This window comes from Epinephelus lanceolatus, chromosome 24 (assembly GCF_041903045.1).
Source record: "Epinephelus lanceolatus isolate andai-2023 chromosome 24, ASM4190304v1, whole genome shotgun sequence".
NCBI lineage: Eukaryota > Metazoa > Chordata > Actinopteri > Perciformes > Serranidae > Epinephelus > Epinephelus lanceolatus.
In genome coordinates, this window is record NC_135757.1 from 6,908,689 (window position 1) to 6,980,777 (window position 72,089).

Genomic DNA, 72,089 nt, shown 5'->3' on the forward strand with positions numbered 1-72,089 from the left:
TCCTGCAACCAACGTAGTTCAATCCAGAACAGGCGAAATCTACAACAATTCTAAGATGTTATGTGAGCACTTTAGTCCGGCATTAGGCTTAAGCCTTGTCTGTGAAATCGGCCCTTATGTTCTGAATCTCTTAAGATGTCCGAAATGTACTTGGTAACAGGGCAACATACACCGATCAGCCAAAACATTAAACCCACTGACAGGTGAAGTGATTAACATTGATCATCTTGTTACAGTACAACGTTCTGCTGGGAAACTTTTGGCTCCTGGCTTTCATGTGGATACCACCCATCCAAACACCACTGTGGACCTAGTACACCTCCCCCAATGGCAACATTCACCTTGATGGCAGTGGCCCCCCAAGCAGAGCAATGCGCCATGCCTCACTGCAAAAACTGTTCAGGAGTGGCCTTACGAACGTGACAGAAAGCTCAATGCCTCCGAATTCCCCAGATCCCAATCTTATTGAGTATTCGTGGGATGTGCCAATACCCCAGAGGTACCCCCAATCCACAGTGGGGCCTTTTTGGATCGGACTTGGCTCTGACATGTCAAGGCATGGACAAGGGACCTCTAGGGTGTGCTTTGGAGTCTGGCACTGGGATGTTGGGGTGGATCCTGTCGGTTGTGAGGTCAGGGACTGGCATGTCCCATGGATGCTTGATCAAAGTGGGATCTTGGGAATTTGGAGGCCAGGTTGATGTCTTGCATTCTTTGTCATGTTCCTCGGGCAATTTTTGAGCATTTTTTTTGTAGTGAGGCATGCTGGAGGGGGGGCACTGCCATCGAGGAGTGTTATTGCCACAAGAGGGGGTATAGTGATGTCCAAATGAAGCTTCATGAACCACCAGTTGCATTTGCTGAACCCACTGGATGGCGCTCTTGATGTAATGAAAAAGGCTCAAGGGATGGCAATGCAGTTTGGTTTCAACCCTTTGTTGAACAAAGAGTGCCAGAGTGGACCCAAAAATAAAAGACAAAGGTTCATGAAGCTTCATTTGGCCATTGCTAGTTGAAACTAAACTGAATTGCCATCCCTGCAAACACTTGAGCCTTTTTCATTACACCAAGAGCGCCATCTAGTGGGTTCAGCAAATACAACCTGTGGTTCATGAAGCTTCATTTGGCCATCACTAGAGGGGTACTTGGTGGCATCCACATGAATGCCAGGACCAAAGGTTCCCCAGCAGAGCATGGCATTGTAAGGAGATGGTCAGTATCGTTCATGTCATCTGTCAGTGGTTTTAATGTTTTGGCTGATCGGGGTAAATACAAAATGTCTCAACACGTCAAATGCACGTTAAGACGTTAGATTTTTACCTATTAAGACGAACAAATCTGATGATTAGTATGAACGTCAACATAGATGTTTAGAGCTGTTCCATGTTCCATAAACGCCCGCTGTGTGTGCTCACTTTTTCTCAGCAGGATGTTACTTTTGTCGAAGTGTTTCTGCCTCTAGAAAGTAGACAATAGTTAGATCAGTAATCCCTAATTTTGTGACCCTTCTTTTGGCCTCTCTTACTGTGTTTATGTTATGCACAAATATACCAACGCATATTCCTTGTATGTGGAAACCTTCTTAGCAATTACCCAGATTCTGATTCTGCCACTAACAGTAGGGTTCCAGGTTAGGGTGGAGGAAAAACTTTGTTTCACATTGTTAAACCAACCCCACTGACACACACACACACACACACACACACACACACACACACTGTGTCTGCTGTGTAGAAATGGTAGTATATAAACTCCCCGAGTAAGAAAAAAAAAAAAAAAAAATCATGTCAAGCCAAAATGTCAGTTTTTAAAGAAAACTACAATGCTGAGCGGCGGCTTGACTTTTACGGGAAAGTGGCCTAACCTTTTCAGGTCAGATCCACAGGGGAATAGAAATAAGTGAGAGAAAGGGCATCTGCATTCTGGTGAGTGTGCCGGAGAAAAGCTGTTCTGTTCTGACACAGCAATGTCAAAACTCAGGGATGAATCTTACAGCTCATTTGAAAATACACTCATTTAGATGTAGAATAATAAACAAGACGTATCTGCCCTCGTACCTGACGTCTGGAACCAATGTTTTGTCACATTGTCACAGCTGCAAGCAAACAGCTGCAGTTGGTAACTTTTATGGAAATAACTTTTTGTCGTATTTGCTGAAACTGTCATCACCAGCCTGATCTCACAGAAATACGTGACATGACCACGACCTCTTAACACCGCATTCTGTGGTGGCAGCACGTAATAAACTGCAAATATATTCCTCTGTTATAATTTCCCACCAATAATGTTAAAAATAATAACATGATAGTTCGGCTGTTCTAGATATTTCATATATTCAGTAGATTTACTTTTTTACGACCCTATTTGACAACTCTACAACCGGAGTCCCCCGGAGTCTAGAGAACTTGCTAAAATATCTGAAATTAACCATCATCCTTACTTTTTCTTAACATAGTTCATCTAGGTGCAGTGTCATTATTAGTTCGGCTTTACTAGATATTAGATATGTTGGGTAGATATATCTTTTTACGACCCTATATAGAACCCTACTTAGCAAATCAGAACAACTACAACTATGTTTCTGATATGTATCAAACTGCATGGCGCGTTCCCAGGGAATTGTAGTTTTTAAAAATTATTTAATTAAATTAATTAAATTAAGTGTTTTTCCCAGATTTGGAAGTTGTAAATACTGAATTGAGAGTACACTGTGGACTTTAAGGGGATGGTAAACACATTTGTGTAATCAGATTTTAAATATCTAATTTCTAAATGGGTGAAAATGAATTGTATCCATATTTTACCCATATCTGACAGCACCCCCAGTTGTTGACAACACTCACATGATAGCTGAGGTCAAGAGCTCTCTATAACAGTTGGTCCCATGTCTGTACCTCCTTTTGTTGCTGAGTTATAAGCCCTCAAACATGTACTGAGGTCAAGGTTGAAAGGTGAATGGCTGAAAGCAGGAGCCATGTAGAATGTTCATACTGACATATGTTACTCTCCAGGTTGAGACCTTTCCAATGGCGCTGGCTTGGGGTCCACTCTCCCCTGGTGGAGTGGAGTGGTCTGGTTGCCGGGGACAGACAGCTCCATGTGATGGTTTTTCCTCTCTGGTTCTTCCGTGCTCAGCCTTATTTTTCTCTTCTTATTTATTTATTTATTTATTTATTTATTTATTTATTTATTTATTTATTTATTTGTGGCATTTGGATTCGGTTACGGCAGATGGACGGCAATCTGAAATGGAATGAAGCCCACAGACGGCAGACAGTAGCTACAAAACAGTAGTGGAAAGCGCCCCATCCGCCCACAGCACAATGCTCTTAAAGCCCTACGCTATCAAAAGCTGGCAAAATACATTTAATTTATTTTATGGCCTTGACATTAACCTGTCATATTGTTGAGTCATCAAGGACACTTCGTGTTTTTGTGTGTGTACAGGAATGTTAAAGATATCATTGAGGAAAACGAGGTTGACGTGATGTTGGTGAATCAGGGAATTCGTGTGTCCACCACGACAATGGATCCTAATTGACTTTACATTGGCATTGTTTCCGTGGTACTGGCACGTAATTTCAACCCATTACGTGCTGCCACCACGGAATGCGGTGTTAAGAGGTCGTGGTCATTTCACATATTTCTGTGAGATCAGGTTGGTCATCACACATTCCATGAGACACTCTAAAAAAATGTTAGTCCACCATCTTGTTATGCCTCCAATGGCATGCAGCTGAGGCAAAACAGCCAATCAGACAAGGGACAACCAATCACAGCCAGCAGATACCTCTCCCTTCTTCCGTAAATATCAGTCTCATATCATAAATATAAAAAAGTTGATCATGTTAGTGCTGCCAGAGCTTTACATCTGTCCCATGGACGATACATCCACACACAACCAGCTCCTGGAAGAACATCAGCTCTGCACTTTCAGGTAAAAAGGCTGTAATACAGTGCTTATTAAGGTTGCTTAGCAACCTCAAATGCATCCTGCCGGCGCACTCTTGCGAGCTGGCACAGAAAAGGTACAAGAATGGCACCCCGCACCCGACCTTGTGTTTTCCAAGTGGTTAAAAACATGTGTACGGCCCCTTGAGGAACTGCATACTGATATACTGTTTTATTATTTTACTTATTGTACAAGTAATAAAACGGCTATCAGAAATACTTAATATTTATTTAAAATAACTATTAATTATGTTAAATAATATGATTTAATCTACATTTAATCACCTCTTAGGGCAGCATTAAGGAGACAAAATACAGACAATTAACTAACTCAGTATTTTAAAATGCACTAAACTATCAATTTGGAACTCTGGTAAATAATTAAAATAATAACTATAACCAAAATGACCATATTATCAGACAGATTAAAGAATTTAAGAGGTTTTTTTTAACATAGCAGAGAAACAGAGGAGCAGGTATGATTCCAAAGGTAATTTATTCACAATTACGCACAGGGGGGAAAAAAAATCTAAAAAAAATCAAAAATCTAAATAAACCTAACTAAAAACACAAAGGTGTGTGTGCAGGTGTGAGCGTGACTACACTAAGACAAAATGTCTGACAACAGCGATAACAACAAGGAAGTTGGCTAAATCAGCGATGGACACTCAGGCAGGACACAAGACCGATTAAAAAGTGTAATGTGGGGACTCTTAGTTCCCTCTCTGAGTGTAGTGTAGTGGGGTGAGTCTTTAAGTTGTCAAAATAATTAACAACAAATAGTTTAATTTAGTAAGTTAGTTAAAATATATTTCAATTGTGCAGTTTTTTATTTCAAGTATCCTCTAAATTTAAAACAACTTACAAATTTGAAATTGAGTCGCGGTTAGTTAAATGGCTATATTTTAAAGCAGTAGGGCATTGTCTTGCACATCATAGACGTGTCTCGAATCGAGACCAAATTGATGTTGTGCCAACAACAACAATCACCTTTAGGTAGACAACTGGCAATTGATTTTAATTGCGGAGATATTCAAAATCAGAAAACTTGTTCATTTCTATTGTCATTTTCAGCTATTACTGTAACATGTTAAGATATATATTTAAACACAGTGGTCCAAAATATCTATTGTTTCTGCTGTAATTATTCTATGATGAACTAAATCTACCCCCATTGCTTTTGGATGATTGTAGAAAATAAGTTCTGTGGCAAATAAAGGTTTCTGGTGCTTTTAGGTTGTGTTACAGGCAGCTAAGAACATACACGCCTCCGCCTGTCGTGGCACTGCTCGGTATCAGACTAAGTACCCCCCCTCATGGCAACAGTACTCCCCAATGGCAGTGGCCCCCAGCAGGATAATGCACCATGCCACACTGCAAACATCGCTCAGGAATGGCCCAAGGAATGTGACAGAGATCTCAAAGTGACAGCTTGGCCTCCAAATTCCCCAGATCCCAATGTGAATGAGCATCTGTGGCACGTGCCATTAACTCACCTCACAACCCACTGGACTAAATGGATCTGCCGCCAACGCACTGGTGCCGGACACAGCAGGACACTCCCAGAGATCCTGTGTCAAGGGTCAAGTCCGATCCGAAGAGGCCCCACCTTGGATTAGGGGTACATCTGGGGTACACTTTGAGGTCTTTGTCATATTTCTTGGGCCATTCCTGAGCGATGTTTGCAGTGTGGCATGGTGCATTATCCTGCTGGGGGGCCACTGCCACTGGGGAGTGCTGAGTAGTACCACATGGAAAAGGAGCCTTACTGGACATGAAGTTAGTTAACCATCTCTGTAAATTAGAATTACACAACTGAGGACAAGAATAGTAAAACATTGTCCCTTTATAAATCCAGATTTGTAGGCTGACTTATAATCAGGGGTAAACTTACTCTTCATTCTAATATTCCCCACAGAACAGGCATAGAATGTCCCTTCTCCCACTGATAAAATTACAAACATCAAATAGAAACGGTCATGAATTATTGCTACTTGCCTTGAAGCTAGTTACAAGGCTGTGTCCTCACACTGTGGGTTTTTCAGGTTGATTAAATATTTATCATTTGTTCCAAAAATAAAGCTGAAAATCCATCTCTGAATAGCGGGGAGAAGACAGCAGGGGCTTTTGTATCGTTATTAGCCCCGAAACATTTTGTCATCTTGCCTTTGTTCCATGACGTGACGTTCACTAAAGCACGGCTCCTCTTGCAAATCTAATCGATGACTAAACTCGAGCTACAAATCACCTTCATGTGAGGCGTTTCTATATTTCACTCACACCTGGTCTTGGAGAACTACACCTGCTATTCGGTGTCTTGAAAAGCATTAGTGTGACACTGGCGTAGAGAGCAAGAGGCTGACCTTGGATCTGTGTGAAAGCCACTCTTGTGGGTACAAGATGTGGAATTGGTTTATTGATCAGTAAACCAATCTGACTTCTTACTTTCTTGAGAAAAGCTTTGAAAATTTAGATCAACATTCCAATATGCTATATTGCATTGTGTGTACCTGGATTGCTGTTTGTTCCCGCACCAGTCAGAAGTTAAAGGGGCACTTCATCATATTAGTATTTTCATAAAGCTGTGGGACCTAATAGCATCTTCGCATCAGACTTTCACTGCCCACAACTTTATTTAAGTTTGTAATTTAAAACTCCAGTGTGCAGGATTTAGGAGGATATGATGGTATGATCTACCTATAGGAAGTAGGTCCTCATCCACAGAGATTGTCATGTAGCACCGCCATGTTTCTACAGTAGCCCAGAATCGACAAGCCAAACACTGGCTCTGGATAGGGCTATTTGTGTTTTCATGTCAGCTACTGTAGTTAGAAGCCCCTCCGCAATAAACGGCATCATAAAAACACTGATTTGTAACATAATATGGCTTCATTCAGTGTCTTTACCGGTTTAAATTACCTGATCTGTTTGTTTATGAGTGGAGGAGACTTCTGTGGATAATTCAGATCGCAGTAAAAACCTCCTGAACGTCTTGGACCAAGTTTTCTCCTAAAGTAATAATAAATAATAATAATAAATTTTATTTGAAGGCGCCTATCTTGGCACTCAAGGACACCATACAGATACACAAAATGACATTAAAAAGACATTAAAAAAAAAAAAACAATAGAAAGTGACAGAGCAATTGGCATCTGATGGAAAAGGCAGTTTTAAACAAATGTGTTGTGAGTTGTGATTTGAAATGGGGGAATGAATCAATGTTTCTGAGTTGGGGTGGTAATGAATTCCAGAGACGGGGAGCAGAGCGGCTGAATGCTCTGCTACGGGCAGCTGAGTTCTGGACCAGTTGAAGTTATGGAGAGATTTGTGAGGGAGGCCGAAGAGGAGAGAGTTACAATAATCGAGACGGGAAGTGACAAGGCTGTAACAAGGATGGCGGCACTGTGGGGGGTAAGGGAGGGGCGGAGACGATTGATGTTTTGTAGGTGGAAGTAGGCAGACTGGGTAATGTTATTAATGTGGGACTGAAAGGATAGTGTGCTGTCAAGGATGACACCCAGACTCTTAACCTGGGGGGAGGGTGAAATGGAGGAGTTATCAATAGTGAGAGAAAAGCTGTTGCTTTTGGATAAAGTGGATTTGGTCCAATGAGGAGAACCTCAGTTTTGTTACTGTTTAATTTAAGGAAGTTTAGGGTGAACCAGGTTTTTATTTCAGTGATGCAATCAGTGAGGGAGGTGGCCGGGAGAGTGGACGAGGGTTTAGTTGTAAGGTAGAGCTGGGTGTCATCAGCATAACAGTGGAAGTGAATGTTAAATTTGCGGAAGATATTGCCGAGGGGAAGGAGGTAGATGATGAAGAGGAGGGGCCCCAGGACAGAGCCCTGGGGTACACCTGAAGTAACGGAGGAAGGGATGGATTTAAAGGACTTGAGCTGAATGAACTGAGTGCGGCCAGAGAGGTAAGACGTGAACCAGTTTAACGGAGTGTGGGTGATGCCAATGGAGGATAGCCTGTTGAGGAAGCTAAGTATGACACTTAAGGCTTGATTTCTCCTTAGCTGACTGGACCTACACAGTTGCTCAGAATCCCTTAAAAGGATTCCTTCGTTAAGGAAAAACACTAACTCATTTAAGTTGAAAGAGATTGTGTTTGTTTGCTTGTGATGCCTGTTATCATCTCACAAAGTTGGTTTAAAGTTAGATAATGAAAAGAAAAAGAAGAAAAGAAGACAAGAACCATATTGGTCAGAGGAGGAAAGATTATACTTCTGGAGGAATACAATCATAGGGAGCACAAACTGCAAAGTAAATTTGATCCACACAAAAAACTGCAATGAAAATTAATTCAGTCAAATCTGTCGTGTAAAATCAGAAGTGTATCCATTGGGTTCTCCTGGGCGCAGAACACTCCTCTTGAGGTGTGTTTGTTTTTTTTGGTTTTTTTTGTTTGTTTTTTTTCTCATTCATTTATCAACATAAATTCAGTCATGTTGCAGTTAAGATGGAGTCAGAGGTCTTTCGGTTTTAATTTTACCATGCTTTAGTTGCAAAGTTCTTTTGTGCAATGGTCTAGGGATTCCTTAAGTATAACACAAAGACGATGATTAAACCATAAATACTTAAGTGAACATTTTAAGGAAACCTTAAGGACAAGACACACTGATCAATGAAGTCCAACAAAATGTTAGTTAAATGTGATAACAGAGATAATGTTTCCTTTAGGGGAACTGTTCCTTTAACCACATGCAGTCTTTCAGAATGCTTTGAGACCATCATAAGATCATTTTCAATCTTGTTTTTGTATTTATATATCATGTTTATGTGATGTAGTATTTGCCTTACAAATATTCGCACACACTGATTCAAACAAACACGCTGATCCCTGACATCCAATAGTCATTTCAGGCCTGAGAGCTTTATCTCCTAAAAAAATCTCACAGCCTTGTCATTTTCAAGATTGCCTTGCTCCAGGTGAGATTTTTTAACAGTTGTCACAGTGGCGTTATTTGTTTCCTGCCAGGGCGAAGCTGCTTGTCTGATCGGGCTGAATCTTATTTAAAATAAACCAGGGGAGTCAGACATGTTTTGTCTCCAATCAGCTGCTGTCACATTTCTCTGCTGTGTCTAATTTTCACTGGGAACCCCTTTTCCCCCTGCATTACACATAACGATTCATGCTTGTATGCTGCAGGGCAGGCAAGTCTCTACGGAGACAGATGCCATGTCCTGACTAATTCGAACAACATACAAACTGATTATAAACAGAAGGCCGCGAGGCATTCTCTCTTTTCAATTTCAATGCTCAATCACAGCATGAGGGAGAGTAGCGAGTCCCCTTGGAGCAGTTTGTATAGAATGATCAATACCAAGAGAGACGTCCACCAACTGACATTAGCCATTCTAGTGTTTTGTTTGGGCCCCTGGTCAAAGTAGGACGTTGTGATAATTTTATTGATTGCAGCCTGCCTGAATGTGCTGAGCAGGGAAGCCTGCATAATTAGCTACAGCAGGCATTAGCAGTGGCCTTAAACACAGAGAGCATGTGACAGACCTTAGAGCTTGCAGGGCTTATTTGAATGCATACATTATTCCACTGTTTATCATACTGTGAGCCTGTTCTGTCTCTGTCTATGTTCATCTGTTTATTTATTCACAATGATGTAATGTGTTGAGAACAAAATTACTGGCGGTCAGTGGAAACCAAAATCAACAACCCACTGAGGGCTGGGTTCAAAATCACACCAAAAATCAAAGTACAAAAATGAAATCACAAACTGGTCCAACTCATAATGTGACTCAGTAGTGTGTATGGCCCCCATGTGCCTGTACACACTCCTGACAATGTCTGGGCATGCTCCTGATAAGTTGGTGGATGGTGTCCTGGGGGATCTCCTCCCAGACCTTGATCAGGGCATCAGTGAGCTCCTGGACAGTCTGCTTTGGATGCACCGATACATAATGTCCCACAGGTGCTCAATTGGATTTAAAGGTAGGATCTGGAGGATTTTCAAATTAAACAAAATATAGACATATACAAATGAAATCCTGCTTAATCATCACCTATGGGCTTCTACTCATGTGTGGTGGTGACTCTGTTTGCAGAGCTCCTGCCCTTTAACTGTATTTTGATGTTTTTGTGAGCTCGGACCGCTTCTGGGCGGAGATTTCCCCAGCCAATGAGAGAGCGCAGGTGCCGTGCCCGAGCGTGTCCGAGCATGCACCAGCGCAAGCCTTGCCTGAACCTCTTCTGTGAAGCCTTCTTCCGTACCTCCAGGCTCCGTACACCCGGGAGAGTTGACCCGGATAGTAGGGGCCAAATTACAAACAGCAACTGGAAAATCCTCCAGACCCTACCTTTAAGTCAGGGGAACGAGAGGGCCAGTCAGTGGCATCAATGCCTTTGTCATCAGGAACTGCCTTCACACTCCAGGCATTGTCCTGCACCAGGAGGAACCCAGGGCCCACTGCACCAGCGTAAGGTCCGACAATTAGTGATGGCCAAATGAAGCTTCATGAACCACCAGTTGTATTTGCTGAACCCACTAGATGGCGCTCTTGGTGTAATGAAACAGGCTCAAGGGATGGCAATGCAGTTTGGTTTCAACCCTTTGTTGAACAAAGAGTGCCAGAGTGGACCCAAAAAATAACGAAAATGGTTCATGAAGCTTCATTTGGCCATTGCTAGTTGAAACCAAACTGCATTGCCATCCCTTGAGCCTTTTTCATTACACAAAGAGCGCCATCTAGTGGGTTCAGCAAATACAACTGGTGGTTCATGAAGCTTCATTTGGCCATCACTACCAACAACCGCTCTGAGGATTTCATCCAGGTACCTAACAGAGTTATGATTAGTCAACATCGTGGAAGACTCGGATCTTAAAGATCTTAAACTTGCATTTATTTGATTTGCAATCAAGACACTCTGGTAAGAATTGCTTTATCTTGTTAATACAGACTCTAAAACTGTTTTGAAATTCAAAATAATGGAATTTTAAACATGCGATTAAATTGGGATTAACTACTGAAATTCAGAATAATCGTTCGGCAGCCATAATAAAAGCCTATTCCAGAGACAGGGCCGACCTGTCCTGCAACACCTTAACAATACCAAAAGATTTAATTCAGTGTAAACCCTTCCAGTCTGCACTGACAAAGCTGCTTCTACACTGATCCTGGGGCTGTAATATAAGCAGACCCCTTCACAGCCTCTCCAGACACTGCCTGCTGTCAAACACCCCTAAATCTCATTATTTAGTAGCTCAAAAATGACCGTACCAAGTTGCTCAGTTATACAAGTTATACATATTTTAATTGTACTGCAGAGTGAAGAGGGAACAGAGGGATTTCTTTTGGGTTCAAATGAGATACAACATTAGTATCACAGTATATCTGCCTGTTGGTGGATTCCCAAAGTGAGCTGCAGCAGCTTTGGTCTGCAGGACAGTTTTGCATCGGTGTCTCTACTGGGAAATAAGTGGTGGTTAGACTGTATTAGACCGCTGCCTCATATTGGCCTTTAATAGAAAAAAGGATATTGACCAATTAATGTTTTCCACCAACAAATGGGTGAGGGACCCTCGCCGAGGCCGGCTATTCTCTGAGCAGCTTCAGAGATGTCACTATGAAAAACTCCAATAACAAGGATCCTCAAAGATTTTCATTAACCTTGTTTACAGGGGGAAGTTGGAGTGTCTGAATGCAGGGTTTTTTTCCTCTGTGGGGGAAACACTGAGTACTTTCTTGACATAAAATTTGTAAGTCTGGAGATATCAGTATTCAGTCAAACCTGTTCCAATCCTCAGTGCACATGGTGATGCTTCGTCAAAACACTTGGAATATAATTGTCAGGTTTGTTATTCTGTCACCAGTTCAAGTGACACAGAGGTGAGTCAGTCCACAGGACTCCCATATCATCAAAGGGAACATGCTCAGCTCATGTGTGTAATGCAGAGGAAAAGTAGTTAGCAAAGAATAATGGTAGCCACCGTAGCTAAACAGATATCAGACCTACCAACCTGTATGCATTTTGCATTTTGCAATCAGGTGAGACAGGTGATTGAAGTAAAGATAATTATTTAAAACAGATTCCAGGTGTACAGATCAATAGATGATGTGATGATTAAGATCTGATAGAAAATCTTTGGCACTTGGACTCAAACGAGAGATTTGTATTAAAGAGGCATCTGAGTGCTGGCAAGATAAATCCCCCATGAAGTCCAGACACTGGTGGTGGCGGAGGATGATGACTCTGAAACTGATGGCTGATGAGGCTGATGACTCTGAAACTGATGGCTGATGAGGATGATGAGGCTGATGAATCTGAAACTGATGGCTGATGAGGATGATGAGGCTGATGAATCTGAAACTGATGGCTGATGAGGATGATGAGGCTGATGACTCTGAAACTGACAGCTTATGAGGATGATGAGGCTGATGAATCTGAAACTGATGGCTGATGAGGATAATGACTCTGGCACTGATGGATGATGAGGATGATGACTCTGACACTGATGGCTGATAAGGCTGATGAGGATGATGACTCTGAAATTGATAGCTGACGAGGCTGATGAGGCTGATGACTCTGATACTGATGGTTGATGAGGATGATGACTCTGAAGCTGATAGCTGACGAGGCCGATGAGGCTGATGACTCTGAAACTGATGGCTGATGAGGATGATGAATCTGAAACTGATGGCTGATGAGGATGATGAATCTGAAACTGATGGCTGATGAGGATGATGACTCTGAAACTGATAGCTGATGAGGCTGATGACTCTGAAACTGATGGCTGATGAGGATGATGACTCCAAAACTGATGGCTGATGAGGCTGATGAATCTGAAACTGATGGCTGATGAGGCTGATGAATCTGAAACTGATGGCTGATGAGGATAATGACTCTGAAACTGACGGCTGATGAGGATGATGACTCCAAAACTGATGGCTGATGAGGCTGATGAATCTGAAACTGATGGCTGATGAGGCTGATGACTCTGACACTGATGGCTAATGAGGATGATGACTCTGAAACTTATAGCTGACAAAGCTGATGAGAATGATGACTCTGAAACTTATAGCTGACGAGGCTGATGAGGCTGATAACTCTGACACTGATGGCTGATGAGGTTGATGACTCTGAAACTGATGGAAGATGAGGATGATGAGGCTGATGACTCTGACACTGATGGTTGATGAGGCTGATGACTCTGAAACTGATGGCTGATGAGGATGATGACTCTGAAACTGATGGCTGATGAGGATGATGACTCTGAAACTGATAGCTGACGAGGCTGATGAGGATTATGACGCTGATGAATCTGCGAAGACTAGGTAGTGATGGGGAGATGGAGGGTGCAGAAAGAGACTTGTATTTAAAATGAAAAGGAGTAAGATAATAGGCTAAGAGAGAAGATGTAGAGTTATTGGCTAACTATGATCAGCTAATGTCTCGGATGACAGCCACCATAATGACGACAAGAAATTATGAGGGAGCATGTGTGCATGGGTTAAATGGCAAATGGTATAAGACAGATGAGCCACAGACCGAAGCGTGCAAAAGTATTGTCTTCTCTCTGACTGAAGTTTTGCTAGAGCTTCATTAGTTGTTCACAGGGAAAGGGAATGTAGTTCACACAGAGGCATACAAACAAAGCATAGGCTGTGTGTTGGTCATTTATTGAAAGTCCAAGTGGAAGCCAGGAGTTGGGATGCTGCAGTCTTGTAGTTGGATTTGAAGTTGTCCAATTACACCAGGGTCCCAAAACTTTTAGCCCTTTTCTTTCAAGTAAACTTGTCCCATTGCAGAAAGTGATTGAGTTTCGACGGAGCCTAAATGTGATACAGAGCACAGTTTTTCCCCCCCTTCCTTCCCTGCCTGAGCATCCGCTCTAAGAATCACAATTACAGTTTTTCTTCCTTTCCCCTCCTGAAGGATATCCAATTTTCCCTTCCTTAAATAGTTTGTCCTCCATTTTCCTCAGGAGACACAGTAAGATTTCAGAAATTGCCCAAGATGACGGGCTACTGCTCACTCCTGTGATCGATGCAATTGTGCTCTTTTTGCACATCTGCTGCCTCTGAATGTTAACACACGAGTCTGAAACTGTGCTGTCACTTCAGCCTGAGCTCAATCTGTGCTCAGACGTAATTCAATCAAGGCTGCTGTTGTGTGTGTTTGTGTGGGAAAGCAGCTCTCTTTGTTGTCTGTCAGTAACCAATCTTTAATTAGTCTCCCAGGATCTGCTTTGCAATGAAATGCCTCCAATCCTGACCCGACATGATGATGATTCACGTTCTGATGAGGTGAGTAATCCTCGTCTTCACACGCTGCACTATGCAGATCTGCAGTGATATGACAGGTACATGTTTACACTGTGTTGATGTGATTGTCCTAATGGCCTTTCAGCGAGCCTCTCTCATCTGTCACATCCAGCTTTGTCCTCACACCCACATACTATCCTTCTATCGCACACTCCGCCTCTCTGCTCCGCTTTCAATTTCACTTTGATTTCTCCCCTCTTGCCTCGGCTCCGCGTTTCGTTTTTTCGATCTACAGGAACTATTTGATCTTTTAACAGATTTACTTTATCTGTATGACCTTGTGATGTCTTTCCAACTTCACTTGTGCGGGGGTATGGATGGAGGAGGTGGTGGTGGGGAGTGAGGGGGTTGCTTTCTCCTCAATCTGCCCGCAAAAAAAAGCCTTAAGGACTTTATCAGCTTGCCCTGAGAAGTATAATTACCCCCCTCTCCCTGTTTCCAGGCAAACACAGCGACACACAGCCCGCTCCTCACAGTGGATGTGACTCAGATAATGTTCCCTTCAGCATTTTTCCGAAAGTGCCTCTTAATTATAACTTTGCTCTGGATAATGAGTCTGATATCTGAAATTGGACTTTTTCATTTCTTTTATTCATGATTTTCATGGACTCTGGGCTGAGAGCGTGTCCCACATGTGTGCTCGCATGCACAGCTAAGCCTCGTCGCCACTGGCTTTCCACTAAATAACAACCAGATCCTTTATCTGGAGGAATAATTAAATCACAGCTCAATGCTAAAGCATCATGAGTCTGACCTCTACTGGTACTTCAACACTGATTTAAAGAGTTCGGTTAACATTGCTGTGGTTATGTCTCACTTGGACGTTTGTTTCAGGGTATTCGTGAAAGCCTGGTGTAACCCCCAAAATCCCATGTTGTGAGATCCTGTTGAGACATGGGGTTCATCCCTATATCCCTCCTCAACTCATCTATCCTCGATCACTTGACCCAGAAATCGATCGAGACTCGCCATCTTGTAGGACATCTCAATTTGTAAAATGCACTCGGAGGAGTTGAGGAGTCAAGGAGAGAGGAGGCTTTCAGAGAGGAAGCAAGGATACACAAGTGCAGCCTGACTAGTGATGAAATGACCAGAATTTAGGTGTCAAAGGTCAAGGTAACTCTGACTTTGCATCCATCTCATTCTCATGAATGCGATATCTTAAGAAGCCCTTACCTAACATTTGGCACAAACATCAACTTGGACTCAAGGATGAACTTACTAGGTTTTGGTGTTCATAGGTCAAGTTGTGAGCTTGTCTGTCTCATTCTTATGAACACAATATCTCAAGAATACTTTGAGAGAAGTTTTTCAAATTTGGCACAAATATCCACTTGGACTCAGCAATAAAATAATTTAGTAGTCAGAGGTCAAGGTAACCGTAACCTTGTGTGTGTCTCATTCTCGTGAATGTGATATCTTAAGAAGGCTTTGAGGGACTGACCTCACATTTGGCACAAACGTCCACTTGGACTTAAGAATGAACTGATTAGAATTTGGTGGTTGAAAGTCAGAGGTCAAGGTCACTGTGACCTCAGAAACATGTTTTTTGCCGTAACTCAAGTATACATGCGCTAATTTTGACAAAACTTCACACAAATGTCTGATAGGATAAAATGATGAAGTGATGACATTTTTTTTATCCAAAAGGTCAAAGGTCATGTTCACTGTGACAACATAATGTTCTGCAAAAACAATCTTCTGGCCATCATTCAACGTCATGTCTCTGGCAAATCAAAAGGTGAAGGGATCTGATTTTATACTAACAGTGGCAGGTGTTTTTCTGATATGAAATCTTTTTTTTTTCATTAACTACAAACCTCTTTTCTTCCCCCATGAGTCTGCTGTATTTATTCTGGTCAGAGGTTACCTTCCACTACAGGGCAACATGCAGGAAGCCCATCCTCCTTCGCCACCTCAGCAGGACATGGATCTCTCTCTGGGGAAACCTCATCTCTGACTCATTGACCATCATCACCAGTTCCCTTGAAGGCTGTGTCCTGTACCTCCAGTCACCAGTCCGTCAAGCTCCCAAAGTCCATGGACGACACCACCTTCGTGGGCTCACCTTTGGTGGGGTTGAGTCTGCCTACATGCGACATTGTCCACCTGGTGACCTGGTGTGGCAAAACAACTTGGAGCTCAACGGCAGTGGAAAAAATGTTAAAAAAAATGTGATATTAGAGTTTAAACTGTGTGGTTTGCATCTGCTTATAATTAGAGTTTCGCACAAGTATCCAACATCTTGATATGAACATTTTTATGCCTACAGATCTATATGCTGTTGTTCAGGGTGGAGAAGCCTTTAAAACAGCATGTAGACCATCATGGGACTCTATCTCTTCCGTCCAAACTCAAACTAATGAAAGTTTTTGGTAAGTCAGCAGCACCTGGAGGCAGAGTGAGGCAGGTTTTACAAACTGTGAAATAATCTCCTCTCACACTATACTGCAGGGTCCCTCTGCTCAAAAGACATATTATAAAAGCAATAACAAAACACTGACCGGGTGTGGACTGACAGAGGAGAAAGCATTTTTATAGATTTAGACTATGGAGCAGTATAGAAAAGGGTTGAAATTCACCCAGCCCAGCTGCAGCATTTTAAAGGGACAGTTTGGATTTTTGAAGTGGGGTTGTATGGGCTACTTATCTATGGTCAGTGTATTACAACAGTAGATGAGAGTACGCTATATTGAGAATATTCTCACCACTTTACCTTTCCTTTTAGCCCTTGCCCAGAGGGAATTTGTTTCCAACTTCGGTACTCCGTCTATGCTCTCCAAAGGCACCAGACTCTATTGACAAAAACAGTAATTATACCTCACTGAACACAGGAGCTGCTGGGCCAACACATTCTCACTCTGACCTCCTCACATATCGGCATTTGGTCATGGACTTTCCACAATGAGATTAGACGTACAACATACCCTAGGTTCATTGGTTGTGGATGTTCTTGGACGCCATACCGCAAACTGACGTTTCCTGCCTTCAGCAAGAAACGCACGTGGTAGGGTTTAGGAAAAAAGAACAGCATTCGGCTTTCATTCTCACTGCCGCGATGTGGAAATGCAGGACGGATTTGCAGAATATTTGCGCAGTGCTTTTCTATGTTTAAACCATACACACAGGTGCGGTACGGACGCATTGCAGAATTTCACGTTGTTGTGTTCCAAGTCCGTGCAGTGTCAAACAAACGTTACAGAGTACTCAGTAATGTTAGCTACCCTGATGCATAGCTAACGTTAACTTAGCTAGCACTAGCTAGCTAGCTAGAAAGCTAACATTTAACAAGCGTCAACATCAACTTTCTTTAGCACTTACCACTCTCACCGCAGCCACCAAGCTGGACAATGGACAATGGACCTCGCTGTGAAACGAGGTTTATCAACCTTTCTCCCATACTGTCCTGCCTGACTGGATTTTGGACTCTCCCATGTCTGCACGACATCACTATACACAAACAGTTCCACTGGCTCAGCTATGTAGTTCCGCTGGCGAATTCCGCGGGGGTCAAAGTCTGGGCGGAAACTTTTTTCACCACACGAAAGTTCCGCCCCGGTGTGCAAACTTCCATAAGAACCCATGAAATGAACGTTTATATTTTTCCATGGGAATAATCCGCGTGGATATTCGCCCTCATTGAGAATGGACTTTCAAGCTGAAAACGTTTTCACAACGTGTGCGTGCCGAACTCAGCACACTGTATGCATCGTGCTGCAGCTCGTCAACACACAACCACACAAAGTTATTACTACGCGTTGTTGTGTTCCAGAGCTATGACTCACAGGAAGTATCTATTTAGCCGTTGTCTTTATGATGACGTGATTGTGGGTCATTTAGCTCAGGATGTTTCTCGACCTCAACAAGTCTCTCCTTATCCATTCTTCATCACACACGAGACACAGCAACAGCTACAGAGTTCATTTTATGCATCAGTGGTGAGGAGAGGAGTCAAGCTGCTATAGGAGCAGAGAAAAAGAGCTGCTACACGAGCTGGTATGGACAAGAGGAGTGCGAGTGGGGGGAAAATGCATTTAATTGCAGGGGTGACAACACGCATCTTGCCACCACTAGTGTGGGGTTTTGCATTAAACATCATAGAGGAGTATTTTTGACGTGGAGTGTTCGCTGCCGGTGTGTTTTGGTCTTTACAGGAAGCAAACGCCTGCCTCTTGGTTGACTGTAGGTGGTTGTTGGATCCGTCCACCACCCCTTCCATCCACCCTACTCAGTAGTGATGTCCAGATGAAGCTTAATGAAACTGACCATCTCATTACAATGCCTTGCTCTGCTGGGGAACCTTTGGCATTCATGTGGATGCCACCAAGTACCCCTCTACTGATGGCCAAATGAAGCTTCATGAACCACCAGTTGTATTTGCTGAACCAACTAGATGGCGCTCTTGGTGTAATGAAAAAGGCTCAAGGGATGGCAATGCAGTTTGGTTTCAACTAGCAATGGCCAAATGAAGCTTCGTGAACCATTTTCTTTTTGGGTCCACTCTGGCACTCTTTGTTCAACAAAGGGTTGAAACCAAACTGCATTGCCATCCCTTGAGCCTTTTTCATTACACCAAGAGCGCCATCTAGTGGGTCCAGCAAATACAACTGGTGGTTCATGAAGCTTCGTTTGGACATCACCACTACTTGGACTTCCAACCCCTTAACTTACATTGTTGTCTTGTCGCGTTTCCCCCTGACACCGCCAGGCACCATTAAACAATAACATAACATTAAACAACCCCACTTTAAAAACTCAGAACTTTCCCTTTAAAGTTTTTACTATATTTTTACTTGAGTCAAATATAAAAGCAGTTCCTTTTTAGAATTTCCACTCAGTCATACCATCATCAAAGTGAACATCAAGCAGGCTGATGATGTCGTGACTCATTCCAGACGGTGAGACCTTGCTGCTGCCCTCAAATTATCAACGACATCGCTGATAATCCTTCACCAAACAAAATGCATTATCCTCCCTCCATTATTTCCGCAGCCCACTGACACCATTGCCTCTCCTGATGGAGTTCAGCTCCGCTTTTTCTCCACAGTATGTAACCCACCTAATCCACTTTAGTCTATACATAATCATAAGCAACACTAAAAGAGCGAGAAATTTTTTTGCTGATGTGCCAGGAAAGCAGAGCGAGAGCAAAACGCAGAGAATTCCGATGGCGGAGGGTCCATGGGAAATAAATGCTGACTGAAGTGGTAGCAGAGGAAGAATTGCACTCCAGGGACTCTGCTTCAGGCGAGAAAACGACAAAGTAGGGCTAATAATAAAAGTGCACTCTGGTTTGTTATTTGGGTTATTATACAGACATCATGTGGGAGGAGTTTCATCACAACTTTTTGGCTTGCAAATACAGCTGCTTTGTAATTATTATTAACTGTGTAACCAACTCCGCACACAGAGCTTGTACAGAAGGATTTAAAAGTAGCTGTGGGTGTGAGGTGTGTTTTGTTTCAACGGACCTTGAGTCTTACCTGGTACAAAGGCTGCCACAGCAACAGACAGTTAATTGGGCTCCATGTGGTTGTCAGGCTGCTGCAGCTTCTGGACGGAACAAGATGTAATGTGTTGTAGAGTGGACTCAGCAGACTTCATGGGTCTGACCTTTTAGTGGAGACAGAAACACAGTGCATTCTTGAAGGTGTGCACTGAAGTTCCCATGTGAGTTTAAGAATGCAGTGTTTCAAAAGTCAAAAGAAATTAGCCTGTGACTAAATGTGTGTTAACAGCAGGAGGCATTTAAGGTCCAGTGTGCCAGATTTAGGGGCATTTAGTGGTGTGTAGGTGACTATGGTTGGGAACCGGAGGGTCATCTGTTCATGTCCCTTTCCAGACCAAACATGGAGTGTGGACTGGTGGCTGGAGGTTCCAGTTCACCTCCTGGGCACTGCAGAGGCGCCCCTAAGCAAGGCACTAAACCCCCAATTGCTAGGAAGCCTGTCCAAGGCAGCCCCCTCACGCTGACATCTCTCCATTTAATGCATGTATAGATCCTGTGTGTGCATGTGTGTGTATTTCAGGCCTGTGTTTATATGACAACGGAGTGAATAAACTAAATCTCCCCTCAGGGATTAATAAAGTATATCTTGTTTATTCTTCTAAAGGCCGTTTGCCCAGAATGAGGTTTGTTTTTCTCACATCTGAGCCAAAAATGTCAACTGCAGTAACACTTACCATGCACCAGACATTCCAGTTTTATTCCCATCTATACTCTGAAGGTTTTTACCTTTTACAGAGAGATTGGTTCACAGACTGTATCATTCATAGCATGATTTATATCACATTTTATTCAGAAAAAATGGCGAAAATGGACTACAGATTGCACAGAACTCATCTGCTAGGCTTTTAGCCAGAACCAAGACGCACAATCACATGACACTTTTAGTCCCTTATGAACGCCTGCGTAGTTTGAGGTCTTCTGCTTCTTCCAGAGTCCAGGCTAAAGACTAAAAGTGACAGAGCGTTCGCAACCAGGCCCCAAGGCTGATTGATTTTAATTCCCATTTATTATCCTGATTTTAGTTTTGCCCTCTTTATTTTATCTTTTACTTTGGTTTCATTTCATGACATTTTGGTTTGTTTCATTCTCTGTGTGTTTTAAATGTGTTTAGTTTTATTGTACAGCACTTTGTGACCATGTTTTGAAAGGTTCTCTATAAATAACATTTGTTATTGTTATATTATCATTATTCATTTATTTATTTATTTTATGGCTGTTGACAGAATTTACTTATTTATGAAGTAATTAAAAGAGATACCCAAAATTCCCCTACTTCTGGAAATGTATGCAACTTAGTGCATATTTAACTAGATGGTGCATTGTTTGCATATTTATATGAAGGGCTAAAATAAATAAATAGGGAAATAAATAAATAGGGAAGAAATAAATAGGGAAATAAATGAATATAGATATATATGTAAAAAATAAATAAATGCAAACATAAAAGAGTAAATGAGCAAATAAATAAAAAGGGAAATAAATGAAAACAGAAATAAATAAATAGGGAAATAAATGAAAACAGAAATAAATGTAAAAATAAATAAATGCAAACATAAAAGAATAAATGAGCAAATAAATAGGGAAATAAATAAGTGGGGAAATAAATGAAAACAGATGTAAATAAATACGGAAATAAATAAATAAATAGGGAAGAAATAAATAGGGAAATAAATGAATACAGAAATAAATGTAAAAATAAATAAATGCAAACATAAGAATAAATGAGCAAATAAATAAAAAGGAAATAAATAAATAGGGAAGAAATTAGTAGGGAAATAAATAAATAAATAAATAGGGAAGAAATAAATAGGGAAATAAATGAAAACAGAAATAAATGTAAAAATAAATGAATGTAAACATAAAAGAATAAATGAGCAAATAAATAAATATGAAAATAAATGAATACGGAAAATAAGTAATTTGTCATAAATAAATAAATAAATTCTATTTATTTATTTTTATATTTCTGTGCATATTTATTTATTTTCAAATGAACCTGCACATTTATTTGATAATTGTGCATTTATTTCTACATTTCTGTCGTTATGATTTCATTTGTTTGTTTATTATTTATTTCATATATTTAAACATAAAATTTCGGAAAACTTGTAAACTAAATTAAAAATAAGTTGTCTTACTGTAAGTAATCAGCTGTGGTGAATTCTATTAGTTAACTAGTTATTTAGTGTATTTTTAGTGAAGCTGTTTTTCTTTCCGGTGGGGGTTTTATTTTGAAAACTATGACCGGAAACAGTGTTGTTTTCTATTTCCGGTTGTCTTCCGGAATAGTGCTACAGTGCAGCCGGTCGTTCACTTTCATAACAGCTGAAACGTTACGTGTTTACACGCAGCAGTAACGAGTTGTTTTGCCTCTGTAGCTTCTGTCGTAAATGAAACACGTGAGAATGAGTCGACGCTGAAAGTTTCGTCTTTACACACAGTAAATATCGGTCCTTTTCTTCTCAGTCACGTTAGCTCGCTTTGTTTTACTCTAACACACGTTTTAAATCTCAACTATTCTGATATATATGTACATGTATATGTTTGTGTCATAAAGTGACATGTATTCAGAAATCTTAGGAGCTATGCTGAAGTCTGTGACGATATATATAATGAAAATTTACCTTTTTTTTATGGTCTAATATGTTTCTTTGTGTTATTATTTAATTATGAAATCACACTAAAATCTCATTTATAATGGGAGGCCTGATACTTAATGACTTTTCCTAATTTTACAAGAATATACAATTGCCATTTCCAGCTGATGACATGTTTATGAGAAGTCCACAACCAAAAAAATAAATAAAATAAAATGTGAAAAAAAATCCAAATAATTAAATCTGATGACTGGTCTTGTTTCTGTGCAGGTGCTGAGGATGACAGTCCTGAACTTGTCCTTTGCTGCGTGTGGTTTCGTGGGGATCTACCACCTGGGTGCTGCGGGGGCCTTTCTCCGCCATGGTGACAAGCTGCTTGGCTCCCTCAGGGCCTGTGCGGGGGCCTCGGCCGGGGCCCTGGTGGCTGCCGTGATGATCACAGCTCCTGACAAGTTAGAGGTAGAGTGTTTGCCTCCTCCTTGGGGTGGAGGAACCTTCTTGTGGTCACATGCCTCCGTTAACCAGTAAGTTTGCAGTTGTAGTTTAAATCCATGTCAGTCCAAAATCACATGTTGCCATGGCAGCCATTTTAACACATGGATGCATCACACACTTCTTTAACCCGACAGCAAAGAAGATCTACTCATTATCTGACCAAATGTCTCCCTTTCTGCTCCTGAGTGATGACACTGTCACAGTGAAGTTCACTTTTGGATCATTCATTCATTTATTTGGATTCATTGTTGAGTCCAAGTGGACATTTGTGCCAAACTTGAAGAAATCCTCATTAGATGTTTGTGAGAAATCATGTTCACAATACAATGGATGAGATAACAGTGACCTTGACATTTAAACCAGTGACCACTAAATCTAATGAGTTGATCACTGAGTCCAAGTGGATGTTTGTGCCAAATTTGAAGAAATCCTATTAAGATGTTTTTGAGAAATCATGTTCACAAGAATAAAATGGATGAGATAACAGTGACCTTGACATTTAAACCAGTGACCATCAAAATCTAATGAGTTGATCACTGAGTCCAAGTGGATGTTTGTGCCAAATTTGAGGAAATCCTACAAGATGTTTTTGAGAAATCATGTTCACAAGAATAAGATGGATAACAGTGACCCTGACATTTAAACCAGTGACCACCAAAATCAGAGTCCAAGTGGACGTTTGTGCCAAATTTGAAAAAATCCTTGTTAGCTGCTTTTGAGAAATCATATTTCCAATGCAACAGATGAGATCACACTGACCATGACATTTAAACCAGTGACCACAAAATCTAATAAGTTGATCTCTGAGTCCAAGTGGACGTTTGTGCCAAATTTGAAGAAATCCTATTAATAGGTTTTTGAGAAATCATGTTCACAAGAATAAAATGGATGAGATAACAGTGACCTTGACATTTAAACCAGTGACCATCAAAATCTAATAAGTTGATCTCTGAGTCCAAGTGGATGTTTGTGCCAAATTTGAGGAAATCCTCATTAGATGTTTGTGAGAAATCATTTTCACAATGCAAGGGATGAGATCACATTGACCCTCCTGCCCCGCCTGTCTGGGGTGTGTCTCTGGCTCTCTGGGGGTGCCGGCCTTCGCCGCCCTGGGTCCTTGGGCCTGCGTGGTGTCCTGCAGCCTCTGCGGCTCCCTGGTCTTGGGGTCTGGGCGCTCCCGCGGTCTTGGGGTGCCATACCGCCCCCCTTCCCCCGCAGGGCTGGCCCTGGACCCTGGTGATGGTTTTCATAAACACATTGGGAGGGTTCAAATACACACATGCATGTTCGATACTTCAGCTCCGTGACGCATCGCAAAGAACCGATGGGATCACTCCAAAGGGGCCCACTTGCTTCTCAAACCTACCACACCGCACTGGCAACTCTTCTCTGCAATCGGGCTTTCCTCCTCCACCAAGACTCTCACATTTTTGGTGTTCAGTATAGACTTCTCTTTTGTTTTTGTTTTTCAGTACAGTATAGTAGACATGTATATGTTTATTTTCGATAATCTGCATGGAGCACAACCACCTCAAGGCCACAATACATCAGCTACACTGCCTGTTTCTCCCCTGTTTTTTTTTTCGTTTGTTTGTTTATTTGTTTGTTTTTCCTCCTTCTTCTCCGCATGCACTGTCACTATATAACTCAGGACTTAAGCACCTGCCCCCTCCCCCTTGCTTGTTTCCTTACTTTCCCCCTGACACACTTTGGTGTATCACGGCCCTCTCTGACTCATATTAGGAAGTTTTTCCAATAAAGGCTGATAGGCTAGTCTCCAGGGAGGGTGGGTGACGGTCACAGCCACGCATTATGGGTATTAAATACTTGACTGCAAGATTAACAGTGCATCAATCTTCACAAGAAGCTTACACCCTTTAGTGGCGCTAAGCTATGAAGACCAATGCAGACAAGTTTAAAAAAAAGAAAAAGAAAAAAAAGAAAAAAAAAAAAAGAAATCCTGGTGTTCTAGAGATATCGTGTGCATCGTGTGTTAAACTGAATGAGGTATGATTTCATCACAGCATTTGTTTCCTTCTTTTCCAGAATTGTAAAGACTTCACATACAGGTTTGCTGACAGCGTGAGACAACAGCGGTTTGGAGCCGTCACACCAGGATACGACTTTATGCTCACACTGAGGTAATTACTCAACACTGGTGTGGGGCTGAGATACAGTGACACAATGAGATATCACCAAGCTTTTAAAAACCTTTGATGAGCATGGTCCAGTAATGAGCCACAGAAAATTTGGTAGTAATCCGACCTTCGCTTAGGGAGGTGAGGTCAAAAATAAAATATGTTGCTGTAAAACGTCCAGTGTTTATGATGATGTTTATGATATTACTGTGATATCTGTGTGTGGATCCTCCCCAGGGAGGGGATAGAGGAGATCCTGCCCAGTGAGGCTCATAGTCTGGCCACTGACCGCCTCCACATCTCAATAACACACTCTAAAAGCGGCAAGAACCACATCATATCCAGGTTTACCTCCAGGGAGGAGCTCATAAAGGTACACACCCCCACACTCTGGACACAACGCTGAGCTGTGCAGTTTAAAAAGCAGTCATAAATGTTTATGACTGTTATGCGCCCTTGTTTTCTTCCCTTCTTCTTTCCTGTTACATTTACAAGTAAATGTTATATGTTAGATGTAACCAAGATGTTCAGTGTAACTCACCCTTGTTTGTGCCTTCCAGGCTCTACTGGCCAGCAGCTTTGTACCTGTTTATGCTGGACTCCAACCAGTGGAATTCAAAGGACAGGTAATGGGAATTTTGTCCAAAGTAAAAGTGGTTTCATTTGTAGAATTTAAGGTTCTATAAAAGTACACTGATCTAGACTCAGGTTTTGTTTCCTTAGAAATGGATTGATGGAGGGTTCACCGACAGCCTCCCAATTCTGCCCGTGGGACGAACCATCACTGTGTCTCCCTTTGCTGGAAAACATGATGTGTGTCCCGTCCACAGGGGGCGCTTCGACACTCAGCTCAGGCTGGCCAACATGAACATCATGGTGAGTGCTGGATCATTTGATCAGATTAGTCTGAAAGGGGGAATCCGACGAATGGAAAGGTTCTGGCGATTGAGGGTTCAAGGCAGCTTATAGATTACCTCTGATTTATAGTCTGATTTGAGTTATGCCACTCCCATTTTTTTTTTTTTTTTTTTTTTTTTTTTTTGCATTTGTAGTGCGCCCTAGCTACTTATATGGACATGTAATGACCAAAGTTTCCAGACAAGATGAGTTGAAAGAGGCAGCCACTTGCAATGCACTGTTCTGCAACGTTCTCAAAACCTGCCGGTTCACACCAATGCAACTAGATGAGATGGTGTGTCATCGCTATGCAACAACTCTCTGTACTTCTGTTCTGATTTGCGGCTTTCCAGACAAATTTTGCGGCTGAATATAATTTGTCGCATCTTAAGATATGAATGAGGATAGTGATAGTGAGATGCTGGCTACAGTTGCATTTTTAGTAGTGATGAAACGGCAAAAACCAGAAACAAAAGTGAGCACACCATCTGCAGTTATTTTGACTTGACCAGCGGACTTGACTACAAGCCAATTGGCTGTCAAAACAGGTGACGAACTTTATGTTTTAAAACCCCCCGCCAGCAATTTGACTGGCTGAGTTGCAGGTGACACCATCGGCCAGCTTGAGATGAGCTCAGACGGGCAATTCACACCACTGCAACCTTCTAAAACTTTCATCTTGTTGCGAATCTTTGGTCCAGACTGGTCTTTAGATGTTGATATTTGGTTACATGACCAAAATTCAACGTCAGAACAACGTCTAATGCCAAAGTCAATATGACGAAGACTGCCAACAACAGAAGATGTTGATATTTTGTTGGTTTTAAGTTGTATTGCTAAGTAGCAAATTCCAAGGTCTTCTAAATGTCTCATGCCAACGTCATCCCAACGTAGAATAACGGCATACACTCGTAAGGTATGGAAAACTAAACCCAACCATAACACAACGTCATAATGTCGAACCTTTGTCCAGTGATGATCCACCGAAAATTTGGTAAAAATCAGGCAAAGCTTGGGCAGCATTTGAACACTTGAACGCCTAAAAAATAATGACACTCTTTAGTTTGGGATCAGAGTCAGGTTCCTGCATTGATAGTTATCACTGATTGATAGTTGTCTCAGGGTGGAGGTGGAAACACTGCCAGTTGAAGGAGTGACACATGATAACTGCCTCTGTCTTCTTAATGAGCCCCACACAGCCTGGGGGGCATTCACTGACATCATTTAGCGTTGTTTCTCCGGCTGAACAGCGTGGAACATTTTTAGCAGAGTTATTTGTTCTATTGGCAACAAATCCTCATGAAAAGGACCCGAACCAACAATACCTGTATCTTAAGACTTTCTGACTTCCCTGCCCTGTCTGTGGCTCTAAACCACCAGCCCATTGTTTCCTACTGAAGATGGAAATCTTGAAAAATGACTTACAAGTATGTTGCAGGAAGCATTTCTATGTCTGCGTTTATTTTTAATAATAAATACTGTCATTTTCAGCCGAAGCAATGTCTTTCAGTCACAGTTCACTTCCTGTCAGTCATTTTCTTGATTTGACATAACTGTAGTGTTTTCTTGGATCCCACAGTTCTCCATGGAGAACATCAAACGTCTGAACCAGGCTCTGTTCCCTCCATCCACCAGCAGCATGCAGTCTTTATGTGAAGAAGGTTTTAATGATGCTGTGAGGTTCCTGAGGAGAGAGGCCTGGATGAGCTGACAGTCGGATGTGATGGAAAGAACTGAAAAACCCAAGTATTTTTTACAGAATTAATTTTATGGATTTTACAGTATTTATTTCCTGTGATTTTAATTTTTCTTAATGAAATAAAATCAAAATGGTAACTATGTTTGTCTGGCAAAATCAATTAAGACGCCTTCGTTTCTTATTTTAAGCCAAACCACATGTTTTTTTCTAAACCGAACCACAGACTTTTATTGCTTAAACTCCAGGAAGTAAATCTAGAAACTGTCTTACCTTTGTTGTAAGTGTATTTTTAAAAGCAGTTTGTGCATCTAGTGAGAAGAAAATGGACATTTCCTTGTGAAAAAGGAAGTCATACATCGAAAAGACACAATGAGTAAATTGACACGCCATCCGTGAACGTCTAAAACAGACGCAGGAAGATTCGTAGAGTGTCATGTTAATGAGAATGTGTTGGACTCACTCACTTATTACCCACTAATAATGTTTGCACTTGAACACTGTTGTGTTAGCTCTTGCGCACTAGGCAGACATTGAACTGACGGTCCTCCAGCACTCTGTCTAATCTGTGTAACAGCAGCAACAGAAAGTTTGCAAGCTTTATGATGCGTAGCTGACATAATGTTTGGTTGAAACAGCATGGTGTGGAATAAAGTTAATGTTGCTGGAACTGGTATTGGAGTAAGCGGCAAATTGTGGCAATTACTCAGACCAGGGTGCCTACACATTTTCAAAGACAAAATTTCAAGATTTTTCCATGGCTTTTCAAGGACCCATAGTACAATTTTCATGACTATTGACAACATGTAGCACAGAACTGTACATTAAAAGGTAGTCTGCAGACATGGAGCAGTCAGACAGTTCGGTTGGTTGTTTTTTCACGATGAAGAACACTTTGCACCTTCGAACTATGCACTACTTTCGGAGCTAAAAGGATTAGTGGTTCAAGGCATGGAAACTTTGGATTCATGACCCTACATGGTAAATCACACTGTCTTAACTTTTTTTTTTTTTGTCAAACAGATTCAAAATCTAAAACATAATTCCTGCTAGTACGCATATATGGAGGGAGAGACGACCTGTGGGGGTAAATGAAATAAAGTAAATGATCCTAGTGAGCATTTTTCCATTAAAAAAGACGTTTTAAATGGCCTCTACAGTGTGCAAGTAATAGTCTATCGTCATTTTGGAGCCTAGTCACATCCAGATTTCTCTGTTGGAAGTCAATTTTGCCGATGAAATATGGTCTAAAGGTAACTGTTCGATAAACGTCTTCAAATAGTCTGTGAAAAAATTGCAATTTTAATCGCCTTTTCAAACCTCAAAATGATCACTGTAATATTTAACTGTACAAGTGGTCCTGGCTTTAGGATGACAATTAAACCAGCAGCTGAATAAATTATCAAAATAATTATACAAATTTGTAATTTTGGCACGTTATACATCTTTTATACATATTTTATGTATATTTTAATACCACTGTGTTGTTGTTGATGAGGGGAAATGTGGTTGTTTTTGTCTGTTATGTAGTGATGGCCAAATGAAGCTTCATGAAGCACCAGTTGTATTTGCTGAACTCACTAGATGGCGCTCTTGGTGTAATGAAAAAGGCTCAAGGGATGGCAATGCAGTTTGGTTTCAACCCTTTGTTGAACAAAGAGTGCCAGAGTGGACCCAAAAAATAAAGAAAATGGTTCATGAAGCTTCATTTGGCCATTGCTAGTTGAAACCAAACTGCATTGCCATCCCTTGAGCCTTTTCATTACTCCAAGAGCACCATCTAGTGGGTTCAGCAAATACAGCTGGTGGTTCATGAAGCTTCATTTGGACATTAATACTGTTATGAACTGCTGCACAGCTGAATTTACCTTCAGAGATTAATAAAGTTGTTTCTTTTTCCATTCTATTTTCTATTTCTCGATGTTGTAGCCGCATTTTAGCTGGTTGAAAACAGGGTAAAAAGAGTTCGTAGATGTTCAGACTGAATATCAACCAGTTTTCAACATTAGAATTCCGGATGTTACATCTACAGAAAACAAGTTACATTGTTATGTTACGTTACATTGAATCTATGGGAGATTACTGGAACAATTAATTTCATTACACACAACACAATTCCATGACTTTTCCCAAACTTTAAGGGATTTTACTAATGCCCTGACATTTCCAGAACCTTGTAAGACTCTTGATTGTTGACGAAACGGAGACACCGTTGAGTTGAGCTGCAGGCCGCACCCCTCTCTGCCTGAGTGCATCAGGTTTGGGTGTGTCTCCCAGCCTGAAGGCAGCAGACTGAGTGCACCAGGTGGAGATGATTTGGTGATCTGACTGCAGGATTAAAGCTTGTTTCAAACAAAGAAGAAGGAGCCGGTGAGCTTTCATTTATGTCATGTGTTTTGTAATTTTCATTGTGAACTGTGGACGGCTGTAGACTTGAGCATTTGGAAAATCCCATGTGATTGTGCTTTAAAATGTATTTAATTTATTTTGGGTGCTTAAGTATTGGTATTTTCTACTTATTTTCAAGGTTAATTTCTAGTAGGTTTAAATTAATTTCTAGTAGGTTAAAATTTAAGTATTTTTAAGTTTGGTTCTTGGGTTACATTTTCTTAAAGTTCTTTTTGTGTTCGTATTTAAGGTGTTTCACCTGTTATTGGCCTCGTCAACTCTCAAAAGAAAAGAAAGAAAGCTGAATCTTGGTCAATGAGTGAATTCCTGTCCAATCTTCTGAAGCAAGCTGCCTTTTCAAGTGGGGGAAGCTGCAGGTTAAACCTCACAAGAGTGAGGGTCACTTGACACCGTGTGACACCAATGTCGTTATGCTGTTGGTTCACAAGCCTTGTTAGAAGCACCGACCAAACTTCAGACATCTTACAGAGGTAAACAAAACATTCATTCTGAATGCAATTATTAATATATACACAAATAAATATCAACATCTAAATTAGCTTTCAAGCAGACACACACAGATGCACCCCTCAGTATTTCTCCAATGGCATTATGTAGGCCCACCTGCTGGTTCTGGTAATGAGCCTCAATTAAGGCTTCCCTTAAATTACAGTTTCCACCGGGGGCGAAAGATTCCCCAGCTAGTGTGTTTTATACATTTTGTTTCAGCCTATCTTGTTGGAAAATTCAGCCACAGTAATGAAACACTGAAGAGGCGCTGGCTGGAAACTGGCCAGCTAAAGCAGCCCATTTATTAGTGTAATTATTCAGCTGCTGACTCCACTAGAAAGTACACACCTGCAGTATATTACTGCTATCATAGGTATGTCGAAGTCCACTGAAGAGCAAATGATATCATCTTGTAGAAGTGAACATAGCCTGAACTGTCACCCTGTACATTTTGTATTTTAAATGGGGGTACATGTACCCCTCAGTAGTAATGTCCAAATGAAGCTTCATGAAGCACCAGTTGTATTTGCTGAACCCACTAGATGGCGCTCTTGCTGTAATGAATCAAGAGCATGTCGTGCCTGACTTATCAATGTCATTTCTGTTTGTCACTGAAGCTTGTTCTGTTTTGTTCGGCTTTCCGTGCAGACGCATGGAAGGGCAGAGAGGCCTCAGAACAGAGCCATACCACCAAATTTAATACTGTAAATGGAAGTAAAGTTTTATTTTGACTTAAGTGGTCCTGACCAAATTGTATTTCCATCAGTACATGTGGCACTGGTGGCTGGTATTTTTGTCAATGGGGACAGCCCTGTTTAACCTGCAAGCAGAAACTCACTGAGCCCACCGAGTAAGGGTACATAACTCTGCTTCTATCAATGAGAGCAGAACCAAGTGACATACTATGATGTTTTTTTCATGATTTTGGACGACATACTATACTTTGACTTTTTTTCATGATTTTGGATGACATACTATACTATGATGTTTTTTCATGATTTTGGACGACATGCTATACTATGACGTTTTTTCATGATTTTGGACGACATACTATACTATGACTTTTTTTCATGATTTTGGACCACATGCCATACTATGACGTTTTTTAATGATTTTGGACGACATGCTATACTACGACCTTTTTTTTCGTGGTTTTGGACGACATGCTATACTATGACGTTTTTTCATGATTTTGGACGACATACTATACTATGACTTTTTTTCATGATTTTGGACCACATGCCATACTATGACGTTTTTTAATGATTTTGGATGACATGCTATACTACGACGTTTTTTTTCGTGGTTTTGGACCACATGCCATACTATGAAGTTTTTTCATGATTTTGGACAACACGCTATACTATGACGTGTTTTTTTCATGATGTGGGACTACATGATATACTATGACATTTTTTGTTATCTTAAACGACACGCTATACTATGACGTTTTTTTTCATGATGTGGGACGACATGAAGTCTTTTTGTGTTTTCAGACAACATACTATACACAGACACACTTACACGAGTGACACTGTTTTACAGTTGTCAGACACTTGAACTGAGTCATACTGTAAACAGGAAACTGTTTAAGTTACTAAAAACACAAGACAAAGAGAGGAGTGCAGAGACAACACACACAGTTCACACTGCAGGGCCTGTACTTTACACTGTGAAACACTTTGGCACAAACATTACCAATATTTATAGAGCTGTATTTAATCAGTCTATAGAGTTCTGACAGCTCATGATCCTCTCTGTCTTTGTTTACTCATTTCCACATACTGCCTAACATTTGCATTTCACTAATACAGCATAAAAACACATTGTTATGGTAAGAATTGGATAGCAGTTATAACATGCTACTTTTAGGAAAATCAGCTCAGTGTAGTTGCTTCAGAGCTTTGGACAGAAAGGCTAACTGTTTCCCCTGCTAAGCTAGGATAACCATGGCTGAATCTTTACAACCCTGTTGAGTAGCTCGTAAACAAAGTTATGTTTGCATTGACTGGTTTGCATCAAAATGCAAATTCATATGCGTATCCTTGAGGCCTGGCAAATATGTTGAATAAACATTAGCAAAGCTGATGTTTGAATACTTAGATCTAATTTTTGTTTAGATCCACGTTTGCTGACATTTACATTTCTTAGTGCTCTTATATCAGCAGGGCAATGAATCACTTTGTCCATGTCCATGTTCCATGTACACACTCAGACATGAGACTGATACCAATCTTGTTATCTCACTCTTGGAAAGAACGGCACTTAAACTGAAGACTGTAAGATGTGCTGTTTGAAAATTGTGAAAAGCCCCTTTGAAAAGATCATTGACAATAAACCATCACCCCCACTCTCATCAGTGGTTTCCTTCATCTACATTTTCTGCTTGGCCTCTTATGTAAATTACTAATTTTATAATGGACAACCATATGGATATACATTTGTCTCAATATTATTTCTGTGAACACATTGACAATATGTGTGTTAATGTGTAATATGTTCATATAAATCACCTTCCAAAAATACAAACGTAAACTCAGAAAACTATTTTGCAAATTTAAAACCGATATATAAATACACAAATTTCACATTAAAAAAAAAAAAATCTATTAATGTTAAATCAGCTTCCAAATAAAGGAAGCGGATTTTTGAATATCTACCTTACGTTTACAACTATTGAAGAAATATTTGTGAATCCACTTTTCATTTGTGAATCTCAGTTCTACATTTGTGGATTTTTTTTGTTTTAATATGTGGAAATTGTGTATTTGCAGATCTGTTTTATAAAACTGCAAAACCTTTGAAACATCCAAGCCGCTATTACAAAAAAAACCCCACATAACTAGATTTTTTTCCTGTAAGATTTGTTTGTAGACCTCTGTGAGGGAAAGTCTGAGGAGTCACGTATGGAGTGCGGAGATAACAGATGTGCCTAGTTCACTGTCACTGTTAATCATTGAACTGATCCACTGTTGTAGCCTCCATAACTCACAATTGCTCCTGCTGGCACTGACAGAGCTGTTTGAGTGTGGAGCAATGGGGCTGCAACCAGGGTTTCCACATCATGCTCCCTGACCATTTCTGGCTCTCCGCAGGCCTCACCGACCTCTGATGCGTCTCAGCGGCCTCCTCCATCACAGCCAAGAAGGCTGACTCGGTTTCAGGAATGAGCGGCATGGTCTCTGATGGGTCCCTCAAGGGATCAAAGAGCAGCAGAGGAACATGGTCCTGCATGCAGAAGCAGATATGTGTGTGTGGACACAGGCTGTCTGGTGGTCTGGGTTGGAGTTTGGTGTGAGGTTAAAAGCTTTCCACACTGAGCTACCTGAAGAAATGTAAATACCAGAATTACCATCTTGCAACTGAATACCTCGGCAGCACGGAAGATCTATTCAATCAGCACAGTTTCAAGGTGGACACCCAAGATTAGTGTCACCCGTTTAGTTCCTGAGATATGAAGATGAGTAATGGCCAGAAAACTGTGTGTGCAAAACATTATGATGTCACGGTGAATGTGACCTGAGGCCTTTTGGATATAAAATGTCATGAATTCATTATTTTATCCTATTAGACATTTGCATCAAATTTTGTCATAATTAAGGTATCAGTTAATGAGTTATGACCAAAATCCTTTTTTTGTAAGATCACAGTGATCTTGACCTTGACCTTCACCCACTAAATTCTAATCAGTCCACTTGTGTGCAAGCGGACGTTTGTGCCACATTTGAGGACATCCCCTCAAGGCATACTTTAGATATCCCATTCTCGAGAAAGAGAACGACGCAAGGTCACATTAACTTTGACCCTTTGACCATGTTATGCCAATCCTTCATCCTTGACTCAAAGTAAACGTTTGTGCCAAATTTAAAGAAATTCACTTAAGATGTTCTTGAGATATCATGTTCACGAGAATGAAACAGACACAGGGTAACAGCGACCTTTACCTTTCACCGCTAAAGTCTGATCAGTTCATATGTCCAAGTGGACGTTTGTGCCAAATTTGAAAAAAATGTTATTAAGGTGATCTTAAGACATTACGTTCACAAAAATGAGACTGATGACATCACAGTGACCTTGACCTTTGACCACCAAAATCTAATTAGTATGTCTGTGAGTCCAGGTGGATGTTATTGCCAAATTTGAAGACAGTACCTTCAGGCATTCTTGAAATATGGATGGATGGATGGATGGATGGACAATCACAAAACATAATACCTCCAGCCATGGCTGTCGCTGACGCAGAGGTATAAAAAACACAGAATTAAGAGTTTGTCATGAAGAAGAGCCACTGATTTGTCACCCCTACAACAGCCACCGCTTTTGGCCCAAGTCTTTTTGGGGTCAATCGCATCAGAAAATGGACCCTGGAAATTGGAAATACCGCTACGAAAATTGGCTTCAAAGGACGGTGCACCTCCTGGGGCCCTGACCCAGATCTGTATGAACATGATGTCCCCTTGTACTTTAAAATACTGTTTTCTTGCTGCCAAAGCCAAATATTTTCTGTTGCAATAAAACCTGTGGACTAAAAGCAGAATGATTGATAACATAAAAAAAGAGACTGTCCATAGTATTCTGTAATTCAAAAAGTGAATTAAATGTTGTTTTACTCTTTTCTTAGTGAGTGAAAATAATATTTGTTCAGTTGATTTAAGTTTACACACAGGATGTTGCATCTGATTGGGTGACTGTTTGGACTTACTGTTTTGGGAATGCTGTCTGACTGCGTTCAAGTGGACCACTCGGTCATGACCATCTATCTCCCTGCAGACCAGAAGACAGGAAGTCAACAGAAAATCATCTCCCTTGACACAAACACATTCAATTGCTCATTACTGTGAATCACAATGATTCAGAAACCCTCGGATCAAAGCCTCTGGATTACCTTAATACCCTCCCTATACATGTTTCCTCTGCGCACATCCTGGGTCTCCCCCACTGTGAGCTCAGAGAATCTCTCAGGCTCCCCCTGCCTCTCTCGTCTTTAAATGTGACCTAGATTTTAGGCCGCACTTGTTTTGACTGACTGCTGTCTCACTGCTGTGCAGCCTCACCACTCCTCTGGGACTGAAGCTTCGCTCAGCTGCACCACTGTAGTAAACAAGTCCATGTTGCCGGTGGGTTTGTCTACCCGTTTGCCACTGGGGATGTTCCCTGGCTGACTCAGAGGTCCCAGGACCCAAATCCCTTCCTCCCAATTTGTGGACTTCCCTGCTGTTCGGAGGAAAGAAAAGAACACAGTCATGAAAGCAGCTTCCATAACTCAGCATGTGTAGCCTCGATCCAGCTCGGGGTTGATAACTAAAGAAACTACGTGAAGGGATAAAAAAGCAGCAGACAGTGGCTGCCTTACAGAGCTCTCACCGCTCTTTGAATCAGGTCTGCAGAGTCCAAACAATAAGATCACAAATCTGAATCCACACTGAAGTCAGTCTTGAATCACTGACATGAGTTTGCTGCTGACTGTCTTAGGACAAACCAGTTCACCATAAGTCTCACATGTGAAAAAAAGATCTATTACAATCCACCTAGGTAGGCTCTGTGTGGGGAATCTATCTTATAGATGAGTTTGTCTAAGTTTTGTCTCACGAAAAATGACTAAGCTCTCATGCTGTTTAGTTGTAAGTCAGTCATCACATTCTCACTCCCAGTTCATGTATCAGTTTACCACTGTTACATGCATTGTGTCTTTTCAAAATACACTTTTGTGAATAAAAGTAAAACGAAACAAATTTAAAATTAACAAAAGCACCTGGTTAGGTTAAAGCAACAAAATCACATGGTTATATGGAGGCAACACAAGTACATGGTTAGGTTTAGGCAACACAAGTACATGGTTAGGTTAAAGCAACAAAAGTACATGGTTGGGTTAAAGCAACAAAACCCCATGGTTAGGTTTAGGCAACAAAAACATGGTTAGGTTAAAGCAACAAAATCACACGGTTAGGTTTAGGCAACAAAAACATGTGGTTAGGTTAAAGCAACAAAATCACACGGTTAGGTTTAGGCAACAAAAGCACCTGGTTAGGTCAAAGCAACAAAATCACACGGTTAGGTTTAGGCAACAAAAACATGTGGTTAGCTTTATGCAACAAAACCCCATGGTTAGGTTTAGGCAACAAAATCACACAGTTAGGTTTAGGCAACAAAAACGTGGCTCAATTTAGGCAACACAAGCACATGGTTAGGGTTAGGAAACAAAAGCACGTGGTTAGGTTTAGGAAACACAAGCACATGGTTAGGGTTAGGCAACAAAAGCATGTGGTTAGGTTTTGTTAGAGGTCTTAAAATTCTCTTCTTGCTTGCAATAATTCTACATTAGAAAACACACAACACTATGGAGGACAAACAACTCAAAATGGTCAAAACACATACATTCCAAAGCACTGATAAGTAGTTGATCATATAGCGGAGGTGTGGATCCAAGTCACATGACCTTGACTTGAGTAAGATTTGATGACTTTAGACTCAACTTGAAAAAATCAAAAGAAACTTACTATTCGTCTTGAACTTTAAAACCAATGACTCATGACTTCACTGATGCTTTTGACCTGAAAATTTGCAATACCTTGCCCTAAGTCAAAGATTTTAAAGTATATTAATTAAAAAGTGTTCCACAAATCAGTTAATTTCCCTACATTTCCCAAATCAACTAACGTTAATGTTATTTATTCCCACTTAATGAGACTTCATTCTCCAGATCCACTTTGTTTAAACCAATCCGACAGCATCCAATTCGAGGTGCAGGAGAGAACTAGGGCGGCTATGGAGAAGGTCTTTCACCCCTGATCTGCTGCTTGGTCCTGAGTGGTGGAGTCAGGAGGTTGGCATCAGAGGAGCGGAGATATCTAAGATATCTGGGCTTTTGACTGAAAACAGCTGCCTGCTGCTGCTGCTGCTGCTGCTGCTGGAAACCAGACTGACGGAGGCCTTGAACGAAAGTTGTGGGGCATAAAACAAAAATAAGGAGGCTAAGAGGCGAAGGCTGAAGGGAGCAAAATAACACAGAGTTCTTCTGAAGTAGTCATAACTCTGGATGATGGCTCCAGATCGAAAGAAAAAAGAGCAAGTAAAACGTATTCTCATGTTCAGAAAGCAAAACACAAAGCAATTATTGCCGCCCGTCTTTCTGCTTACAAAATACTCCAAGCTAAAAGAACTGGGTACACATTTATCAGGAAAACAGCCCCCATATTCAGTCTATGGTGGGTGCTTGCAGTGTCGTCCTTGAGACTGAACAGCAGGTCAGAGCAGCTAAAGCAGAGCCAGGTTCAACTTTTTTTTGCGGGGCAACCTTGACTTTTTTGCTGCAGCCCTCTGCATCTCTTGGGTCAACCAGTCCTCGCTCCCAAATGCTGACATCCTGTCAATGGCCCTCAGCATCAGTTACAGGTGCACTGAGTCACCCTTTAGTGTCTGTATGCCGTGCACGTGGCCGCATCCTTATTCGATACTCTTGGCAACAGATGTAGTATTAAGAGCGAGAAACTCTGAGTAGGGTAGGAGGGAGTTGTGTAGAATGGGTTGATGCTCTCTCAGCTTTCCTACATGTACTGTATGTATAAATGCCCTCGGCAGCAAGAGCAACACTTACCAAAATGTGAAATTAAGGATAATTGCAGTGTACTAATAAGAGCCGTCTTACAGCCCTGTCGTTTGGCAATCTAAGCAAAGGTAACCTCTTGGCTGGGAAGACCTCCAGTTGCTGCATTAAATATGAAGACAGTAGGTCTGCCATTACCAGCTATGCCTGTTGGAGAGGAAAGTGCCAGAAAAAAAATATTTCAAACCACAAAACACTTCAGGGCTGTCACTTCTTATTACTGAGTGAATGTGGGGGGAAAAAGATGTGTCATAACGTGTTTGATCTGAGTTTGAATACAGTGAACTGTACTGTATGAGGACTGACCTCAACAAAATACTTCCTGTTAAATAATTCAGTCCCTGAAGAGATGGACTTATTGTAGGAAGTAAAGAGAAGATCTGTCGAATTTAACAGTGCTGAACAGTCTGTGGACACAGCCAGTACTGTAGCAGTCTGTATTCACCATGAAGCACATGTCTTAGTGTGCTTTATGGCTGAGATCTTACTCAACAGCATGGATGGATTACTGAACACGCCCAGCAGCCCAAAGTGTCAGGGGGCCCCCTGGCCTTCACTTGCAGAATGTCAGTAAAATTAATATGTACTGATCAGGAGCAGACTGTTAATGACCTCAAAGAGACACAAAAATACTATAAAGAGATGCAAAGGAACTAGAAAGAGACACAAAATAAACACAAAAACAGGAGAAACAACCACAAAATTAACACAAAAGAGAAACTAAACTACAACACAGACTGACAAAATGACTAAAAAATACACAAAACATTTAAAAGGAGAAAAAAAGGCCTCAAAAAACAACACAAAGTGACCTAAATAGACAAACTACAAATGGACACAAAATGACTACGAAATCACACAAAACAACCACAAAGAGACACAAAACAACTTCAGAGACACAAAACGATGACAAAGAGACACAAAACAACTACAAAGAGACACAAAACAACTTTAAAGAGACACAAAATGATGACAAAGAGACACAAAACAACTTCAAAGAGACACAAAACGATGACAAAGAGACACAAAACAACTACAAAGAGACACGAAACAACTTTAAAGAGACACAAAATGATGACAAAGAGACAAAACAACTACAAAAAGAAACAAAACAACTTCAAAGAGACACAAAACGATGACAAAGAGACACAAAACAACTTCAAAGAGACACAAAACGATGACAAAGAGACACAAAACAACTTCAAAGAGACACAAAACGATGACAAACAGACACAAAACAACTTCAAAGAGATACAAAATGATGACAAACAGACACAAAACAACTTCAAAGAGACACAAAACGATGACAAAGAGACACAAAACAACTACAAAGAGACACAAAATGACGACAGAGACACAAAACGATGACAAAGAGACACAAAACAACTACAGAGACACAAAACGACTTCAAAGAGACACAAAACAACTTCAAAGAGACACAAAACGACTTCAAAGAGACACAAAACAACTTCAAAGAGACACAAAACAACTTCAAAGAGACACAAAACGATGACAAAGAGACACAAAACGATGACAAAGAGACACGAAACAACTTTAAAGAGACACAAAACGATGACAAAGAGACACAAAACAACTACAAAGAGATACAAAACGACTTCAAAGAGAAACAAAACGACTTCAAAGAGACACAAAACAACTTCAAAGAGTCACAAAACGATAACAGAGACACAAAACAACTTCAAAGAGACACAAAACGATGACAAAGAGACACAAAACAACTACAAAGAGACACGAAACAACTTTAAAGAGACACAAAACGATGACAAAGAGACACAAAATGACTTCAAAGAGAAACAAAACGACTTCAAAGAGACACAAAACAACTTCAAAGAGTTACAAAACGATGACAAAGAGACACAAAACAACTTCAAAGAGACACAAAACGATGACAAAGAGACACAAACTAACTACAAAGAGACACAAAACAACTTTAAAGAGACACAAAATGACGACAAAGAGACACAAAACGATGACAAAGAGACACAAAACAACTACAAAGAGACACAAAATGACTTCAAAGAGACACAAAACAACTTCAAAGAGACAAAACGATTACAAAGAGACACAAAACAACTACAAAGAGACACGAAACAACTTTAAAGAGACACAAAATGACGACAAAGAGACACAAAACGATGACAAAGAGACACAAAACAACTTCAAAGAGACACAAAACAACTTCAGAGAGACATAATATATCTGTCCTGCACAATGTATTATTCACAGTAAAATGTACCTTTCCAAACAAAAAGAACTTACAGTGCACAGTAGCCCCTCTCTGTGTTTGTGTATACACTATGCTGATGGTTCACTATTATTTATGCATCGGCGGTTCAGCCGAAGCTGCATTTTAATGTTGTGGTCGGTCGCTTATTTGTGAAGTAAATGGAGTGGAGTGCAGTATTTCTCCTGGAGATGTAGTGGAACAGAAATGGAAAATGAGAATAGTTTAGTAAAGTACTTCAGAATAATGATTGAGTCCAGTCATTTGCTGATACACACTGGCCCACATCTTTGACTGTTTCTCAGCCATTCAACAACACTAGACATTAAAGTCACTGTCAACACATCTGCTTGTATCTGTCATAACATAATCCACCTGCCCGGCTGTGTTGACTTGCAAAGCACCAACAGTGAGCAGGAGGAAGTTCTGGAATATGCAGATGCTATTGGCTGCTGTAAGAAAGTCAGTGGGTGTGTCTTCAAGCCTTATCAACATTTAGTGTGATTCCTCCTCTAGTGTCTCTGACGATGGGCCCCTGGGCACAGGTATGCAAAGGGCCCCACCACCTCTCCCATTCAGGAGCAAAACACAGGTGGTCGTGATGGTTTTGCATCTTTTTGTAGTCGTTTCCACCTTTTTGTGTCTTTTTTGGTCGTTTTGTGTTTCTTTGTGGTTGTTTTATGTCGCTTTGTAGTTGTTTGTTTAGGTCTCTGAGGTCATTTTGTGTCTTATGAAGTAATTTTGTGGGTCTTTGAAATAATTGTGGCCCTTTTGTGTCACTTTAAATTCATTTTGTCATTTTTGTGGTTGTTTTGTGTCTCTCTGTACTCATTGTGTGTCACTCTGAGGTCATTTTGTGTCTCTTTGTGGTTGTTTTGTGGTTCTTAGAGATAATTTGGTGGGTCATTGAAAACATTTGTGTCTTTTTTGGCCATTTCGTGGCTCTTTTAAAGTCATTTTGTCACCTTTGTGGTTGTTTTATTTCTCTTTGTTGTCATTTTGCGGCTCTTTCTAGTTGTTTTATGTCTCTTTGTATATGTTTTGTGTCTCTTTGTCATCATTTGTGTCTCTTTGTCGTCGTTTTGTGTCTCTTTGTAGTTGTTGTGTCTCTTTGTCATCGTTTTGTGTCTCTTTGTAGTTGTTTTGTCTCTGTCGTCGTTTTTTCTCTTTGTGGTTGTTTTGTGTCTTTTTGTCGTCATTTTGTGTCTCTTTGTAGTTGTTTTGTGTCTTTTTGTCGTCATTTTGTGTCTCTTTGTAGTTGTTTGTGTCTCTTTGTTGTCATTTTGTGTCTCTTTGTAGTTGTTTTGTGTCTCTTTGTCATCGTTTTGTCTCTTTGTTGTCGTTTTGTGTCTCTTTGTAGTTGTTTTGTTTCTTTTTGACGTTGTTTTGTGTCTCTTTGTAGTTGTTTGTGTCTCTTTGTTGTCGTTTTGTGTCTCTTTGTAGTTGTTTTGTGTCTCTTTGTCATAGTTTGGTCTCCTTGTCGTCGTTTTGTGTCTCTTTGTAGTTGTTTTGTGTCCCTTTGTCGTCATTTTGTGTCTCTTTGACGTCGTTGTGTCTCTTTGTCATCGTTTTGTCTTGTCGTTGTTTTGTGTCTCTTTGTAGTTGTTTTGTGTCTCTTTGTCATCATTTTGTGTCTCTTTGTAGTTGTTTTCTGTCTCTTTGTCATAATTTTGTCTTTTGTCGTTGTTTTGTGTCTCTTTGTAGTTGTGTCTTTTTGTAGTTTTGTGTCTTTGTAGTTGTTATTTGTCTCTTTGTAGTTGTTTTGCAGCTCTTTATAGTTGTTTTGTGTTTGCTTGTCATCATTTTGTGTCTCTTTGCAGTTGTTTTGTGTCTTTTTGTTGTAATTTTCCAACTCCTTGTAGTCTTTTTTTGTCTGTCTGTGTTCGTTTTACATCTTTTAGTAGTCATTTCTTGTCTCTTTGTGTGTCATAGTCATTGTGATTCTCTGTGTCTCTCTTTACAGCTGATTTGCATCTCTCTAAAATCATTTTGTGTCTCTTTGTGGTATTTTGTGTCTCTCTGTAGTCTTTTTGTGAGCAATTGTTTTATTATTGAAAGTCAAAAGAACATATTACAATGTACTACAATACATGTTAATATTCATATCCTTCTGGCCCTTCCCTCACTCTTTGTAGTTGTTTTATGTTTCTTTGTGGTCTTTCTGAGTCTCTTCCTTGTTGGTAAGTGTATCATCGAGTGACATTTTGCAGGTGAAGGCCAGGGGGGCCCCTGGGCCTTTGCCTGGTAGGCCTGTTTGGTAGTCCATCAATGGCCACATCTCAACTGAGAGCTGGGCCCAGCTAACTCTGCCCTCTTAGCACTGAACCTCAGGTGTGTGTCTGTACGTGGACAGACATTTCTGTGGCCAGTAAAGTGCGAGGTTCATATTTTATTGTTTATATTTTATAGAAACACAGTGTGACCTTGAACTTCTCCTGCCATCTTTACACCAAATAAGGCTTTACAGTCTGCAAAAGACGCTGATCAGATCCACAGTGGAAGGACCCTGATGCCTCGTGACACTACAGGGGGAAATAATCTATAAATGTGTGTAGATAATTATTTTTACAGAGCCTTGAAAACTGCAGCTCTTTGCGATGTTCAGCTGAGGGGTCACCATTTAACTTTACACAAGGAATACAAAAGCATGATCACACTTTGACACGCAATGCTGCTCGAGCTTTCTTACAACTGAACAGCAGCCAGTATGGCCAGGTAATATTATCTGAGTTTCACAAAGAGCAGACACTATTAAATATTATATGATTAAGTTATTCCAAACAGCTTGTATAGCAGAAACATGCATTCTTTGGACAAATGCAAACCTGGGGCATGCAGACATACATGTACTTGTATTATATTACACTAAACATCTCTTGGTTTTATGTCTTTTTAAACTTTTATTTTGTGATAGTAGAAGTAGAGTAGTTCCGGGTCATTACAAAAAGAGTGTGAAATAAAAAGAAATGTAATCCTCATGATGATAGGGGGATGCTATGCAACATTACATTCCACTTTACACTGATATATATTCAAAAGTGACTCTTTGCACACCATCTTTGTCTCACTATGACTTCACTTCAGTAAATTATGCGGCAAAGGTGTTATGTGTTGAAATAGTCGGTTGCAGGTATTCATATGGTTTTGAATCTCTGTCGTTGGTTCATGTCTCTTTGTCACCGTTTTGTGTCTTTGTAGTCATTTTGTGTCTTTGTAGTTGCTTTGTGCCTCTTTGTAGTTGCTTTATGTCTCTTTGTAGTTGTTTTGTGTCTCTTTGTCATCGTTTTGTGTCTCTTGTAGTTGTGTTGTGTTGTCTCTTTGTCGTTAGTTTGTGTCTCTGTCATCGTTTTGTCATTTCTCTTTGTCATTGTTTTGCGGCTCTTGATCGTTGTTTTGTGTCTCTTTGAAGTTGTTTTGTGTCTCTTTGTCATTGTTTTGCGGCTCTTTGTCGTTGCTTATTTGTGTCTCTTTGTAGTTGTTTTGTGTCTCTTTGTAGTTGCTTATTTGTGTCTCTTTGTAGTTGTTTTGTATCTTTTTGTAGTTGTTTTGTGACCCTTTGTCGTCATTTTGAGGCTCTTTGTAGTTGCTTTGTGTCTCTTTGTAGTTGCTTTGTCTCTTTGTAGTTGTTTTGTGACCCTTTGTCGTCATTTTGCGTCTCTTTGTAGTTGCTTTGTGTCTCTTTGTAGTTGCTTTGTGTCTGTCATTTCGTGTATCTTTGTAGTTGTTTTGTGTCTCTTTGTAGTTGCTTTGTGTCTCTTTGTCATCGTTTTGTGTCTCTTTGTCATCGTTTGTGTCTCTTTGTTGTTGTTTTGTGTCTCTTTGTCATCGTTTTGTGTCTCTTTGTAGTTGCTTTGTGTCTCTTTGTCATCATTTTGTGTCTCTTTGTCATCGTTTGCGTCTCTTTGTCATCGTTTGTGTCTCTTTGTCGTTGTTTTGTGTCTCTTTGTCATCGTTTTGTGTCTCTTTGTAGTTGCTTTGTGTCTCTTTGTCATCGTTTTGTGTCTCTTTGTCATCGTTTGTGTCTCTTTGTCATCGTTTGTGTATCCTTGTAGTTGTTTTGTGTCTCTTTGTAGTTGTTTTGTGTCTCTTTGTCATCGTTTTGTGTCTCTGTCGTTTTGTGTCTCTGTCATCGTTTTGTGTCTCTTTGTAGTTACTCTGTGTCTCTTGTAGTTGTGGTGTGTCTCTTTGTCATTGTTTTGCGGCTCTTGGTCGTTGTTTTGTGTGTCTTTGTAGTTGCTTATTTGTGTCTCTTTGTAGTTGCTTATTTGTGTCTCTTTGTAGTTGTTTTGTATCTTTTTGATGTTGTTTTGCAGCTCTTTGTACTTGTTTTGTGTCTCTTTGTCGTTGCTTATTTGTGTCTCTTTGTAGTTGTGTTGTGTCTGTTGTTGTTTTGTGTCTCTTGTTATGCCTTTTTATCCTTTTTTTGTTATATAATAAAGTAGAGTAGTTCCGGGTCATTACAAAAAGAGTGTGAAATAAAAAGAAATGTAATCCTCATGATGATAGGGGGATGCTATGCAACATTACATTCCACTTTGCACTGATATATATTCAAAAGTGACTCTTTGCACACCATCTTTGTCTCACTATGACTTCACTTCAGTAAATTATGCGGCAAAGGTGTTATGTGTTGAAATAGTCGGTTGCATGTATCATATGTTGTTGTGTTTTTTTCCCTCTCCAACTCATGCACCTACTGCAGGTTTTCAAACTTACTTGCTAATTCATGGCCAGAGTCATACAAAGCATCAGCATGTTTTCAATCCACACAAATGTGAGATGTCCTTGCTATTCAAACCTATTCTATGCCTTTTTATTTCCCAGCACCTGGTGTGTTCTGATGAATAAAAGGGAGCAGTGGAAGCGTGGAGAAATACTGGCATCTGTTGTCGGAGTCCCGTACTGCAGAGTCGACATCTGAGGAGTGAATCTCAAAAGCTGGGCTCGGCTTCAGGGTCTCTCAGCGGGCCTTAAAGGGGTTCGAGGAAAATGAGGAATTTAATTTCAACAAGATTTGAAATCAGTGGGGATTATCCCAACTACAAACGATTCAACACTAAATCCACAACAATATATTCCAGTGTGGGTCCCTGGGATTAAATCTCATCCAGCAGAGGTTTAGAGGAAGTATCTGTGAGGGTCCTCTGATTGATTTACTAAGGGCAGTGACATGTTTGTTTTCAAGAAAATCCTGTTAGTGCAGATTTCAGTCCATGGACAATTAAACTCTGATGGAAAAGAGGACCTTTGGTGTTTGTTTTAACTGTAATCGCATAAACATTAATGAAAGGTTAACCATTTTTCCTGCGCTGTTCTCCAGTGGGTAGGATTACATCTGTGTGAAAACGACATTGCTAACAAGCAGTTTGGAGCTGTTTTGAACCAGCTGGGGGTTTGTCACTCCTGTTGACCATTGCTTAGCGCCACCTTTGACCTCTCAGGAGGCACTTTGTGATTCAAATCCCAAAGTACAGTTACAACAAAAATGTTGCTCTGTTATAAGTCTGATATCATGCCAACAAAATCCAAACCAAGCAAATTTCAACATCGTTCTGAAAGTGTCTGATTTTTACTTCCTGTCATGATCCTGTTTTTTGTTTATAGGGGTTTGGGGTTTGACAGATATGTGATTTCAAATTCAAACCACACCGCAACATCTGTCCAATGTTGGAAGTTGATGTTTTGACATCGACCTGATTTTCAATTCCAACCAAAATCCAGCGTCTGTCCAATGCCGGAAGATTGACGTCAACCTAGAGTCAGGCTTTGATGGATATCGGATTTTAAATTCCAACCATCCAGCACTGGAGGTTGATGTCGAGCCAGAGTGGAGTTTTGACATTACTTGGTTTTTATTTCCAATCAAAATTTAACATCTGTCCAACGTTAGAGTCCCAGTGTGCAATAGAAGTGCAATAGACCACCGCTCAAACATTTCTGACCTTACTTTGATGTTCAGTGCCAGCAGGTAAGCAGATGGGCTGCTACCTCGAGTTCCTTGAGTTTTCCAGTCCGTGGTGTCCATTCCTGGCCCACATGTGACTACAGCTAAAGCAGCTGTGGAAGAAACCACTTTCACAGGTGTTACCCTGCGTGTGAACACCAGACTTGGACGAATACGTATCGGTCAGTTCTTCCACAGTCTGAGACACCGAATGACTTGTACAACTCCTTCCCATGTCAGCATCAGAGAAAATGCAACACGTGACCATAACTAGAAGCTAACGCATGAGATGAAAGCTCTCAACCTGAAAAAGGAGTTAGATATATAGTACAGGGATGCTGAAGTACTACGCTTGTGCGAAGTGCTCAAAGTGGACAGAATTTTCATGAATACAAGGATATGAAAGCATTCTATACACCCGCCACTTTAGAGCCTTTACTAAAAGCTGTTTAGACTAATGCTGTTTCCACAAGTGAGTGCGAGGTACTGCACAAAGGAAATGTACTTTCTGTAACCTGACTTTTCAATTTATGTATTTATTTTTGAAGTGCACCGCTCCACATCCATATGCGAGGGCGTGCCTTTAAAGGGACAGAAGTGCGGGTGAAAAAGCATGTAAAGCTCTAGGTTGTGACGCGGCTGTTCCCAAGATGTTCCTGAACCTGTTTTAAGAGTGTTAGTGTGTGAAGGTTATAGTATGATAATAAAAATCAGGCATCCTTGAGCACTGTTCGAAAGTAATGCAACCAAATTCATTCATGTCCAATGTAATCATGAGCCAGTACTTTGTGCGTAACCCATGTATGTTGGAGGGCTGTGGTTACGTGACCAATGTGCTGACGGGAGTAAAGAAGGAAGTAGTCCCGAGCGTTAATTACTCAACCTTAAAGGGGAAGTTCCGTTTTTTACAACCTGGACCTTATTTCTGGCATTAAATACGGTTGTTTACTCACCCAGATAAGTTTGGTGTCATTCCTTCGGAAGATATTTAGATCCGCAAAAGCCGCGTACATCCATATAGTGGGAATGATCGGGGCACCGACAATGAGGCTCTAAATAACACATTATCTGCTGCGAAACTCGTTCATTTCACCAGTATGTTTTTATGAATCACTAGTCATCATCATCTGGGTCATTTATACTGACCTACTAACCTCTGAAAAAAAAATAAAACAGAGGCAATTCGTAAAGACAGTCCTCTTTACCACCGAAATGTTCACCTTTCTGTTTCTCACTTTTTGTCACTGAGCTGTAATAATAAATTCATGTTTTGCATAAGAAGTGCCTCTGCTTTTTGTGCAGTGTGCGGGCTGTTCTACGCAAGCGATGAGAAGAAACTAAAGAAATGTAAATTCTCATAGTTATTTACTTATCAAGCAAACAAATTCAAGGAAAATAAACAATTTATGCATGTGTGTAGGCTACTTACTCAATCGAAAGTTGCCCGTTCGGTCCTGCAGGCTTTTGCTGGGTCTTCAGTTTACTTTCGGGACACGAAAAAAAGTCTCTACAACAGCCCGGTTGATCATAGAAGTGAAATCCTCTGTTGTGAGACAGTCATTTCTGGAGACATCCAGACGCGTATCTCCTGGCCTCAAATCCCACTCGGAGCAACAAAGGCATTCCTCCTCTGTTGGCATAGAGGAACATTGTCCACAAGAACACCACCAGTTAGCATCTATTCTCGGACGTGCAGCGGTTTGTTGTTCTCTGGCCAGCTGTTCCTCTCTCTGCCTCCGCATCCTCCTTTCACAGAGCTCCTCATCCGTATACTCTGGCTCAAAACTGTAAGGACGTCCATCATATTCAAAGTCGTCGTCCACAACCTCAAAATCTGACAAATATTCAGCCATGTTTCAAAAAACTAACAGTAGCAAATTCCAGCTGTTAACAGAGCCGTGCTGCGGGTGTGCGGTGGCGCGCGCACCTGGATGACATCATCCAGGTCAGAGGTTAGTAGGTCAGTATAAATGACCCGGATGATGATGACAAGCAACTCTAGCGATTCATAAAAACATATTGGTGAAATGAACGAGTTTCGCAGCAGATAATGTGTTATTTAGAGCCTCATTGTCGGTGCCCCGATCATTCCCACTATATGGATGTACGCGGCTCTCGCGGATCTAAATATCTTCTGAAGGACTCCAAATGACACCAAACTTATCTGGGTGAGTAAACAACCGTATTTAATGCCAGAAATAAGGTCCAGGTTGTAAAAAACGGAACTTTCCCTTTAAGTTAAGGATATAATATAATTCGTGGGGTGGTAATTCATAGGATATCATACGAACTGTTATATGAGGATACATTGCAATCGTTTGAATGTCTAAGAAAGTAAAGAAAGTATGACAATGAGACATTGAAGGCCACATTCTTCAAGGCCTGAGCCAATACAGCAATGTATATAAGTGTACTATTCTCATGATTTCTCTTTTCTCCCTTCATGTTCTTTCACGTTATGTAAAGCAATGGAGAAATGTTGATTTACCAGATTTGATACACTGTACTTGACGGAGACAGCTGATGTGACTGCGTCATTGGAGCTGAATACTAAATGCGGTCTTGCTCATAAACTATGGACTTGCCTTTGGTATTCCTCTTCATTGTCCACTTTAGTCCCCAGGCTTTTCATGATCCACATTAGACGCTGTGGCGTGTAGCTGCGAGACACTCATCGGGATGAGGACATCAACTCACCAGTTTAAAAACTCTACTCCTGCTACTTCTGCTAGCTAGCCAGGTCGATTTTCAAACACAACATCAAGGAAAGATGGAGAGGATGGGCACCAGCTGAACTACCATCCTGCTAGCCATTGTACAGACGATGGAATTTAACTGGACGATCTCGCGCTGGATCGATTTTCAACGGGATATCAGGAACTGCAATATCCTTTAATTCACCGAAATGTGGCTAAATCCTGGACAGCGCCTTCAACCAGCGGGCTCTCAATCAGACTCAGGAAGGACAAGGAAAAGAGGCATGTGCTTTACAGTGAATGTGAGCTGCTGTCCTGTTCCTGCTGTGGATCACTGCTGTACACCATTCAGAGCCGTCTGCAGAGTGGAGTCGCTGCCCGTGTTCCGAAGGAGCGACCACGCAGCTATCTTATTGGGGTCAGGGTGTGTGGACAGGTAAATCATTCCACTACCAGAAACATGGATCACCAGAACCATCTGGAAATATGGACGATTATAAAGCAGCAGCCAAACAATGTAAGAAAACAAAAAGGACTAGATTACAGTGTTCGAGTTGCACCTTATATAATTCAAACAACGTTTCAATGCAATGTTGAAGTGGCCCCACTGCAGACCACTGAGATCCATACTGACCTCTGACTCTCTGAGATCCAAGACCTGAAGGTCAACAAAGCTTCCTGGGATTGAAAAAGCCCTTGTAATGCATGCATGTGTGTCTGCATCCGTTTCTTGAATGAGTGCCGACCACTTGATAGCTTGCAGCACACGTAATAGACCGTCCGCACTTGCCATTAGGCATCATCATGAGCAGTCGAGTCACATCCCTGCAGGTCTCTACAGGTCCCGCTGGACAAGGCTCTTAAAAATACTGCTCTCTTGTCCGTACTATCTGATGCATTAAAGCCTTTTTTCTTCTTTAGGCCTCTTCAAAGACGGCTTCATTGTTAGCCTTCTATAACACAAAGGCTGGAGAACACAGCACAGGCCTCCTGCAGGTTAGGTAGCTTTAACACCTAAGGACCTGAGAAAGGACTCTGGCATCACACGCATGCTGATGTTGTGACGCACTTTGAATTAAAACAGCACTACGGGCAACAGGGCAAGTCGGTGGACAGTCAGTACAGTATATGAGGTGATGTCAGTGAAGTGCACTCCCTGGGCAGAGAACATGGGACATCATACAACGAAGACACACAGGCACACCCTCTCCCCTTTTAATTTAAGAAATGGGAACCACCATCTCATCTTATTAGTTCTTGAATATTTAATTACTTAGAATTATAATCCACATGTTTCTCATTTTAATGAACAAGCTAAAATCATTATTTTTCAAAGAACAAATTGCTAATTTTTGGATTTAAATTGTAGTCTTTTAAATGACTCATTGATTCAGTAATTGGCCGACAAAGTGTTACATCACTAACAAAAGTATAGTCGTCCATTTTTTATCTCTGATGGTTTCTTTGTGGTTTATCCAGTGATGTAAAACCAGCACACACTCACATTTACTGTGAGAGACTTTAAACTGAGTTGGGTGGGACAAAAGCACCTGGATGATCTTTACACTTGTATGTAAGAGTTCACATGCTGCATACCATAACTCCAATACAAGCTAAAGTTAAAGGAGAAAGAGAAGATACACTCACTCACCTGGGTTGCAGCACGGTCTCAAACAAGTGAGACTCAAATAGGCCACTCCCACGCTTGAATAACCTTCCTCTTTGTGGATTTTCTCCTGAGAGGACTGATTGGTAGATCTCTCCACCTGATCTCAAGGAGTCATGTACCCTGCTTAGTAGGTATGGAAGCGTATTGCATTCACTTGACACATAAAAAATAATGTTTTATTGAGTAATTATTTCTGTTTTTCGGAGTAATTTTTTTATTTTTCCTGTTTTTCTCGGTAATTTTGCTTGTGTTTTTTGTGGGGGGGGGTTTTTTGTTTGTTTTTGGGGGTAATTTTTTCTGTTTTTCTGAGTATTTTTTTTTTTAGTTTTTCTGAGCTCGATATAATGGAAGCAAATATGACCCACTTGTTTAGTTTAATCCAGTTTTACTTTGTTTTGGGTTTGAGACACTGGGAGATACTCTTGTCTTTAAGTCATATAGATGGTGTTATCATTAGTTTGTCGACTTTACGCAGGCACCGGTCACTTGCAGGTGCCAGGTGGGAGCTTCTCGCAAGATTTTGAAGTATCTCGTCTCCTCGTTCAGGAAAAAAAAAAACACCACAAAAAACAGAAAAAAAACACCACAAAAAGACAGAAAAAAATACCACGAAAAACAGAAAAAAATACCATGAAAAACAGGGAAAAATTACTCCGAAAAAGAGAAAAAATGACACCAAAAAAACAGAAAAATAAATAAATTACTCCAAAAAAACAGAAAAAAATACTCAGAAAAACAGAGCCTTTTTTTAATTTATTTTTTTTATAAGTAGGGACCTACTAAGGCCCCCAACTGACATTATTCCTCCTCATCCAAATCCACTGACTAGATCTAGCTGCTCCATCTGACATTTCCTTCACTGTCCTCCTAAAACTCTGTCCCCGCACTCTGAGACATTATTGTTTTTGAGCCTTACAGGTGTCACACATCTGCACCTAATTTAGGAACAGTCAAAACATGCATTTCTGATATATTTTATTACATTTTGACTAGTAAAACCAAATTTTGTTTTTGCACAACAATATTCAGACACTGAAGGGAAAAAAAAATCAGTTTTACACTTTATTACACACTTGTGACTATTAAAAATAAATCCAATTTTCCAAATGACTTCCTGTTTAAAGACGGTGCTTAGTTTGGTATACCTCTCGGGTCCTGCGTATCCCAAATAGCGAGGAGAAATTAAAAACCCATGCCAAACAAAAGCCAGTGTCTCAGGAGGCTAACTTAAGCATCCAGCTTCAGAAAAATAAAATTATTATTTATACTGTGATGCTGTTTACATCAACATTAATAGTAGTTCTCTTGTGAAATGGACACAGCTTAAACTATGAGCACCTCCAGCATATATTGAGCTCTTCTCACACTCTTGGATGGTGCACAATTTTTTTCCAATGTCATATCTCTTTAACCTTTAATCCCCTTTCCTTCTAACATCCTTGTTCTTCCTATATTGATTTTACGTTTTTTAATACTTTAGATGCTGTTTTATCTTTCTTTACTCTTCACAGATCAAAAAAAATCTGATCATACCTCCCCTTACTTAGTTAAGAACTCGATTAAGTACTTACTTACTTAGTTAAGGGCTTTTTTTTACAAGTACGAAATGATTCGTACACTGAATAATGACAAGAGTTTCACTTAAATTATCTTCAGTGTTATGAATGTTAGAATGAATTGAAATCCTTCAACTGATGGATTTAACTTTGCAGTTAGGTGGCTGAACTCTTGTCTAAAGGTGAAGAGAGAGGAGGAGCGCACACCAGGGTTGGAGAGGTGCTGACCATTGATGAAAACATACAAATTTGAAAAAAGATGTCAGGCGCACACTCTAAGACTCGATGCAAAAATATTTTCTTTTATTCAAGTACCAACGTTTCGACTTGACCGTCTTCATCAGGGTTTTACAAGACACTGAGCTACCAGACATTTTATAGGACACACAGGTGAGCTCTATGATGAGAGGGAGTGTCTGCAATTACAGGCACATGCCATGGGAGGAGCTGACAATCAACACAAATTGCCACACAGATGAGACAGGAAAAAAGCACAATATGATCAAGGCTCAATTTCCATTCAAGTATAAAAAAGACAGAATAAGGACAATTCAGAAGTATAATTCAAAAACACTTACATTCTTTTCAGTTATCAAAAATTAGTAGGCAATAAAAAGTATCATTATTTTGAATACAACCAAATCAGGAAGAGAAAAAAATGCATTTAAACACCACTTAAAGTGGAAAAGAACAGAATACCCCTGTTTTTTGAAAAATGAGTTCCTATAGGAGGGGGAGACTGCAAAACAACTGAACTGAACTCTTGTCTAAAACATCCACTGTAAGTCAAAGCTCTTCTGGACATTCTTACAATCCTGTACTACCAGATTTTTGGGTTTGAAATCTGCCCCTGGGTGATTTTCTTTGTTTGAAAATTTGCAATTGCAGCATCGTTGGATTAAATTTTCTCTTTAAACTTTGTTTTTTTCAGTTAGTTTCTGTCAATTCGGCATCAGTGTCTTATTCCATGTGTGCGTCCCCGTTTCCTTCTCTAATTTCTCCCTCTCATCACAAGTGCTAAAATGTAACAAGTGTAATCCAGTTATGCAATCAAGACAGAAGGGTTAGAGATGCAGTCATAGTGCAGATGCTGAGTTTTGTTAACAGTAATAAGATGCTTCATCTTGGGAGGTAAATGTGAGGGTGCCACAGTGTCACCACCAGGGAGCAGTGTTGTTAAGCAATCCCAAAGGGCACAGAGCATTAGTCAGAGGGTCAGGAAGTGGTAACTCAGTGTTGAGCAGCACTGCAGGAGCAGATAGAGATGATAGTGAGCAAAGTGTAACGTCTTGTTTGTAGGGTTAGTAGGCAGCTTGCATTAAGAAGTAAAATATGACCAGGGTGAAGGTCATATATATATCAGAGTCAACTGTTTGGTTCCTATACTTGGATACAAACACCTGCTGGGTGTGAAAGCCTAACCCCTGTGGACGCCAATACAGCAGCAACGTTACAGATAAACTTTACATACACACTATAATGCAAATTTGAGTTCAATAACACCCAGAATGCACTGTGTTTTACTGATAGCCGAGCACAGCTGGATACAAAAACAACGTCTAAAAACAGGTTGTGATCTCTTTACTCTGACCACAATGAGGAAACAACACTTTTTCAATGCTGCTGACACTTTTATTATTATTTTAAAAACTCGATACATTAATTTGCTGTTGTTTTCTTTTATTTGTAAAGGGGTCTGAACCACAGCAGATGGCTGATGACTTTGATTTCCCTCACAGCTGTATCAAACACTCTATAAAACCCAATTGGAATCACGAAACAGCATTCCAGTTGAGATTGTGGTATGAGTGCTACGTCTCTGGGAAGTTGTCTTGATGTATATTTCATGAGAAGCTCTTAATTTCAGGGTGATAGCTGAGGCTTTGTTTCTTGCTTCATTATTGCTGAACTGAGAGCTCACACACACATTCTCGTACTTCTGTCTTTGTGGGGACCCTCATTGACATAATGCATTCCCTCGCCCCTTACTCTGATCACTACTAAACGCCTCACCCGAACCCTAGTTCTAACCTGAACCTTATTGCCAATTCTTTACCCTCAAACAGGCCCTTAAAGAAGTGAGAACTGGCCGAAATATCCTCACTTTCCAAAAATGTCCTCACTTTTTTAGTAAAAAATAAAAATGTGTTATGGTCCTCACTTTGTAGCATGTACAAGTACGATCACACACACACACGCTCTCCAGGTCAGAGCCATGAAAGGCATCTGCAGCTCGCGGCGGTGTTGGGAGAGCTCGCATGTGCCCGCGTCTGACAGCAGAATTAGGGCAGAGCGTGCAGATGACAGCGGGGAGATGTAGATGTACGTGCATGTGAGTCAATACAGCACTGCAGCAACACGAAAACAAAACAAAGACGGAAAAGCAGACTTGATCAAAACTCCTGGCCCCTCTGGGTATACAGTCATGCAGAGAGAAACAGTTTGAATTCTGTCTTACAAAGGAACTTCATTGTGAAGCGAAGATTGAATAAGACTGAAAATATCGTCCTTTGGATTCAGGAATAAAGTCGATCTTCACTATAGTTTGTTTCCTCTGACCGCGCTTATACAGTAGCATGCTTATTTTAATTTAATTGAATTCTGTATCCATGTATGTATTTGTTGATTGCAGAGATTGCAAGAGACAGAATCAGACTAATTAGGTGGTCCCAATACGCTCAAGGATTCTTGTGATGTGCCAGTACCCCAGATGTACCCCTAATCCAAGGTGGGGCCTCCTTGGATGGGACTTGGCGCTGACCTGACACAGGATCTCTGGGAGTGTCCTGCTTCACCCACATTTATCTATACATCCCAGTGGTTTCTGCTCTTTCCCAATAATGTTTCTGGTCATGTTCAGTGTATTTTTGTTCTCAGCCCCCAGGTGCCATGTACATATCTTAAAAGCTGCTTTTTAAAAATGTGTTCTCCGTCGGCTGTAAAACTTAAACTTCAATCAAAGAAAGGTTCCTAAATGTTTTCTGTAAGATTCCGCAGCCTTCATGCTGACAGTCGAGCTTTCCCACCTCAAAGCTTTTGTTGGATGTAAAACAAATCTCACACCTCTGTCTTGCAGACAGAGAAAAGGAGGGTGCTGTTTATCTCAGTGTTTACTTGTCCAGCGGCCACACTGTGTGCACAGACGTGTAAATGGATGTGGAGAAAAATCCCTTCAGTTCTGATTCAGCTGCACTCCGTGAGACATGCTGAGTGTGTTCCTACGAGAGGCGAGCACCAAAATGGGGGAAGTGTGTATAACTGGTGTGTGAGTAAAATGCAGCCTGAGGAGAGGATCAGAGCATATTAACACCTAATGGTGGGAAAAAACTTCATTATTTCACTTGAGCAGTGAAGGTGTGAATGGGATGGCTTTGCAGTTGCCGCGTCGCAGTTTCAGTTCACGCCATGTAAACTGTAAATAACTGATGTTGCACCTAAACATTATTATGACAGCCTTGATTCCATCTCACACAACAGTTCTTTTTTCTTTTTCTTTTTTGCTCAGCATGGATACCATTACGTTTCAAACATCTAACAGCCAGCTCGTTTTCAGTCACAGGTTGTCAAACACCAATGCTTTGTCATGCCTCCTTGTGTCACATGGGAACGCATGGGGGCGATATTTTTTCTATGTGACGCACAGCAGAAACACATTGAGTGGATTTACATGGACAGTTTAATTCCCTTTTCATTTGGAATGAAAGTTCATTCCTATTAAAAGTGATCTTGTAAACACCTAATTCAGAATGAAAGTGGCCAATGCGATTGAAAATTCAATCCGATGTAAGGGGCTGGAATATTCCGTTTCTAATTCTGAATGAACGAAATTCTCGCACTTGTATACACTCATTCCTCTTTAAGTTCATTCCGGTCTTCCTGCGCATGCTCGTTTCCTTGCCCTTCTGGCGTGATGACGTCGGACTCGTTGCACTAACCGGTTTCCATTCGCCACAGCACGGTCTTCTACCTCCCTTCTTCGACCTTCTACCTCCCTCCTTCTCCTCAACAGACGAAGCATTAGCAGAACAAGGTTGTTGTCGTACTGCTGCTTCAAGAATATAAGCAAAACAAGCCCGAAAAAGGCACAAAGAACGGCGTCGTCAAGCATCTTGTTATCCAGAGCGAGGACTACAGTGTTTTCTTCTGGTAAACGTAAACACGTAACATCGGCCCCGCCCCCTATCCAATCAGAAACCTTCCCTGCCCCAAACCTTGCGTGGACCCAAATAAAGCCAATTAAACTGATCTCCCGTTTAAACCCTCATTCGGAATAAATATTTCCCATGTAAACTACCTGGAAAAACTTCCGAATAAATAAATGATTTCAAAATCATGGTTTGGCTCTACATACATATGGGAAGAGAACACCAGGTTCCCAGCTGAAAGTCTGGGGTTTGTTTGACCCATCCCCCACCCCTTGCACCTGACCTATGAGGACTTTCCAGCTCCTTATATTACGTCTTTACCAGCAGCATTTCAGTTCGACACCATCCAGAGGTGCATACTGCTACGTCAGGTGCTGTCTGGGTTTGGTTTTAGTGACAGGTGTTGAAGTGGTGTTCAAAGACTCCAGAGTAAGAACGGGCTAATTTCACATGGGACACAAACGGCGGTCTCCTGAATGAAAGTCCAGTGTGGTGGGACCCATTCACCTACTACATTGACTGTCTTGCCCTTCATAGAGTGGTACAAGGATGACGTTTATTTGTAGGCCAACACGGAAGTTAGGTTGGTCTTGGCTTCCTTGACAAAAAGTCTATGGAATTTTTTCATCGTATTTTGGATTATTGCAGAAAATTAGCTCTGTGAACTAGCCTGGAAATCCAGACTCAAATCTAGAAAGATTTTGAGTCTGGCCCTCACGGATACACCCTTCCTACCCAAGGGGCAACACTAACTGCGGCATTTCAAATGCCGCCGCACACAATTGGATAGCACGATGGCCAATCAGAGCAAACAACAAGCTGACGTATTCATTGCAGTAAGCCTCATTTGTTTGCTGACCAGTGGGGCTAACTGATATATTATGCTTTTGCCGTATCCCGTCAGTAAACCGGCAAAAACATCCTTCCTGGAAATGAAGGCTTCTAGGGCAGTCTTCTGTTCCTCTCTCAAGGAAAAAGATAAGTGTAGTTGGCGTAGCGTTTCTTCCAAAGCTAAACTGAATGGACGTGGTCCTTCAGCAGCTGCCATCTTGGCTGTTTACTTTTCGACTCCTACGGCGCAGTGCTGTCCTCATCATGTTACGCCTGCCCAGAGCCTGCCTCTGTCAGATAGACGGAGCTGATTGGTCCGATAGGCAATTCAGCAGGCTCTGCTCGTCGGGGCCAGATCCCCGTGCAGTGCGAATTAGAATTTCCTAGGGGCGGGGCATCTGGATTTCCAGGTTATCTGTGAACATCACTTTCATGATTCCTGAAGCCTAAATGCAATCATCAGGAGTAAAAAGCTGACACAGTCGCATTACTTCAACATTGCCACCACGAAGAGGCTTGAAAGCTGCGTTCAGCGTGATGACGCTCTGTGGTCTCGTTTAACAACTTGTCTTTTTTAATGCACATAAAAGCGGGCATACTGCAATAATATGAGCAAGAAAGTGTATGGAGGGTGGGAGGGGAGGTGTATGGGTCGAACAAACTCTCATATTTAGACATGTAATTCCACTGGTAAAGTGGTGGTATTTGAGTTGAGATGTTGAGGCATCCCCATCAGCCTCAGTTGTTTCTGTTTGGGACTGGTGCTAAATAGCAAATGTCAGCATGTTAACCAGTTAACCTGAGATGGTGAGCCTTTGAGCCTGTGCCTCACAAAGCTGTTAGCATAGTTTAAAACACACTGCTTTGGCTGAACTGAAATCATCATTGCATTTGACTGACTGTCAGACTCTGAATAGATCTGTGTTGATTGGTGAATGTTGCTTCATTCAGACCATCAGTTTCAATACTGCACAGCTGGAAGTGAATTATGGTTTTGCCAATAAAATCTGCAGCTAATCATTAAGCACAGAGGGTATGTCACAAATCAATAAACACTCGTGCAAGGAGAACTGATGTATGGTGCGAGCAATGTGTCAGAAATATCAATAACTCCTAATCATCCCCCATCAGCAGCATGTGGAGCAGCCAGCCAGCTTTTATCACTGACTACGAGACAACAATAACATGGTTTGCTATGTTTGGCTTTTTAGATTTGATGGAAATTACATTAGTCATCATGAGAGCTGATGAAATCTGCACCGCCGTGTTGTGAGCCAGCTCCAACACTCTAATCCCACCAATACAGCCGGGGTAAGACTAAATGAAGCAGACAGTTTGTAATTCACAGACCTACAGGAGAACACAGCATTAACATTTCGAGAGAGGGAACCTGGGAAATGAGGGCAGCTGTCTCTTCCTCGACACCTCTGATGCGTTCACAACCAACACGAGGCTGTCTGTGTTGTATCATTGAAGAGGCCTGCGTGCAAACACATGTAGATGCAGTATTTGGCTGAGTGTGACAGCTTGGCAGGTCGCTGCTTTGTCTGCATGAATGGATTTGATTTCCGTAGGAAAGAAAGTTCACTTTATTCATTATCTTTTCAATACATGAAATGTTATTTTCATCCAGTTTGACATCAAAGGCACATGTAATAGAATCAGCGCATTTCAACTCAATCAATCAATTATTTATTTGTCACATGGAATTATACAAGATACAACTGCTGCTTGATAATTGTCTATATTTCCAGACGGTTAGAGTAATCCATGGTTTCTGGTTGTGGAATGATGTCATTGTCTACACATCCCAACCATAACAAGGCAGACACATGGTCGCACCCCCTGAACACAGGCAGCGCCGCTCTGCAGCCGCTTCTAAAAGGTGTATAGCAGTGATCCACAGCAGGAACAGGACAGCACCTTCCCACCGTCACTGTAAAGCACGTGCCTCCTCTCCTTCTCTCCCAGAGTTCTCTGCTCTGTTAGATCAGCATATAGAAAAAGAGTCATCTGATTGAACAGCCCTGTCGAGGATTTAGCCAAGTTTCGGTGAATCAAAAAATATCACTGTTCCTCATTTCCTGTTGGAAAGTGATATGCCACAGAGGTCGCTCAGTTTATTTTCCAACACCTGTACAATGGCTAACAGGATGCTAGTTCAGCTAGTGCCCATCTTCTCCATCTACCCTTGATGTTTATTGATGTTTACATTTGAAAACCTTGACCTGGTAAGCTAGCAGCTAGCTAGCTAGAAGTCGACAGAAGGAGAGTTTACAGACTGGTGAGTTGATGTCCTCATCCCAGTGAGTGATTCACAGCCACACGCCTCCATCATCCAAAGCCAAATATAAAAAGCGAGTTTTGTATCATGGAGTATTAGTGCCGCATTGAGAAATAAAAGATCAAAGTTTTCAAGAATCAAGTCATAATATTATGAGAAAAAAGGCACAATTTCAAAACAAAATAAAGTATTATTTTGAGAATATGTGGTAATGTAATGAGAATAAAGTCACTATTCTGGGACAAAAACATTGTAATATTACAACAATAAAGTTGTCAATTTACGCTAGAAAGTCAGGTGAAATAGTAGAAAGAGTGACAAAGCTCATACTCTAAAGAGATGTGGTGGACTTTCACCCTGGAGGCCTGCGTTTGTGTCCTGAGTGAGATCATTTCATTGTATGAATTTTGGACTCATTTGGCTTATTATTTTCAAATTTTTGGATGTGTAACGCTGCTGATGTTAACTTCATATTCCAACTTACTCCCAGCAGATTGACCAGAGCCACCTCAAATTTGCTTAACAAAGTCTCATGCTTTCTGATAAAGATTATGAGCTTTCGTCAAATGGCATTGCCATGGTGTGGTGGCCATTTTGCATGTTTTGCCATAAACAAGGAAGTTGCTGGAGCTCGAGCATACATTGTCCAATCTGCCCCATGCTTCATAAGAGTCCCGGCCTCATGCTATCTACATGCAAAAATTAAGTTATCGCCATAGCGCCGCCTACTGGCAACAGGAAACTAAACGTTTCGTACTTGACACACTCCTCCTAGCGGGGTGACTATCAGTGATGTCCAAATGAAGCTTCATGAAGCTTCAACCTTTTGTTGATCAAAGAGTGCCAGAGCGGACCCAAAAAATAGACAATGCTTCATGAAGCTTCATTTGGCCATTGCTAGTTGAAACCAAACTGCATTGCCATCCCTTGAGCCTTTTTCATTACACCAAGAGCGCCATCTAGTGGGTTCAGCAAATGCAACTGGTGGTTCATGAAGCTTCATTTGGCCATCACTAGTGACTATATCCACCTCAAATTTGGTCGGCATAGTCGCGAGACCTTGATGATGCTTACTTGTGATGATTGTGAGTTTACATCAAACGATGCTGCCATGGCAATGCCTTATTAGCCATGAAACAGGAAGTTGTTGTAACTTGCATGTACCTTGTCCAATCTGCCTCAGATTTCACCTGTTTTATAAGGCTCCAGGCCTGAAGACATGGAATTTATATGTGTGTTCTCCGGCTCCACATAGCGGACAAAGGAAGTGGTATACAATGTGAAACAGGTCATTTCAGCACCCATGCTCTCGAGGATATACCATCTCCCTCCTCTGGATTCACCCAGTCAGTGAAAAAGAACAAATGGTGCTGGCCTCCCTGTAACACTGTAGTACTTTGAAGCATTATCAGAGGGAGATGACTGCAGTTGAAATCAGCCTGAGAAGGATCAATTTCTCCTTTGTGAGGCCTCTTCCCTGTTTCCTACTGCCCGATAGTGATTCTGTGGACCCCAGAGGACCTGAAGCCGTGTTGGATCAGCCACAGAACACAAATAAGCATTAGGAAAAACTGCCAGACAGCACTTCTTCAAACACTCTATCATTTGGATCTTAGAGGGGGGGATTACTGCATGCAACTGTGGCGTGTTTTTCTGTGTGTGTGGGCGCTTATACATGCACATTTGCACATGCATTTGAGTGCACTCTTCTTTGTATGTGCTCAAGCTATTTTTTCATAGTCCATCTGCTTAACACTTGAGCCGGTGTGGAGGAAGCAGCTGGTGAGGAGAATGGGAAATAAGGAACTGAGTGTTAACATTTGTTTAAGTTAGCGTCTCTTCAGAGCTTTGGAATTTTATGTGCGATGATAGCGAGCTGGAGAGGGGCACGAAACTTTAATTTTGCATTGAGTGCATAATTTGATATCAATACAAGGGCGACTAAATAGGGCATATTTGTATTACATATCTGTAATTGTGTAGTATGCTGTCTCCCTGGCAAGGAGACACAGTAATGCAGAGGAATCAATAGCTATCACCTAATGAATAGACTTCAGCAACACTGGCCTGTGTTTACGTGAGGAGAAATGCAAAGATCAATGAACCCAAGGTTGTTATCAGTGTTGTGGCTCACTCTGCTGGCCAAGGACTCACACAATGGCCGGCGGCTGCTCGGACTGAAGCGTGCAAAGCTCTTTGTTCCGGATCTGAACAAAAGCTGTTCCCCCTTGTGTGTCACCTGGAGGACATGCAGATGATGAGGAGAGGCATTCAGTTCTCTGTGGGTTTTCCACAGCGGTGATATATTGATAGGAGGTGAATGCAGACTGACCAAGGTCAACATTCATTCAGAGCACAACCACTGTGCTGCCAATGAACTTTGGTGATTTGCTCCCCCTGTACTGGAACATCCAGACAGTTAGAAACTTACTGTACTATCACAAACTACACACATAATGCTGCACTAAAAAATGTTTCAAGAACTGTGGATCAACTCTGTGTGTTTGAATGATGCTTTCAGCTAAACGCTAATGTCCACATGCTAACATTTGCTGCACCTTATACTTCATTCTTGGTAACTGAAACCTGTTGTCCTCGTTCGTGGACACTTACGCGCCATCTAGTGGTAGCAAAAGCATAAAACTGGTTATTGTTAGAAATGGATCATGCTTTGGCTTAAAATTCCCAGTGTGGGTGGCAAAATACTGTCAGGAAATGCACCACTGTTGAAGTGAAAAAACAACCCGTCCCTGGTGGAAACACAGTGACAGGTCAACACATTCTCACATATCAACGTTTGGTCTTGGACTTTCCACATTGAGGTATGATGTGCAAGGTACCCTGGGTGCGTTGGTTGTTGACGTTCTGGGACGCTGTGTCAATTTCCACCTGTTAAATGCATTGGCTGTTTTTAAAATAGACTTCTGTTTTTACAGGAAGTGTACAGTTGGCAAACAGTCTCTTTCAAAATAAGCACACTACGTTGGTACAACACTGGGCATTGAGATTTTTTTCAATAACACTTCATAAGACAGCCTGCGTTTTAGAGTGGACTTCTCGCCCACTTTCCCGGGAGTTAGAGCATAATTCCTCCCGGTCACTTAACATATACTTCCCCGGGAGTTAGAGTATAACTCGTGGTCACTTAGCATATTTTTTCCTGGGAGTTAGGGTATAACTCCTGGGAAAGTATGTGCTAAGTGATCGGGAGGAGTTATACTCTAACTCCCGGGGAAGTGGGCGAGAGGTACACTCTAAAATGCGGGCTGTCTTATGAAGTGTTACCTTTTTTTTCCTTCAACAACAAATGCACGTGGTTGGGTTTCGGATAAAAGAACAGGGTTTGGCTTTACAATCTTACAGCAAGCAAACAGCAGCCTCCTAGGTGAAGGTCGATGGTTGTTGGACCCATCCACCACCAGTCCCGTCTACGCTACCCGGACTTTCTCCGCCTGAACCTTTATTGTTGTCCTGCCTTGTTTCTCCCTGACACTGCTGGGCCGATGCCAACTGGCTACATATTATGCCAATGTGACAGGATGACTTTTTTCGTTGTTGTCTAATGCTGGGTGTCACTGACCAAGCGTTGGTTTTCAACGACTTCGGAATGAGACTGGGATTGACAGGCTAAAAGGCCACGGAAAATGCAGGAACTTGCTAAAAAAACAACCAGTTTTGTTGTTTGTAGGTCTGAAACAATGGTCTGCAGCTTGGCAAGAGTCTTGTCTAGGTAGCACACTATCATCCATCCACCATCCTCTCCACCTTCCAGTGACAAAGTCAGCTCATATACTACATCCCTTTAGACATGTTGATGTGACACCATGACAAGTACAAATGTACCATGCCAACATTTTCTTCTGGGGACCGAGATATTTGGTTGTACACCAAAGTATTGACCAAAGCATAATTTCAACTTGCTGGTTCTGCTAGAGAAATTCCCATAATAATTAGCATTAATTCTCAGCAGAACATGAATGTCTGTCCCAAAGTTCATGATAAAGCATCCAGTAGTCGTTCAAATATTTTTGTCTGGAGCAAAGTAATGGACCAATCGACCAAAACTGTGACCACAAGAGCCAAGCCAAGTTTATTATTCATCCAAAAATGTGTTTTTTGTTCAATTAGAACAAAATACACATGAAATTTGTATCTTCTCAGAATTCTTTTTATATCTTCTTGTATCTCTTCAATCAAAGATATCAAAGATATGTTATTGTGCTGTGGTAAACATAGTTAATGAATAATTCCATACCAGTGGGAGCAAAGTGGGAGATACAACTTGGCAGCTGTTGAACATTTTAATAACCAGAAATCAATCCTAGCTGTGCAAAACTGCATATAACAGTGTCTTTAATACGGTGATTTTGATGTTTATGTCTTATTTACTGTCTGATTGTTCTTATTTACTAGTTAAGTCATGTATACCTTTACAAGTATATACTGTAAATCAGCCAAGGTATTGTTAATGTTTGGAGAGAGACAAAGAAACCAATATTTGAAGAGGACTTCATAGGGCAGGACACATTCCATCAAACTAAATGGGAGATTCTGTCTCCATTTCAAGGTCTTGTTGCTCATTAGGAGCCAGAAATTCATTATCAAATCTATTTGTCCTGCTTTGTCCTTGTAAACTGTTCACACCACTACTGAATAAGTAAAGACAGACACAGGACATCGGCACCAAGGTGTCATGTAATCAATAAATTCATGATGTGTGGAGCACTAAAATATCCCGCTGAGAATTATACCATGGAGCCCCGCCATTTTGGATATTGTTATCATTAATTATGGTTGTCTACATGGTCACAAAACACAAAGTCAATGCCTATAAGAGAAAGGAGGGATGTGAGTGTCTTACACAGGTATGTGCCATGAGATTAAAGTGCATACAAAAAATTTTGTATACGAAAATTTGTCATAATACACGTATGAATTCTTTTGTTATGGCCAAAAACATGTTTTATGAGATCACTGTGACCTTTGAGCTTCAACCACCAAATTCTAATCGGCTCATTCTTAAATCAAAGTGGACGTTTTTGCAAAATCTGAAGAAATTCCCTCAAGGTGTTGCTGAGATACCATGTTCATGAAAACGCAACAGATGAGATCACAGTGACCTTGACCTTTCACCCTGACCACAAAAATGTAATGAGCTCATCCTTGAGTCAAAGTGGACATTTGTGCCAAAAAAAGTCCCTCATGACAATGTTGTGACATCACATTTGAAAGAATAAAATAGACAAGGTCACAGTGACCTTGACCTTTCATCTTGACCACAAAAATCTAATGACCCCATCCTCGACTCAAAGAGGACATTTGTACCAATGAAAATCCCTCAAGATGTTCTTGTGACATCACGTTTAAAAGAATAAGACAGACAAGGTCACAGTGACCTTGATCTGTGACCTTTGAACATCAAAATCTAATCAGTTCACCATTAAGTACCTGTTGAAACATGTGCTAGGCAGATGGACGTACAGACAACCCTAAAACAGTTCGGCTATCACTCGTGCGGAGGCATAGTAATGCATTTCTAAAAACATATTAGCACACAGTGGGTCACCATCTCGTTTCACAAGATCTATTTCAAGGACCGTAATCTTTGATGTTTAACACATCAAAATACCTTTTTTTTCCTCTTACACAAGTCCTTTTGACCAAGGCCAACTTCTATGAGTGTTCAGGGAAGTATAATCAGTCAAATATGGTGTTCACATACTGGAGATTTTACTAAAAGGAGAACAGTCTAAGGGGACAGACTTTTAAATTTCTCTGACCCCAGATCAGCCCTCCCTTTTGAGATTTCTGGGGGAAAAGATCAAATGGTTCCGTCAAAATAGTTTCCCGTCAAGACTGCCTTTGTGTGCACCATGGGTCGTAAAAGTTTGTTATGCAGAGGACAACAATCTTCAGCATCATGGTTGTATTTATCCCACACGGTCACAATCTGCTTGTTCACTCCACCCTAGTTTTCCCCTCCACACCCTTATTTTTAGCCTTTCCCCATTTCCCTCCCTTGCCTGTGTCCACCCACTCCTGCTGTGTCTTGTTTTTGTGCTTAGTTTTCTGTGTCTATCCACCTGTGTGTTTCTCTTTGTTTCTTGCCAGTTCATTGTACATCCCTGGTTTGTTTCAGTGTAGTTTGTGTTCTCCTTTCTTTTGGACTTCGTGTTTCCTTGCCTGCTTGTTTGGAGGATTTTTTTTTACCAGTATTAAAGCTTGCTTTTTGTTTAAACCTTCAACCTGCCTACTGCTTTGCATTTGGCTCCCTTCTGAACTGAAACATGTCTGAGAGTAGGTGTTTCTGTGGTGGTCTGGAGACTTCAAGGAGGAGGCCGATCACGGAGTTCTTTCTTAATGCACGTTTAATTATGAGCTCGGGTCAGAAGCTATGTGATGATTGTGAACACAGAGAGACACAGCTTATATAGGATGGTGGCATGTATACTATTACCTAAAATGGTGCTCTGACACATTTAACTTGACCTTGGGCCAACTAAAATTAGTCTAACTTGTCCATTCATCAGTAAGCGTAGCACTTCTGATGCCATGACGTCTGTTATACTGGAACATGATCCCCAGGGGTCTTGACCAAGTATCCATTGGTCAGTGGAGATGTAAAAATACATACTAACACATGTCATAAGGGAATTTCTTCAAATATGGCACAAATGTCACATTAAAATGTTCTGCAAAAACATTTTGGCATTTATTCACTATCATAACTCAGTATGCGGCAGCATGCGTTTAGGTTGTCTGTCCATATGTCCATCTATCCCATCCTTGTAAACACAATATCTCAAGAACCCCCCAGGGGAATTTCTTCAAATTTGGCACAAACGTCCACTTCGACTCAGTGGTGAACCCTTTAGATTTTGGTGGTCAAAGTCAAAGTCACTATGAGCTTGCATCCACCTCATTCTCATGAGCTTGATATCTCAAGAACACCTTGAGGGAATGTCTTCAAATTTGGCACAAACGTCCACATGGAAGAATGACCTGAACTTGGTGATCAAAGGTCAAGGTCACTGTGACCTTACAAAACATGTTTGTTTTTTTTTGGTCATAACTCAAGAAATCTGCTAACATTCATGCCCTATTACTGCATGTCATGAACTTGGCTTCTTCTCCGGAATATTTGTGCTCCACTGTCTCGCAGGTTCCCTCGAATTGCGGTGACGCCTCGATCATGGGTCGTGGTTACGTTGCTGTAGTGGTCCTGCCTGATGCCTCAAACAACGTAATCATACTCTGTTATTTGCTAGACTGTATAAATATATTTGTTTTAACCGGCTAAATAGTGCTTAACATAACTGTATAAGTGGTCCTCATGTGCAAAATCTGTGAATTGCTGATTTGAGAAAAAGACTACACCCTCTTCTCAGAGTGACTTTATTGTAATAAAGAATCTCTATTCTGTTTTTTTTTTTTTTTTTTTTGCAGATCAGTCCTCCTCTTTCAATCCCTCCCCTCAGCATGATAAACATATTTAAGCTGGATGGGGAAAACCCTTGAAATAGTCATAAATCCTGGGTAAAGATGTTTTTATGCGCTCCAGGCTGAGCCATTCCTTATCCAAATGGACTCCCTGCACAGAGTGTCTGTACGCGGGCTCCTCCAGCCGAACCTCCATCCTCTGTCACGGTGCAGGCAAGTGTTTCAGATGATACTCCATCATAGAGATGCACCACATCTGAGCCTCATTAACATACACAGCGCATTAGGGAGACCAGACATAGCTTCTCTTAACATACTGATATGTGGAGCTGAGTGCAACAACAAGGGACTTATACTCTTTATGTCTGTGGAGGGAGCACAGAAAATGTTTGTCGAAAGTATGTCAGGAGTATTAAGTCTAGCACAAACACATCAGTGTGTGGATGTGCACATGAAAGGGCCAATTGGGCACAGGTGCAGGCTCAAATTAAACAATATCAACTGAAAAGACACTTAAAATGGTGACAAATAGATGCAAAGGAACAACTAAGGGACACATAATGACTACAAAGAGACGCAAACGACCAAAAAAGTCATAAATATAAGGTTTCAGTTCAGAGGAAGACCCAAACGCAGATTCAACAGGTAGGTATGCAGTCTTTAACAAAAGACGAGCTTTAATATAGCTGGTCAAGGATTCCAAAAAGGCAGGCAACTCAAAATCCAACTGGGAGCAGAAACAAAAATCCAAATTTAAACAAACAACAAGGGTGGAGAAGACAAGATTGATACAGAACAGGTGTGAAAGGAAGAACAGGGAAGGACTAACGAGACAGGGGTGGCAGAAAACAGGCGGGAAAACACACAAAGACAGGAAGTAAAACCGGACACGACACATGAGGAGAGAACAGAAAGCAGATTAAATATGAGCTAAACAACATGAAATAAGGAACACAAACAGAAAACTCAGAGACAAAGTCCACAATTTAACAGAATATAAAACCAAAACCCAGGATCATGTCACGAATGAGATACAAAATGACTTCAAAGAGATGCAAATGAACTACAAAGAGAAACAAAACAACCAAAAAATATGCAAATATACCCTTAAAGGATACAAATGACTTCAGAGACACAAAACAACTTCAAAGAGATTCAAAGGAACTACTAATAGACACATGACACCTACAAAGAGACACAAATATACCTCAATAAGATGCAAAATGACTTCAAAGAGAAACAAAACAACCAAGAAAAGGTGCGAATATACCACTAAGAGACATTAACTGACTTAAAACAGACACAAAATGACTACAAAGAGATGCAAAGGAACTACAGAGATGCAAATATACCCCTAAAGGACACAAATGACTTCAGAGACACAAAACGACTACAAAGAGATTCAAAGGAACTACTAATAGACACATGGCGACTACAAAGAGACACAAAACAACCAAAGAAGATGCATATATAGCCCTAAGAGACACCAAATGACTTCAAAGAGACACAAAACAACCAAAGAAGATGCATATATATCCCTAAGAGTCACCAAATGACTTCAAAGAGACACAAAACAAAACAAAGAGAAACAAACAACCAACAAAGATGCAAATATACCCTAAGAGACATCAAATGACTTCAAAGAGACACAAAACGACCAAAGAAAGACGCAAATATACCACTTAGGGACATTAACTAACTTCAAAAAGACAAAAAATGACGACAGATGCAAAGGAACTACAGAGAGATGCAAAACAACTACAAGGAGAGGTAAAACCATCACAAGGTCTACGTGTCTTGCTCCTGTGTTGAGAGGTGGTGGGGCCCTTTCCATGCCTATGCCCAGGGGCCCATTGTACCATCATACTGTATCCCTGGGGGGGGGGGGGGTTCTTCAAACTTTTTGTTTGCTCACTGCTCTAGAATAATGGATGTAGAATTAGAGTGCAGGTCTTTGTTTCTCATGGCTTTGCTTCCCCACACAGGAATACAGCCTCATTTAAACCATCATTAGAAATTCACGGACAAAGGTCACTGCTGGGTGCTAGAAAAGAAACGCTGATGAGGGAGCAGAAACAAAAAAGAACAAATATTATTTAATTAAAAACAGCACACGTGCAAAGTGACAAGGAAGTTATCTTTAGTTGGAAAACAACTTTGTACAGGTTCGAGAGGTTACAGATGTTCAGACACAGATACATACCACAACTAATAAATACAGACACACGGTATATACAGCATTTACAGAGGACAGGAGAGCTACATGTGGTTTACAAAAATGTCATCAGACATCAAGATTCCACTCGATGACATCACTGTAAAGATTTGGGTATTTGCATGCACTTCCATCAAAAGGACTTCGAAATGGTGTCACAGGGAATTAGTTCTGGGTATAAAACCTACTTCTTTAGTAGAGAGTAAACTGTGTTTGCAGAATAGAGGACTGAGCAGCCACACTGGCACTGAATGCTTAATTATTCTTTAATGAGATTGAAATGAATTAGTTATGTCTTATGGATAAGGGACGTCCTTAAGTTTGTCGAATTGAAAAGAATCAGGAGCATGATGACGAACTCCTGGAGGAAATGTTGCTTGAAAGCTAGACTTTCCGAGTATTCCTGAATGATTGATTGTGTATTCTAGGGATAGTAAATCATAAAGTGGCAGGCAGCTGTCTGACAAACAGCCATTATGTTATGTTTTACTATTATTACACACATATCTACATATCTTTATATTCTAATATCATAACTACTGTTGTTCTTTGTCTTGTTCTGGGTACTGATTTGGTTTGTCCCGTCCTGTCTTGATTTTGTATTGTTTGTATGTTACCTTCTGTTCTATTTGAAACTATGAAAAATTTCCAATAAACAGTGTTTTCTATGTTGTGTATTAATTATATCTAAATGACATATTCACTGGGATACCCCTGCATTGTTAGTGTAAATCGTAAAGTGCGACCATGGTCAATGATTGGGACCTGGGAGTAGAGGTATTGTTACTGTGATCTGTGTTCCAGTTTAGTACTAGTATAAACACCAATTCGAAGTCTATGGATTGGTTTTATTAAAAGGGATACAACAGCCAGTAATGGTCTCTGTGATATGTGAATGCTACAGTAGTCCACGTGGTGAGGGAGTTAAATGGTTGCTAGTTGTTGTGGAGAATTCATCTCGATCTTGAAGCTGGTGATTTTGCAATTGTCACGACTGATCACTCTTCTGTGGATTCCTGATCAGTTTGGGAGACTTTGTTCATGCAGGCTGATTGGCCGTCTGGGCCCAGTGCCTCTCAATGATTGGCTGTTTATAGGGATTCTTCCTCGGCCTGGGTCCTGGATGATGGGAAGACAAGGCATTTGTTAGCAAATCTTAGCTAAAATTAAATCTAAAATCAAAGTACTGCTCAAGTGTTAATCCCAGTTGAGGCGATAATGTTGGTAGTGCTGGTTGTGACGCACACGGAAAGATTGCGAGCCAAGGTTAGCTAGCTCGCTAATAAACATCTCTTGTTATTGGTACATTTTCAGTTTTCTTACATTCCATGAATGTCTCCCAACTTGCTGCCAACTGGGCAAAATCTCTCATGTGGGGCACTTTGTATATTTCATGTCCAATATCACACAATATCGGCTAGTTAAAAACAGCAACAATCAAATCAAGTCGAATCATAAAAAAAGTCTCCTTTCTTAACCAATTTTCCTTGACCTTGATGAATAAAAATAAATAAATAAATAAATAAAATTAAATTACACTTGGCTCCGTAGTAATGTGACTGCGGATGTTACTGATGATATTCAATCCAAACTTTGCCTGTGCATTCTTGACGTGTTGTTTCATATACACTTCATAAACCTGGACTACCTGCTGAATAATATTACAGCTTCCTTACTGTACTTCAGGGTGCTCTGGTGTCCAGGAGTCTGGAAGGTTCGGCTGGTTGCAGGACCTTCGCCCTCTGCTGTGATGGCCTGGACCTCCAGCCTGTACAGACTGGCAGGGTGCAGGCCGGGCACCATCAGAATGTTACCATCCTGGTAGAGGAGACCGGACAAACACAGTGAGAGGAGAGGAGTTGGAAGCAGAAAAATAATCATTTCATATTGGTCAAGGTGGGTATGACTGTAGAGAAGCAACAGACTGAAGTGTTTGTCTGCTCAGTGGACCCTGGTTATCTGTAGCAGAAAGGTAAGAGTGTAACCAGTGTCAGAACTGTCATGTGGTACTAAATATATGGGAAAATGGTGTTTCCTTGTATTTAAAATCTCCCTCTAAACCTGAGTATATGTGAAGGTATTATTGGAAACTTGATTCTATTGTATGCTTGCCACTATTTTACATGTGTAGCTGAACTGCAGTGTAATGTCTTAAAGACTCTCTTGCTAAAATGAGCAATTATTTGGGATGAACTTATCAGAATTGATCCAATTGCTAACTGTATTTTCCCCAAAATGGCTGCCAGACTTTCTGAAAAACTAGAGTCAGTTTGGCAGTTGCCTGCCTCCACAAACCAGTCAAGTTGCAGTTACAGTTGCAGTTTACAGTTTTATCTGTGAAAACATGGACATTTGTGCCAAATTTGAGGCAGTTCCCTCAAAGCCTTCTACAGACATTATTTGCACTAGATGGAGATGGCTGCAAGGTCACAGTGATCTTGACATTTGACCACTAAAATCTAATCAGTTAACTGTTGAGTCCAAGTAAACGTTTGTGCCAAATTTGTAGAAATCCCCTCAACCTGTTCTTGAGATATCACATTCACGAGAATGACACAAATGAGGCCAAAGTGACCTTGACCCTTGACATATGACCACCAAAATCTAATCAGTTAACTGTTGAGTCCAAGTCAACGTTTGTGCCAAATTTGTAGAAATCCCCCTGAGCTGTTCTTGAGATATCACATTCACGAGAATGAGACAAATGAGGCCAAAGTGACCTTTACCCTTGACATATGACCACCAAACTCTAATCAGGTGTTCTTGAGATATCGCATTCATGAGAAATGGACGTTTGTACGGACCACCTGAAAGCAAAATGCCTCTGGCTACTGCTGTCCACAGCACAAAGACATAATTATTAGGTACTTACCTACCTGCAAATTAAGTGTTACTTACTCCCTCAAAACGTACAAATTCCAAGAAAAACATACAAAGGACATGTCCTCAATAGTAGATGGCCTCTAATTTATGCATAACATACACAGGCAGATTCAA

General features: G+C 40.9%; 3 protein-coding genes and 1 long non-coding RNA gene across 7 annotated transcripts in view; 2 read left to right on the top strand and 2 right to left on the bottom strand.

Moving 5' to 3' along the window:
* The first annotated feature begins 21,997 nt into the window (after positions 1 to 21,997).
* pnpla4 (patatin-like phospholipase domain containing 4) lies at positions 21,998 to 28,164 on the top strand. 3 transcript variants are annotated; one of them, XM_033616156.2, is made up of 7 exons: positions 22,002 to 22,183; positions 22,611 to 22,799; positions 24,882 to 24,976; positions 25,211 to 25,346; positions 25,534 to 25,599; positions 25,697 to 25,849; positions 27,450 to 28,164. In XM_033616156.2, exons 2-7 carry the CDS (start codon positions 22,620 to 22,622, stop codon positions 27,579 to 27,581), a joined length of 762 nt encoding a protein of 253 aa, XP_033472047.2. In that variant the 5' UTR covers positions 22,002 to 22,183; positions 22,611 to 22,619; the 3' UTR covers positions 27,582 to 28,164. The 3 variants fall into 3 exon arrangements, with proteins under 3 accessions (XP_078021757.1, XP_033472047.2, XP_033472048.1); XM_078165631.1 differs by lacking the exon at positions 27,450 to 28,164 and having other exon boundaries at positions 21,998 to 22,183; positions 25,682 to 25,814; XM_033616157.2 differs by lacking the exon at positions 22,002 to 22,183 and having other exon boundaries at positions 22,727 to 22,864.
* A 1,710-nt stretch (positions 28,165 to 29,874) lies between these two features.
* LOC144461933 (uncharacterized) lies at positions 29,875 to 45,548 on the top strand. The gene is made up of 3 exons (XR_013490511.1): positions 29,875 to 29,936; positions 30,205 to 30,445; positions 45,137 to 45,548. It is a non-coding gene; the product is annotated as an uncharacterized LOC144461933 (long non-coding RNA).
* sts (steroid sulfatase (microsomal), isozyme S) lies at positions 33,435 to 38,524 on the bottom strand. Its single transcript, XM_078166007.1, is given in 6 exon segments — positions 33,435 to 33,719; positions 33,722 to 33,789; positions 35,167 to 35,228; positions 35,519 to 35,678; positions 38,092 to 38,214; positions 38,494 to 38,524. Coding segments are annotated over 6 exon segments (711 nt in total). The 3' UTR covers positions 33,435 to 33,452.
* A 24,431-nt stretch (positions 45,549 to 69,979) lies between the features above and the next one.
* Positions 69,980 to 72,089, bottom strand: part of anos1a (anosmin 1a) — a 21,479-nt gene continuing 19,369 nt past the window's right edge. For both annotated transcript variants that reach the window (XM_033615638.2, XM_033615637.2), the window contains exons 13-14: positions 70,769 to 70,910; positions 69,980 to 70,211 (exon numbers count right to left, since the gene is read on the bottom strand). In XM_033615638.2, coding sequence (XP_033471529.1) covers positions 70,132 to 70,211; positions 70,769 to 70,910 — 222 coding nt within the window. In that variant the 3' untranslated portion in view covers positions 69,980 to 70,131. The remainder of the gene's footprint in view (positions 70,212 to 70,768; positions 70,911 to 72,089) is intronic.

Bases quoted from the DNA above. Each gene is read 5' to 3' on its own strand.
- pnpla4 (XM_033616156.2), top strand. From the start codon at position 22,620: ATGACAGTCCTGAACTTGTCCTTTGCTGCGTGTGGTTTCGTGGGGATC. The intron at 24,977-25,210 runs GTAATTACTCAA...GATCCTCCCCAG, and splicing joins GACTTTATGCTCACACTGAG to GGAGGGGATAGAGGAGATCC. The intron at 25,347-25,533 runs GTACACACCCCC...TGTGCCTTCCAG, and splicing joins CCAGGGAGGAGCTCATAAAG to GCTCTACTGGCCAGCAGCTT.